General features: G+C 35.8%; 1 protein-coding gene and 1 long non-coding RNA gene across 3 annotated transcripts; one reads left to right on the top strand and one right to left on the bottom strand.

The window, feature by feature from the left end:
* Nucleotides 1–24,353: 24,353 nt before the first annotated feature.
* LOC121413209 lies at nt 24,354–36,441 on the bottom strand. 2 transcript variants are annotated; one of them, XR_005969708.1, is made up of 4 exons: nt 36,328–36,441; nt 34,444–34,508; nt 26,111–26,298; nt 24,354–25,210 (listed from the first exon to the last, which is right to left on the bottom strand). XR_005969708.1 is itself a non-coding variant. In XM_041605962.1 (3 exons), the coding sequence occupies exons 1-2, from the start codon at nt 36,056–36,058 to the stop codon at nt 26,261–26,263; spliced, it is 1,653 nt and encodes a 550-aa protein (XP_041461896.1). In that variant the 5' UTR covers nt 36,059–36,150; the 3' UTR covers nt 24,354–25,210; nt 26,111–26,260. The 2 variants fall into 2 exon arrangements, 1 of the variants encoding a protein (XP_041461896.1); XM_041605962.1 differs by lacking the exon at nt 36,328–36,441 and having other exon boundaries at nt 34,444–36,150.
* A 22,317-nt stretch (nt 36,442–58,758) lies between these two features.
* LOC121412496 lies at nt 58,759–60,463 on the top strand. The gene is made up of 2 exons (XR_005969615.1): nt 58,759–58,801; nt 60,296–60,463. It is a non-coding gene; the product is annotated as an uncharacterized LOC121412496 (long non-coding RNA).
* Nucleotides 60,464–72,089: the final 11,626 nt, after the last annotated feature.

A 72,089-nucleotide genomic window follows, 5' to 3' on the forward strand; every position in this document is an offset into this window, starting at 1 on the left:
CAAGGAGTCCGTTGACCCCCAATTTTTTTTTCCTATTCGAATAGAGTATGAATTGGAGATATGATTTTATGCCACATTTGACCCTTAAAAACATCGTGACGTCATCAACATGGCGTCGGAACTAAAAATTAGTGTTTTCTGTTTCATGATGTCACAACACTCATGTAAATTGATTCTAATTACGTAAATATTGGTCTTTTCTCGCCAACTTTTAAATATGTTTTACCTTAGAATGTACCCTTTAGACAATATGTCCATTGTTTCATTTTAAAGCTTGTACTATTCTCAAAACTGGAATTTGTACTAGGTTTGTCATCATGACATTTTTGTACTTGCAACAATTTACATTGACAATATGTTTCCTGTTTTGCGCTCCCTGTCTGTCCGGAAGATCGTGGTCGACTGGATAACGCACCTGCCTGGTAACGCTAGGGTCGGTGGTTCAAACCTGGCTTGACTCTCTTTTTTTTTTTTTTTTTTCTTTATTATTAGGTGGTCTGTCATGAATATGACAGATCACCTATTATATTCGTCAGATTTTACTTTATTTATTTTTATTGCCAAATTTTGACGCCAGGTTATCTCAAAATCGGGCCTGTCAAATTTCTTGATTTTCATGTCATGTATGGATATTATTGTGGAATCGCGAAACGAAACTTTTCAAGGTCATCAAATCCTGATGACGTCATCTAGGCGCCATTTTGTAAAATTAAATTATTGATCATATCATCGCAACTAATCATCATAAATCATTCATATTTGCATCATATCAAGTTCAGATGACAGGTCATCAGGACATGTCAACAGAGGTCATGCAAAGGTCACGACGCGCACGTACGCGCGCGTCAAAATTTTAAAATTCCCCAAATCAATCGTGGTCAAATTTGGGTACGTTTCAGGCCATTTTGAGCATGTCAAAAATTTGCGCGCGCACAGGTATGCGTGCGCGTTTTTGCTCCTACCATCGGTATGCATCTTCGAGTCGTCATTTATTTTATGTCTGTTCACTGTCCATGATCTTCTGATTAATTTGATACCTCATTCAGCCTCTTACGACCAATAATACCCAAATGCGCGTCAATTCAAATGTGCATTACAAGCGCGTGCAAACTCGCAAAATAAGTCAAAAGTGGGCAAAAATATGCCTATATAAAATTCACTGTAGCTCTTCAAGGAGTCCGTTGACCCCCAATTTTTTTTTCCTATTCGAATAGAGTATGAATTGGAGATATGATTTTATGCCACATTTGACCCTTAAAAACATCGTGACGTCATCAACATGGCGTCGGAACTAAAAATTAGTGTTTTCTGTTTCATGATGTCACAACACTCATGTAAATTGATTCTAATTACGTAAATATTGGTCTTTTCTCGCCAACTTTTAAATATGTTTTACCTTAGAATGTACCCTTTAGACAATATGTCCATTGTTTCATTTTAAAGCTTGTACTATTCTCAAAACTGGAATTTGTACTAGGTTTGTCATCATGACATTTTTCTACTTGCAACAATTTACATTGACAATATGTTTCCTGTTTTGCGCTCCCTGTCTGTCCGGAAGATCGTGGTCGACTGGATAACGCACCTGCCTGGTAACGCTAGGGTCGGTGGTTCAAACCTGGCTTGACTCTCTTTTTTTTTTTTTTTTTTTCTTTATTATTAGGTGGTCTGTCATGAATATGACAGATCACCTATTATATTCGTCAGATTTTACTTTATTTATTTTTATTGCCAAATTTTGACGCCAGGTTATCTCAAAATCGGGCCTGTCAAATTTCTTGATTTTCATGTCATGTATGGATATTATTGTGGAATCGCGAAACGAAACTTTTCAAGGTCATCAAATCCTGATGACGTCATCTAGGCGCCATTTTGTAAAATTAAATTATTGATCATATCATCGCAACTAATCATCATAAATCATTCATATTTGCATCATATCAAGTTCAGATGACAGGTCATCAGGACATGTCAACAGAGGTCATGCAAAGGTCACGACGCGCACGTACGCGCGCGTCAAAATTTTAAAATTCCCCAAATCAATCGTGGTCAAATTTGGGTACGTTTCAGGCCATTTTGAGCATGTCAAAAATTTGCGCGCGCACAGGTATGCGTGCGCGTTTTTGCTCCTACCATCGGTATGCATCTTCGAGTCGTCATTTATTTTATGTCTGTTCACTGTCCATGATCTTCTGATTAATTTGATACCTCATTCAGCCTCTTACGACCAATAATACCCAAATGCGCGTCAATTCAAATGTGCATTACAAGCGCGTGCAAACTCGCAAAATAAGTCAAAAGTGGGCAAAAATATGCCTATATAAAATTCACTGTAGCTCTTCAAGGAGTCCGTTGACCCCCAATTTTTTTTTCCTATTCGAATAGAGTATGAATTGGAGATATGATTTTATGCCACATTTGACCCTTAAAAACATCGTGACGTCATCAACATGGCGTCGGAACTAAAAATTAGTGTTTTCTGTTTCATGATGTCACAACACTCATGTAAATTGATTCTAATTACGTAAATATTGGTCTTTTCTCGCCAACTTTTAAATATGTTTTACCTTAGAATGTACCCTTTAGACAATATGTCCATTGTTTCATTTTAAAGCTTGTACTATTCTCAAAACTGGAATTTGTACTAGGTTTGTCATCATGACATTTTTCTACTTGCAACAATTTACATTGACAATATGTTTCCTGTTTTGCGCTCCCTGTCTGTCCGGAAGATCGTGGTCGACTGGATAACGCACCTGCCTGGTAACGCTAGGGTCGGTGGTTCAAACCTGGCTTGACTCTCTTTTTTTTTTTTTTTTTTCTTTATTATTAGGTGGTCTGTCATGAATATGACAGATCACCTATTATATTCGTCAGATTTTACTTTATTTATTTTTATTGCCAAATTTTGACGCCAGGTTATCTCAAAATCGGGCCTGTCAAATTTCTTGATTTTCATGTCATGTATGGATATTATTGTGGAATCGCGAAACGAAACTTTTCAAGGTCATCAAATCCTGATGACGTCATCTAGGCGCCATTTTGTAAAATTAAATTATTGATCATATCATCGCAACTAATCATCATAAATCATTCATATTTGCATCATATCAAGTTCAGATGACAGGTCATCAGGACATGTCAACAGAGGTCATGCAAAGGTCACGACGCGCACGTACGCGCGCGTCAAAATTTTAAAATTCCCCAAATCAATCGTGGTCAAATTTGGGTACGTTTCAGGCCATTTTGAGCATGTCAAAAATTTGCGCGCGCACAGGTATGCGTGCGCGTTTTTGCTCCTACCATCGGTATGCATCTTCGAGTCGTCATTTATTTTATGTCTGTTCACTGTCCATGATCTTCTGATTAATTTGATACCTCATTCAGCCTCTTACGACCAATAATACCCAAATGCGCGTCAATTCAAATGTGCATTACAAGCGCGTGCAAACTCGCAAAATAAGTCAAAAGTGGGCAAAAATATGCCTATATAAAATTCACTGTAGCTCTTCAAGGAGTCCGTTGACCCCCAATTTTTTTTTCCTATTCGAATAGAGTATGAATTGGAGATATGATTTTATGCCACATTTGACCCTTAAAAACATCGTGACGTCATCAACATGGCGTCGGAACTAAAAATTAGTGTTTTCTGTTTCATGATGTCACAACACTCATGTAAATTGATTCTAATTACGTAAATATTGGTCTTTTCTCGCCAACTTTTAAATATGTTTTACCTTAGAATGTACCCTTTAGACAATATGTCCATTGTTTCATTTTAAAGCTTGTACTATTCTCAAAACTGGAATTTGTACTAGGTTTGTCATCATGACATTTTTCTACTTGCAACAATTTACATTGACAATATGTTTCCTGTTTTGCGCTCCCTGTCTGTCCGGAAGATCGTGGTCGACTGGATAACGCACCTGCCTGGTAACGCTAGGGTCGGTGGTTCAAACCTGGCTTGACTCTCTTTTTTTTTTTTTTTTTTCTTTATTATTAGGTGGTCTGTCATGAATATGACAGATCACCTATTATATTCGTCAGATTTTACTTTATTTATTTTTATTGCCAAATTTTGACGCCAGGTTATCTCAAAATCGGGCCTGTCAAATTTCTTGATTTTCATGTCATGTATGGATATTATTGTGGAATCGCGAAACGAAACTTTTCAAGGTCATCAAATCCTGATGACGTCATCTAGGCGCCATTTTGTAAAATTAAATTATTGATCATATCATCGCAACTAATCATCATAAATCATTCATATTTGCATCATATCAAGTTCAGATGACAGGTCATCAGGACATGTCAACAGAGGTCATGCAAAGGTCACGACGCGCACGTACGCGCGCGTCAAAATTTTAAAATTCCCCAAATCAATCGTGGTCAAATTTGGGTACGTTTCAGGCCATTTTGAGCATGTCAAAAATTTGCGCGCGCACAGGTATGCGTGCGCGTTTTTGCTCCTACCATCGGTATGCATCTTCGAGTCGTCATTTATTTTATGTCTGTTCACTGTCCATGATCTTCTGATTAATTTGATACCTCATTCAGCCTCTTACGACCAATAATACCCAAATGCGCGTCAATTCAAATGTGCATTACAAGCGCGTGCAAACTCGCAAAATAAGTCAAAAGTGGGCAAAAATATGCCTATATAAAATTCACTGTAGCTCTTCAAGGAGTCCGTTGACCCCCAATTTTTTTTTCCTATTCGAATAGAGTATGAATTGGAGATATGATTTTATGCCACATTTGACCCTTAAAAACATCGTGACGTCATCAACATGGCGTCGGAACTAAAAATTAGTGTTTTCTGTTTCATGATGTCACAACACTCATGTAAATTGATTCTAATTACGTAAATATTGGTCTTTTCTCGCCAACTTTTAAATATGTTTTACCTTAGAATGTACCCTTTAGACAATATGTCCATTGTTTCATTTTAAAGCTTGTACTATTCTCAAAACTGGAATTTGTACTAGGTTTGTCATCATGACATTTTTGTACTTGCAACAATTTACATTGACAATATGTTTCCTGTTTTGCGCTCCCTGTCTGTCCGGAAGATCGTGGTCGACTGGATAACGCACCTGCCTGGTAACGCTAGGGTCGGTGGTTCAAACCTGGCTTGACTCTCTTTTTTTTTTTTTTTTTTTCTTTATTATTAGGTGGTCTGTCATGAATATGACAGATCACCTATTATATTCGTCAGATTTTACTTTATTTATTTTTATTGCCAAATTTTGACGCCAGGTTATCTCAAAATCGGGCCTGTCAAATTTCTTGATTTTCATGTCATGTATGGATATTATTGTGGAATCGCGAAACGAAACTTTTCAAGGTCATCAAATCCTGATGACGTCATCTAGGCGCCATTTTGTAAAATTAAATTATTGATCATATCATCGCAACTAATCATCATAAATCATTCATATTTGCATCATATCAAGTTCAGATGACAGGTCATCAGGACATGTCAACAGAGGTCATGCAAAGGTCACGACGCGCACGTACGCGCGCGTCAAAATTTTAAAATTCCCCAAATCAATCGTGGTCAAATTTGGGTACGTTTCAGGCCATTTTGAGCATGTCAAAAATTTGCGCGCGCACAGGTATGCGTGCGCGTTTTTGCTCCTACCATCGGTATGCATCTTCGAGTCGTCATTTATTTTATGTCTGTTCACTGTCCATGATCTTCTGATTAATTTGATACCTCATTCAGCCTCTTACGACCAATAATACCCAAATGCGCGTCAATTCAAATGTGCATTACAAGCGCGTGCAAACTCGCAAAATAAGTCAAAAGTGGGCAAAAATATGCCTATATAAAATTCACTGTAGCTCTTCAAGGAGTCCGTTGACCCCCAATTTTTTTTTCCTATTCGAATAGAGTATGAATTGGAGATATGATTTTATGCCACATTTGACCCTTAAAAACATCGTGACGTCATCAACATGGCGTCGGAACTAAAAATTAGTGTTTTCTGTTTCATGATGTCACAACACTCATGTAAATTGATTCTAATTACGTAAATATTGGTCTTTTCTCGCCAACTTTTAAATATGTTTTACCTTAGAATGTACCCTTTAGACAATATGTCCATTGTTTCATTTTAAAGCTTGTACTATTCTCAAAACTGGAATTTGTACTAGGTTTGTCATCATGACATTTTTCTACTTGCAACAATTTACATTGACAATATGTTTCCTGTTTTGCGCTCCCTGTCTGTCCGGAAGATCGTGGTCGACTGGATAACGCACCTGCCTGGTAACGCTAGGGTCGGTGGTTCAAACCTGGCTTGACTCTCTTTTTTTTTTTTTTTTTTCTTTATTATTAGGTGGTCTGTCATGAATATGACAGATCACCTATTATATTCGTCAGATTTTACTTTATTTATTTTTATTGCCAAATTTTGACGCCAGGTTATCTCAAAATCGGGCCTGTCAAATTTCTTGATTTTCATGTCATGTATGGATATTATTGTGGAATCGCGAAACGAAACTTTTCAAGGTCATCAAATCCTGATGACGTCATCTAGGCGCCATTTTGTAAAATTAAATTATTGATCATATCATCGCAACTAATCATCATAAATCATTCATATTTGCATCATATCAAGTTCAGATGACAGGTCATCAGGACATGTCAACAGAGGTCATGCAAAGGTCACGACGCGCACGTACGCGCGCGTCAAAATTTTAAAATTCCCCAAATCAATCGTGGTCAAATTTGGGTACGTTTCAGGCCATTTTGAGCATGTCAAAAATTTGCGCGCGCACAGGTATGCGTGCGCGTTTTTGCTCCTACCATCGGTATGCATCTTCGAGTCGTCATTTATTTTATGTCTGTTCACTGTCCATGATCTTCTGATTAATTTGATACCTCATTCAGCCTCTTACGACCAATAATACCCAAATGCGCGTCAATTCAAATGTGCATTACAAGCGCGTGCAAACTCGCAAAATAAGTCAAAAGTGGGCAAAAATATGCCTATATAAAATTCACTGTAGCTCTTCAAGGAGTCCGTTGACCCCCAATTTTTTTTTCCTATTCGAATAGAGTATGAATTGGAGATATGATTTTATGCCACATTTGACCCTTAAAAACATCGTGACGTCATCAACATGGCGTCGGAACTAAAAATTAGTGTTTTCTGTTTCATGATGTCACAACACTCATGTAAATTGATTCTAATTACGTAAATATTGGTCTTTTCTCGCCAACTTTTAAATATGTTTTACCTTAGAATGTACCCTTTAGACAATATGTCCATTGTTTCATTTTAAAGCTTGTACTATTCTCAAAACTGGAATTTGTACTAGGTTTGTCATCATGACATTTTTCTACTTGCAACAATTTACATTGACAATATGTTTCCTGTTTTGCGCTCCCTGTCTGTCCGGAAGATCGTGGTCGACTGGATAACGCACCTGCCTGGTAACGCTAGGGTCGGTGGTTCAAACCTGGCTTGACTCTCTTTTTTTTTTTTTTTTTTCTTTATTATTAGGTGGTCTGTCATGAATATGACAGATCACCTATTATATTCGTCAGATTTTACTTTATTTATTTTTATTGCCAAATTTTGACGCCAGGTTATCTCAAAATCGGGCCTGTCAAATTTCTTGATTTTCATGTCATGTATGGATATTATTGTGGAATCGCGAAACGAAACTTTTCAAGGTCATCAAATCCTGATGACGTCATCTAGGCGCCATTTTGTAAAATTAAATTATTGATCATATCATCGCAACTAATCATCATAAATCATTCATATTTGCATCATATCAAGTTCAGATGACAGGTCATCAGGACATGTCAACAGAGGTCATGCAAAGGTCACGACGCGCACGTACGCGCGCGTCAAAATTTTAAAATTCCCCAAATCAATCGTGGTCAAATTTGGGTACGTTTCAGGCCATTTTGAGCATGTCAAAAATTTGCGCGCGCACAGGTATGCGTGCGCGTTTTTGCTCCTACCATCGGTATGCATCTTCGAGTCGTCATTTATTTTATGTCTGTTCACTGTCCATGATCTTCTGATTAATTTGATACCTCATTCAGCCTCTTACGACCAATAATACCCAAATGCGCGTCAATTCAAATGTGCATTACAAGCGCGTGCAAACTCGCAAAATAAGTCAAAAGTGGGCAAAAATATGCCTATATAAAATTCACTGTAGCTCTTCAAGGAGTCCGTTGACCCCCAATTTTTTTTTCCTCACTCTTGGTTAGAGTAAATATCTCATTTGGAGATTGTGTAAATACCACAAAATTATGTTAGAAATAAAAATTACATATTTTCGCAATATACGTCAACGTATTTATGCATATTTGACCGTATCTTTTTTATTAGTGGTTAGTTTTTTCTCAAATTTTGATATGATGTAGTCAAAAAAATTCTCTACAAATAACGTGTGAATAATTTTCACTTTTGACCACAGCATCAATGTGTTGTGAGCTGTTTAAATTTTCGACAAATTTTTCTTGACCTAATTTTTGCGAATTTTTTAAGGAAAATGTTCTATTAATCAAGTTTACGGTCTTCCTGTAAATTTTAAGCCCACTGGTTTTGCGGTTTTTCATGTAGGACATTTTTCGTAGTTTTTCCGGAACTTTTTAAGAGCTAATTTTAACATTGTAAAACATCATTTATGCATTTTCTTAGTAAACGCTACAATATTGAGAAGCTATTGTGTTGAAAAATTTCATTCCGGACATTTTGTGGAAATTTCCAGATTTTTTTTTATTTGGTTATTTTCACTAAATATAACATAACAGATTTTCAGATACCTTCTGTGAAATAAAAAAATGCAATTTACTTAAATAAATATTTTCTTGAAATTTTGCGGGAAAATTGCCTATAGTTGAATCTTTCACCTTACTTTTTTGGTAAAGTCATCAAGAAAAAATTTCAAGTTAATGCTAAAGTCATACACAATTAATAAATCGATATTGAAAATTCTTGACGGAAAATATAATGTGAAATGTTTAGGAATTTCAGAAATTTTGCAAACATTCCCCCCCCCCAAAAAAAAAATCTACTTAATTCTTTCATCAGATACATCATTAGTGAGTTTTGAAGTGAATGCTGTGAAATTGTAGCATTGCAAAATTTCTCATTAAAAATAATTCAAATTTACCACACGTTTTGAACATTGTGAAAATTCTGGTTTGAAAGCTTAAAAGAAATATTGTTGACAGAATAAACAATTTTTATAAAGATTTTCCATACAAAACATGAAACTGTAGATTAAAAATTTGCTGCTCTGAAATAGAAGGCTCCTTTCATAGCGCAATTTTGGAAAGCCAATTTCGGTAAATCGTATCAAATTTTTGAGGAGTTTTAAGGCGTTTTACGTGCTCCAAACTTCATGTCGTATTTACCGTATTGCATTATCATTGTAATCATGACGGTTGTTATCACCACATTAATAATCAAATTTAGCAATGGTAAAAATTTATTCCTAGAATGTCTATGATCAAGATTATGAATCATATCTAAAAAATCATTTCATACAACATCAGCCGATACTGAATGAAAAATCATGACAGACCACCTAATTCGTCCTAATGACGAATTAAAATCTAGTTATTTATTTATTCTTAGCACCTATGTTTGTCGCCAACTTTTCTCGGAATTGGCTGAATCAATTTTGCTGATTTTTTCGTCATACATAGAATCTATCATAGAGACGGCATACTAAGCTTTTGAAGGTCATATGGTTATGATGACGTCATCTACGCGCCATTTTGTAAAATTCTTCATTTGATCATATCTTCATTATCAATTATCAAAAATTAACAATATTGACATGACATTAATTTCATATCAAAGGTCAACTGTCAATGTCATCAAAGGTCATGTAGAGGTCATGACGCGCGCGTACGCGCGCGTCAAAGGTAAAAAAATCGTCCAAATGACCTATAAAATTTTTTGGGTACGTTTCAGGTCATTTTAAGCATTTCAAAAATTTGCGCGCGCGCACGTATGCGCGCGCGTTTCCGCGCGTTACACCTTAACACAACGCAGAAAAACCGTTTCTTTTAATATCATTGCATTGCTAATAAAATTCTGAGCAATTTGATACCTTGATCAACCTTCTACAACCATTAATATAGAAATTAACACCCATTAAAGTTTGCAGCACGTGTGCGCGCGAGCTCTCACTATAGGCCATATATGGGCAAAAACATGCCTATTGTAAATTCACTGTAGCTCTTTAAAAAGTCCGTTGACCCCCAACTTTTTTTTCATATATCGATAGAGTATTAGTTGTAGATTTGATTTCATGTCACCATTGTCCCTAAATTATATCGTGACGTCATCAAAATGGCGCCCAAACTAAAAATTTCATTTTTTCAAAAATGACGTCATCAAATTTATGCAAATTTGGCTGTAACTTCTCGAATATAGATCATTTTTCGCCCAGATTTCAACATGTTGTAGTTTATAATGTACTCTTTCTCCTCAGTTAACATGAATCTTCGTTTTGAGAAACGCATCATTGCGTAAAACAGCGATGAAAAGAGGCCTGTCATTTTTCCTCATTTTGCGTGTAATCTCTATGGGACATGATTTTTTCTCAAAACTAGATTCGACATTCCTCTACTTCGTGAGCCATATCTCCATTTTTTCTTGTCAGCTTTCCTTGAGCTTTTAACATGTTGTAGCTGAGATTCTGGGCTATCGGAAGTGTGCCCTTCATTTTTTGATGAGATGCCGGGATCATGCCCGTATTTCACTTGCAAAATTGGAATTGTAATTCTCAAAATTGCTTACGTGTAATCTCTATGGGGAATATCGTGGCTCAATGGATAACGCATTTGACTTGCTTTCTCGAGGGCGGAGGTTCGATTCCTGGGGTAGAAAAGATGATTTTTTTTTCATTTTTTTTTTCTTTTTGCCACCTCTTACATGATCCTTTATGATAATTAAAAGGTATGAAAGTTAAAATTTAGCAAGATAAAACAGATTATAATTGTTTTTTCATATCACATGTATTTTGTGTGTAATCTCTATGGGACATGACTTTTTCTCAAAACTAGATTCGACATTCCTCTATTTCGTGAGCCATATCTCCATTTCTTCTTGTCAGTTTTGCCGGAGCTTTCAATATGTTATAGCTGAGATTCTGGGCTTTCGGTAATGTGCCCTCCACTTTTTGATCAGATGCCGGGATCATGCCCGTTTTTCACTTGCAATATTGGAATTGTAATTCTCAAAATTGCTTACGTGCAAAGTCTATGGGAAACATTAATAATCACATTGAGCAATGGTCAAAATTTATTCTTAGGATGTCTAGAATCAAGATTATCAATCATATCTAAATTATTCATTTTATACATTAGCCGACTCTGAATGAAAAATCATGACAGACCACCTAATTCGTCCGCATGACGAATTAAATTCTAGTATTTTAATTGTAATTGTTAGACTTTCATTGATTTATTTTTCGCACCTATGTTTGTCGCCAACTTTTCTCCGAATCGGCTGAATCAAATTTGCTGATTTTTTCGTCATACATAGGATCTGTCATGGACACGTCAGAATAAGCTTTTCAAGGTCATCAGGTCATGATGACGTCATCTAGGCGCCATTTTGTAAAATCACATTACCAATCATATCTCCATTATCAATTATCAAAAATCAATCAAATTAACATCATACCAACTTGATGTCAAGGGTCATCAGGTCATGTCATCAAAAGTCACCTGAAGGTCACGACGCGCGCGTAAGCGCGCGTCAAAATTTCAAAATGCTCAAAATCACTTTTTGACCAAAGTAGAGTACGTTTTAGGTCATTCTAAGCATTTCAAAAATTTGCGCGCGCACACGTATGCGCGCGCGTTTCCGCGCGTAATGCCTTAACGCAGTGCAAAAACACCGTTTTTTTACATCATTGCATCGATAACATAATTTTGAACAATTTGATACCCAATTTAGCTCTCTATGACCAATAATAACGAAATTAACACCCGTTAAAGTTTGCAGCACGTGTGCGCGCGAGCTCTCACTATAGGCCGTATATGGGCAAAAACATGCCTATTGCAAATTCACTGTAGCTCTTTAAATAGTCCATTGACCCCCAATTTTTTTTTCATATATCGATAGAGTATTAAATGTAGATTTGATTTCATGTCATCAATATCGCTAAATTATGTCATGACGTCATCAAAATGGCGCCTAAATTTAAATTTCATTTTTTCAAAAATGACGTCATCAAATTTATGCAAATTTGATTGTAACTTCTCGAATATAGATCGTTTTTCGCTCAGATTTTGATATGTTTTAGTTTAGAATGTAATCTTGCTCCGTTATGTACATAAATTTTCGTTTTGAGAAATGCATCATTGCGTAAAACAGCGATGAAAAGAGGCATGTCATTTTTCCTTATTTTGTGTGTAATGTCTATGGGACATGACTTTTTGTCAAAACTAGATTCGACATTCCTCTATTTCGTGAGCCATATCTCCATTGTTTCTTGTCGGTTTTCCCTGAACTTTTAGTATGTTGTAGCTGAGATTCTAAGCTTTTGGAAATGTGCCCTCCATTTTTTGATCAGATGCCGGGATCATGCCCGTATTTCGCTAGCAAAATTGGACTTGTAATTCTCAAATTTGCTTACGTATGAAGTCTATGGGAAATATGCTAGCTCAATCGGTTAGGCGTCAGACTTGCATCTCATTCAATCATGCGGGCAGGGGTTCGAGTACGCAGGTGAACATGATTTTTTTTTTTTTTTTTTACTATCTTGCGCACGATGAATTATAACAATTCTAATAATTAATAGCTAAAATATTGCAAAATAAAACAGATTAAAATTACTTTTTTTCGTATTATATCTATCTTATCATATCCGTCCATCCGCTATCTGTTATAAATTAATCTATCCATATATATATATGTCTATCTGTCTATCTACCTCCTTTGTATACGTATCTGTCTATCTATCTCTCTCTGTGTATAATATAACATATCTATATGTTTAAATATGACTTGTATATCTATCGTTCTATATATCCATCAATCTATCTGCCTGTCTCTATCTTTCTATATGTATGTCTGTCTGGCTATCTATATCTATATAAATCTATTTGTCTCTATCTATCTATCTATTTATCTATCGATATGTCTGTCTGTCTGTCTATCTATGTTTTATTAATATAACCACCTATCATTTATCTCTCAATCGATCACTTGATCCATCCATCGCTCCATCCATCACTCCATCCATCTATATATATAATCATCTATCTTGTATGTATCTGTTTGAAGATGTATGTCTGACGATTGTCATCACCACATCAATAATCACATTTAGCAATGGTCAAAACTTATTCTTAGGATGTCTACGATCAAGATCATCAATGATATCTTAATGATTCATTTCATACATCAGCCGACACTGAATGACAAATCATGACAGACCACCTAATTCGTCCGCATGACGAATTAAATTCTAGTTAGGTGGTCTGTCTTTGACAGATCACCTCTTAATTTCGTCAGAATTTTCTTATTAGGTGGTCTGTCTACGACAGATCACCTATTGATTTCGTCAGAATTTTCTTCATTTCTTTCTTCCTTTCTTTATTCATTGTACCTATTTTTTGTCGCCAACTTTTCTCGAAATTGGCTGAATCAATTTTGCTGATTTTTTCGTCATATATAGAATCTATCATAGAGACGGCAAAATAAGCTTTTCAAGGTCATATGGTCATGATGACGTCATCTACGCGCCATTTTGTAAAATCCTTTTTTTGATCATATCTTCATTATCAATTGTCAAAAATTAACAATATTTACATGACATTAACTTCATGTCAAGGGTCGAATGTCAATGTCATCAAAGGTCATGTAGAGGTCATGACGCGCGCGTACGCGCGCGTCAAAGGTAAAAAATCGTCCAAATGAGCTTTAAAATTTTTTGGGTACGTTTCAGGTCATTTTAAGCATTTCAAAAATTTGCGCGCGCGCACGTATGCGCGCGCGTTTCCGCGCGTTACACCTTAATGCAATGCAGAAAAACCGTTTCTTTTAATATCATTGCATTGCTAATAAAATTCTGAGCAATTTGATACCTTGATCAACCTTCTACAACCATTAATATAGAAATTAACACCCATTAAAGTTTGCAGCACGTGTGCGCGCGAGCTCTCACTATAGGCCATATGTGGGCAAAAACATGCCTATTGTAAATTCACTGTAGCTCTTTAAAAAGTCCGTTGACCCCCAACTTTTTTTTTGATTATCGATAGATTATGAGTTGTAGATTTGATTTCATGTCACCATTGTCCCTAAATTATATCATGACGTCATCAAAATGGCGCCCAAACTAAAAATTTCATTTTTTCAAAAATGACGTCATCAAATTTATGCAAATTTGGCTGTAACTTCTCGAATATAGATCATTTTTCGCCCAGATTTCAACATGTTGTAGTTTATAATGTACTCTTTCTCCTCAGTTAACATGAATCTTTGTTTTGAGAAACGCATCATTGCGTAAAACAGCGATGAAAAGAGGCCTGTCATTTTTCCTCATTTTGCGTGTAATCTCTATGGGACATGACTTTTTCTCAAAACTAGATTCGACATTCCTCTATTTCGTGAGCCATATCTCCATTTCTTCTTGTCAGTTTTGCCGGAGCTTTTAATATGTTATAGCTGAGATTCTGGGCTTTCGGTAATGTGCCCTCCACTTTTTGATCAGATGCCGGGATCATGCACGTTTTTCACTTGCAATATTGGAATTGTAATTCTCAAAATTGCTTACGTGTAAAGTCTATGGGAAACATTAATAATCACATTGAGCAATGGTCAAAATTTATTCTTAGGATGTCTAGAATCAAGATTATCAATCATATCTAAATTATTCATTTTATACATTAGCCGACTCTGAATGAAAAATCATGACAGACCACCTAATTCGTCCGCATGACGAATTAAATTCTAGTTTCTTACTTTCTTTCTTTATTTTTACGGATTTTCTTGTCGCCAACTTTTCTCCAAATCGGCTGAATCAATTTTGCTGATTTTTTCGTCATACATAGGATCTGTCATGGACACGTCAAAATAAGCTTTTCAAGGTCATTAGGTCATGATGACGTCATCTAGGCGCCATTTTGTAAAATCACATTATCAATCATATTTCCATTATTAATTATCAAAAATCAATCAAATTAACATCACATCAACTTCAGGTCAAGGGTCATCCGGTCATGTCATCAAAGGTCACCTGAAGGTCACGACGCGCGCGTACGCGCGCGTCAAAATTTAAAAATGCTCAAAATCACTTTTTGACCAAACGAGAGTATGTTTTAGGTCATTTTAAGCATTTCAAAATTTTGCGCGCGCGCACGGATGCGCGCGCGCTTCCTCGCGTAACGCCTTAACGCAACGCAGAAACACCGTTTTTTTTACATCATTGCATTGATAATAAAATTCTGAACAATTTGATACCTTGATCAACCTTCTACGATCATTAATAACGAAATTAACACCCGTTAAAGTTTGCAGCACGTGTGCGCGCGAGCTCTCACTATAGGCCATATATGGGCAAAAACATGCCTATTGCAAATTCACTGTAGCTCTTTAAATAGTCCGTTGACCCCCATTTTTTTTTATATATATCGATAGAGTATGAGTTGTAGATTTGATTTCATGTCACCATTGTCCCTCAATTAGATCATGACGTCATCAAAATGGCGCCTAAACTAAAAATTTCATTTTTTCAAAAATGACGTCATCAAATTTATGCAAATTTGGTTGTAACTTCTCGAATATAGATCATTTTTCGCCCAGATTTCGATATGTTGTAGTTTAGAATGTACTCTTCCTCCCTAATGTACATGAATTTTCGTTTTGAGAAATGCATCATTGCGTAAAACAGTGATGAAAAGAGGCATGTCATTTTTCCTCATTTTGCGTGTAATCTCTATGGGACATGACTTTTTCTCAAAACTAGATTCGACATTCCGCTATTTCGTGAGCCATATCTCCATTTTTTTTTGTCAGTTTTCTTTAAGCTTTTAGTATGTTGTAGCTGAGATTCTAAGCTTTCGGAAGTGTGCCCTTCATTTTTTGATCAGATGCCGGGATCATGCCCGTATTTCACTTGCAAAATTGGACTTGTAATTCTCAAAATTGCTTACGTGTATTCTCTATGGGGAATATCGTGGCTTTGACTGCTTTCTAAAGGGCGCGGGTTCGAGTCCTGGGGTGAACAACATGATTTTTTTTTTCACTTTTTTTTTTCTTTTTGCCACTTCTTACATGATCCTTTATGATAATTAAAAGGTATAAAAGTTGAAATTTAGCAAGATAAAACAGATTATAATTGCTTTTTTCATATCACATGTGTTTTGCGTGTAATCTCTATGGGACATGACTTTTTCTCAAAACTAGATTCGACATTCCTCTATTTCGTGAGCCATATCTCCATTTTTTCTTGTCAGTTTTCCCTGAGCTTTTAGTATGTTGTAGCCGAGATTCTAAGCTTTCGAAAATAAGCCCTCCATTTTTTGATCAGATGCCGGGATCATGCCCGTATTTCGCTTGCAAAATTGGAATTGTAATTCTCAAAATTGCTTACTTGTATTCTCTATGGGGAATATCGTGGCTTTGACTGCTTTCTAAAGGGCGCGGGTTCGAGTCCTGGGGTGAACAAGATGATTTTTTTTTTTTTTTTTTTCTTTTTCCCACTTCTTACATGATCCTTTATGATAATTAAAAGGTATAAAAGTTTAAATTTAGCAAGATAAAACAGATTATAATTGCTTTTTTCATATCACATGTGTTTTGCGTGTAATCTCTACGGGACATGACTTTTTCTCAAAACTAGATTCGACATTCCTCTATTTCGTGAGCCATATCTCCATTTTTTTGTCAGTTTTCTTTAAGCTTTTAGTATGTTGTAGCTGAGATTCTAAGCTTTCGCAAATGTTTCCTTCATTTTTTGATCAGATGCCGGGATCATGCCCGTATTTCGCTTGCAAAATTGGACTTGTAATTCTCAAAATTGCTTACGTGTTATCTCTATGGGAAATATCGTGGCTCAATGGATAACGCTCTTGACTTGCGTTCTCTGGCCCGGGGGCGCAGGTACCATCCCATCCCTTTCCTGTCATCCCATCTTTTTCCTACCATCCCATCTCTCTCCTACCATCCCATCTTTTTGTCTGTTTTCTATCCATCTGTCTAATCTCTCTATTATATCTATCTGTTTGAATATATGTTTGTCTATCTATCCATTTATCTTTCAATCGAATATCTCATCTCCTATCATCTCATCTCTCCCTACCATCTCTTCTTTCTTTTACAATCCCATCTTTCTCCTACCATCCCATCTCTCTCCTAAAATCTCGTCTATCTCCTACCATCCCATCTTTCTCCTACCATCTCATCTCTCTCTTACCATCTCACCTCTTTGTCTGTTTTCTATCCGTCTGTCTTATCTCTCCTACCATCCCATCTCTCTCCTAAAATCTCGTCTATCTCCTACCATCCTATCTTTCTCCTACCATCTCATCTCTCTCTTACCATCTCATCTCTTTGTCTGTTTTCTATCCGTCTATCTGTCTTATCTCATCTCTCCTACCATCCCATCTCTCTTCTACCATCCCACCTCTCTTATCATCCCATCTCTCTCCTATCATCCCATTTCTTCTCTACCATCTCGTCTCCATCCTTCCATTTCATCTCTCTCTTACTATCCCATCTCTCCTACCATCCCATCTCTCTTCTACCATCTCATCTCTCCTACCATCCCATCTCTCTTCTACCGCCCCATCTCTCTCCTAAAATCTTGTCTATCTCCTACCATCCCATCTCTCTTCTACCATCCCATCTCTCTTCTACCGCCCCATCTCTCTCCTAAAATCTTGTCTATCTCCTACCATCCCATCTCTCTTCTACCATCCCATCTCTCTCTTACCATCCCATCTCTGTCCTACCATTCATCTCTCTCCTACCATCCCATCTCTCTCCTATCATCTCATCTCTCTTCTACCATTCATTTCTCTCCTACCATCCCATCTCTCTCCTACCATCCCATCTCTCCTACCATCCCAACTCTCTTGTACCATCTCATCTCTTCATTCCATCTCATCTCTTTCCTTCAATCCCATCTCTATCCTACCATCCCATTTCTCTCCTACCATCCCATCTCTCTTCTACCATCCCATCTCTCTCCTACCATCTCATCTCTCCTATCATCTCATCTCTCTTCTACCATTCATTTCTCTCCTACCATCCCATCTCTCTCCTACCATCCCATCTCTCTTCTACTATCCCATCTCTCCTATCATGTCATCTCTCCTACCATCTCATCTCTCTTCTACCATTCATTTCTCTCCTACCATCCCATCTCTATCCTACCATTCATCTCTCTCCTATCATCCCATCTCTCTCCTACCATCTCATCTCTCCTATCATCTCATCTCTCTTCTACCATTCATTTCTCTCCTACCATCCCATCTCTCTTCTATTATCCCATCTCTATCCTATCATTCATCTCTCTCCTACCATCCCATCTCTCTTCTATTATCCCATCTCTATCCTACCATTCATTTCTCTCCTACCATCCCAACTCTCTCCTACCATCCCATCTCTATCCTACCATTCATTTCTCTCCTACCATCCCATATCTCTCTTACCATCTCATCTCTCCTACCATCTCATCACTCCTACCATCTCATCTCTCTTCTACCATTCATTTCTCTCCTACCATCCCATCTCTCTCCTACCATCTCATCTCTCTTCTACCATTCATTTCTCTCCTACCATCCCATCTCTCTTCTACCATCCCATCTCTCTCCTACCATCTCATCACTCCTACCATCTCATCTCTCTTCTACCATTCATTTCTTTCCTACCATCCCATCTCTCTTCTACCATCCCATCTCTCTCCTACCATCTCATCTCTCCTATCATCTCATCTCTCTTCTACCATTCATCTCTCTTCTACCATCCCATCTCTCTCCTACCATCCCATCTCTCTTCTACTATCCCATCTCTCCTATCATGTCATCTCTCCTATCATGTCATCTCTCCTACCATCTCATCTCTCTTCTACCATTCATTTCTCTCCTACCATCCCATCTCTCTCCTAAAATCTCGTCTATCTCCTACCATCCTATCTTTCTCCTACCATCTCATCTCTCTCTTACCATCTCATCTCTTTGTCTGTTTTCTATCCGTCTATCTGTCTTATCTCATCTCTCCTACCATCCCATCTCTCTTCTACCATCCCACCTCTCTTATCATCCCATCTCTCTCCTATCATCCCATTTCTTCTCTACCATCTCGTCTCCATCCTTCCATTTCATCTCTCTCTTACTATCCCATCTCTCCTACCATCCCATCTCTCTTCTACCATCTCATCTCTCCTACCATCCCATCTCTCTTCTACCGCCCCATCTCTCTCCTAAAATCTTGTCTATCTCCTACCATCCCATCTCTCTTCTACCATCCCATCTCTCTTCTACCGCCCCATCTCTCTCCTAAAATCTTGTCTATCTCCTACCATCCCATCTCTCTTCTACCATCCCATCTCTCTCTTACCATCCCATCTCTGTCCTACCATTCATCTCTCTCCTACCATCCCATCTCTCTCCTATCATCTCATCTCTCTTCTACCATTCATTTCTCTCCTACCATCCCATCTCTCTCCTACCATCCCATCTCTCCTACCATCCCAACTCTCTTGTACCATCTCATCTCTTCATTCCATCTCATCTCTTTCCTTCAATCCCATCTCTATCCTACCATCCCATTTCTCTCCTACCATCCCATCTCTCTTCTACCATCCCAACTCTCTCCTACCATCTCATCTCTCCTATCATCTCATCTCTCTTCTACCATTCATTTCTCTCCTACCATCCCATCTCTCTCCTACCATCCCATCTCTCTTCTACTATCCCATCTCTCCTATCATGTCATCTCTCCTACCATCTCATCTCTCTTCTACCATTCATTTCTCTCCTACCATCCCATCTCTATCCTACCATTCATCTCTCTCCTATCATCCCATCTCTCTCCTACCATCTCATCTCTCCTATCATCTCATCTCTCTTCTACCATTCATTTCTCTCCTACCATCCCATCTCTCTTCTATTATCCCATCTCTATCCTATCATTCATCTCTCTCCTACCATCCCATCTCTCTTCTATTATCCCATCTCTATCCTACCATTCATTTCTCTCCTACCATCCCAACTCTCTCCTACCATCCCATCTCTATCCTACCATTCATTTCTCTCCTACCATCCCATATCTCTCTTACCATCTCATCTCTCCTACCATCTCATCACTCCTACCATCTCATCTCTCTTCTACCATTCATTTCTCTCCTACCATCCCATCTCTCTCCTACCATCTCATCTCTCTTCTACCATTCATTTCTCTCCTACCATCCCATCTCTCTTCTACCATCCCATCTCTCTCCTACCATCTCATCACTCCTACCATCTCATCTCTCTTCTACCATTCATTTCTTTCCTACCATCCCATCTCTCTTCTACCATCCCATCTCTCTCCTACCATCTCATCTCTCCTATCATCTCATCTCTCTTCTACCATTCATCTCTCTTCTACCATCCCATCTCTCTCCTACCATCCCATCTCTCTTCTACTATCCCATCTCTCCTATCATGTCATCTCTCCTATCATGTCATCTCTCCTACCATCTCATCTCTCTTCTACCATTCATTTCTCTCCTACCATCCCATCTCTCTTCTATTATCCCATCTCTATCCTATCATTCATCTCTCTCCTACCATCCCATCTCTCTTCTATTATCCCATCTCTATCCTACCATTCATTTCTCTCCTACCATCCCATCTCTATCCTACCATTCATCTCTCTCCTATCATCCCATCTCTCTCCTACCATCTCATCTCTCCTATCATCCCATCTCTATCCTATCATTCATCTCTCTCCTACCATCCCATCTCTCTTCTACTATCCCATCTCTCCTATCATCTCATCTCTCTCTTACTATCCCATCTCTCCTACCATCCCATCTCTCTCCTACCATCCCATCTCTCTCCTACCATCCCATCTCTCTCCTACCATCCCATCTCTCCTACCATCCCATCTCTCTCCTACCATCCCATCTCTCTCCTACCATCCCATCTCTCTCTACCATCCCATCTCTCTCTACCATCCCATCTCTCTCCTACCATCCCATCTCTCCTACCATCCCATCTCTCTCCTACCATCCCATCTCTCTCCTACCATCCCATCTCTCTCTACCATCCCATCTCTCTCCTACCATCCCATCTCTCTCTACCATCCCATCTCTCTTGTACCATCTCATCTCTTCATTCCATCTCATCTCTTTCCTTCAATCCCATCTTCCTCCCACCATCTCATCTTTCTACTACCATCCTATCTTTCTCCTATCATTTCATCTCTCTTCTACACTAACATCTCCTACCATCACTAATCACTATTATTGAACACAAGAAACGATAAAGGCAATAATCATATGCAAGTAACATTACAATACTTTAATGATACACAACATTATACCTATCTATTTTGGTTTAATAATTTCATCCATTCTACATATATAAATACTACTACATGAATATGAACATCATCATGATCAGTGTCATTACACAATTAACATTATCATCATTATCATCCATTTTATTTTCATCAACATTTTCTCATTATGATTATTATTGCATAAAGGTTTGAATAGAGAAAAATAAAAATATCAACAAAATGTTCTCCATGTACTGCAACTCTTCCATATACTCAAAAGAGTTGTTCTTAAAGATTCCTTAAGATAATTTGGACTATCACACTTTTAGCTAATTGTTTCAAGCACTAGCCAATTATTGAAATTTGCTGAAGCCCACAAAGTGTGATACATCTTTCTTTTTTGCACACAAGTTGACCATTATGCATCAAGTTTTCCACCATTACACTTAGAATATTTGGATTTGTACTTTCCAATTGAAGATGACTTTTTGCCAAAACTAGTAATCAAACAAAGGAAAAACATAAACAAATTTAGTAATGAAGCTGAAAATAAAATTTAAATGACATAATCTCATATCATTAAAACACATGTGTAACATTCTAATTTACTCAAATTACAATGTCTAGCATTACAATTATATAAAAAATACATTTTATTATGAAGTTTAGAGAATTAAATAAATTATGTTACTGTTGGGGGGGGGGGGGCTGAATCAGCCCCCCTCCCCTTCAAGATTTTTTGTGTTAAATCTGTAACGCAAAAAGCGCGCATCAAACTATTCAATGACTTTCTTTTCAATTTCTTAGACCAGGGGCTCGTTTCTCAACACCTGGAAAAGTTAGTCATATCTTTATCCACAAACCAAGAAGTTAGTTCCAATCTTACTAAACCTGTTTCACGGTTAGTTCCAATCTTACTAAACCTGTTTCACGAAAGGCTTCGTAACTAAAATACCTTGATATCAATACTATCAGTAAAAAGAGCAGACGAGACGTAGCCTTAATCACAAAATAGCATAATTAAAAAAAAAAATTATGACGAAATTGCAAATATTGTGATGAATTGGGAATTACATCTTTTAAAAATAATAGCACAGGTAAATTATGCATCATACATACTTAGTCCATGAAGACTGGGGCATTCAATTGCTGAAAAATGGAATTATGAATAATTTATTTCATGAATAAAACATCACATGTGGACGTTATGATGGGTACCCATGGGATATCCAATTTTAATACTTTACGAAAGTAAACCATAACGGTTTTATTTGTAAAACTATGATAATTATACAATATTTTACGATTCCAAACATCATCGAAATATAGTTTAACATTTTTGTTTTTATAAATCTTTGATACCGATCTTACGATTTGACAGATTCTATGCATAAATTAGAGATTAGAATTTATCCAAATGTCAATAGGGTCTCAAATCAACAAATACAAATCCAGTTATGGATGGCCTGACGTGATGGAATTTTTATCGATTAAATTATATTACTATTTCAAAATGAATGGTTTTGTTGCGTTTTGCTAACAGTTTTCATAGTTACTTTGTATTACAATGATCATTACAATGATGCATTATCCCACTTATTTTGGGATGTAATTTCAATCTCTATGATTGATTACATAAGATTATAATTTTCAAATTTCTTGGCACTTTTGCATGTCATAGTCTACCCACGCGATGCCACTTCGTCATTAAGAGAGAAGTTATGACAGGTTCGGAGGTGTCATAATTATTTAGTGAGGTTGTTGTACCCGATCTTGGTAAAGAGGGCTTCGTGAAACGGTTAGCAGTCAACTAGCTCACTATCTCTGATTTAGTCAAGAAGTTAGACTTATGACGGTGTTGAGAAACGGGCCCCAAATTTCCAAACCCTGGATACGCATTTCTGAAATTATAGAATATTTCATAAATGCATATTTGATTTTGATTTGATTTTATTGTTTACTTCTGCAATTACATCATTCGTATATAATATATTTTCCATAACATAACAAACATAGTATATTGAGAAATTTTTTTGGCATGAATCATAACTAAATGTACTAAAATTATCATTACAAACAAAACTGATCTCATACCAAATTAGTTAACATTTACAATTTGCAGGAGAAGGATTGTCATCATAAAATTTCTCAAAAACATGAATTTGTGTAAAAATCCAATGCAAATCTTGTGTTTAGTCGAAATTCATAAATGCATCATTATTACAATATTACAAATTGAACTCAATTAATTTGATCTTGTTTAGGTCAAAATAAAGTCACAGATAATTTCAACTAAAAAACAATAAAAAAAACAACAAGGCAAAAGCAATTTTGTGTCTCGCCCACTTATGAAACTAACCAGAAATATTGTGATTTGCGAAGGCACGCAAGAGAATTATATAGCAACTTCATTATGAAATGACTGGGATGGAAAAACACTTGTCATAAGAGCCTTGCACGTACACTTTAATGTTGACCCGAAAATGACCATTGACCTTACCATGTGACCTACGTCTGCAGCATTAAATGCAAGTCATCTACATCTACCATCCAAGTTTTGTTGAAAACTAACTTACGGTTGCGGAGTTAGGTGTCATAAGAGAGTCTTGCATGTAAACTTTTAACGTTGACCTGAAAATGACCTTTGACCTTACAATGTGACCTCAGACTGCAGCATAAAATGCAGGTTTCCCAAGTCCATCTACCATCCAAGTTTGGTTGAAAAGCGACTTACTATTTGGGAGTTATGTGTCATTACAGGTTTGTGACGGACGGACGAACGCCTGACGGACGCCAGACGACATTTGGATCCCTAAGTCTCGCCTTCACCTCTGGTGGGCGAGACAATAAAATACATAAGAATTGTGATACATTTTTTTTAATATTTTAAATATTTCATATTTCATTTAATAAAATACAAAAGAAAGTCAGAGGGTTTTGTCATCAGCCCTCAGTCATCATTTGCATACCAACCGGAAGAGGCACTCGCATATATTGGTGATACGGGGATGTGACGTATTGATGACCCCCTTTTTCAGACTCAAGTTTCAGTTCTCTAGATACTCCGAATGACAAAAGTTCAGTTCAGAAGCCGCCCAGTCGCGCTCGCAAGACCCCTGTTACGAGACATCTCAGTTCTCTAGCCCTACCAAAATTGTCCAGCGCGACCACTGCATTCGAGAGATGCACGTACGTCTTTGCAACTCCCTACATAATAACTAGTAGCCGCTCTATGCATGGCGAGCGCATGCACAGCGCTATATATTGTGCAACGTATAGTGCCGCGATCCCATTCCGTAGACCCTGTTTTTCACACCGTTCGGTATATTTACTTCCCAAGACCCGTATTTTACCCTTTTAGTCAGTTCCTTAGACCCCCATTTCAGAGTTTCGGGAGGCACACCCCATCAAAAAACAATTTGAGTGCCCCCCCCCGGGTGGACTTGTCCTTTAATGAATCGTGAACAAAGTCTTATCAAGCAAGAGCCCATGATGAAAACTTAGATATAATAAGTCTAATTCCCATAGTCCTGTTTGTGGAAGTTGATGAATCATGAGGTAGGTGTAATATGAAGCAGGATTCCATGATGAAAACTTCTTGGTGCCTGGGATAAGAGATTCACCTTCCTTTTCAGACAAAGGTTGATTGGTCATCTTTAAGTCGCTGGGGATGTTGTCCCTTTACTTTCCAATGAAAGATAAGTTCTACGCCAACACTGATAATAAAACCCCCCAAAAAGAAGAAAAAACTATCAATTATAAGCTAAAAATCATATTTAAATTTCAAAATCTCATATCATTAAAACACGTGTGTAACGTTTAAAGATAATGCCAGTTCTGGTAATGATTTCAAAATGACTTTGTACAGAATCCAATGAAATGACCACCAAAGTATTGGTTTGCATAAATAATATGTGCCAAAGGATTCTGGAAGAAATTGTGTAATTACTGAGAAATTAGCAAAGAAGCACAGAATTTGGGTCAAGCGTTGTGCCCGACTTTCAAAGCAATAACAATACACTGTCCCACGTGCGCTTATCTGTGTTGGTGATCTTCAGTGTGAACATTTTTCAGCATAAATTTCAAGATTTCACAAAGTTCAGTTTATGTAACTGTACCAGATCTAGATCCTCAATGATATAATGACAATTAGGCTTAGTTTTACAGACTTTCTCGTGAAATCAGTGTTAACTGCAACTTCCTTCATTTATCTTTAAGATCACTCAAATTTAAATATATACCATAATAATCATACAAAAAAAATTCAAAGTTGAAAAGATTAAATAAATAATCTACATGTTAGATTTTGGTATAAAAATAATGCACAAAATTTCAATCTAGAAAATTTTGTAAAGTGTATATTACTTATAAATAATGACAGAAAAAAATAACTATTAATAATGAAGCTGAAATGAAATTAAAATTACAAACTCTCAAATCATTAAAAATTCTGTTATATATTTTGTGTGAATTAAATTACAATTTTAGCACCACAATTATACAACTAAATGTACTAACCTTAAAAAGGTTAAAGCTGTGTACAAGATTTTGAACTATAACTTTTTCATAAGTCACATTGTGTTTGTCAATGAAGTCTACAAAGAAATTCAACATACCTTTTACGAACTTGGATGCGCTGATGAATTTTGAAAAGAATCCTTATGCAGCTGCAGTCCATACTGGAAACTTCTTTGGCCTGGGAAGGGAGACCTGGGAAGTGAGATTCACTTCCCTCAGCAAAAGTTGACCATCTTTGACTCTCTGGATTACAATAGAAGAGAGTCCCTCAGCCAGAAGCCCAGAACTGATATATCATAATATAGTTGGGTTCTTCACATTAACTGAATAAATGAATAAATGAATATTAATAAAAGAAATTAAAATCATGATATTCAATTTATACCCCACCAAAAAATATGGCCGCATCAAAATCACCATCAAGCATGTCCATGTTTTTATCATGGTATGGTCAATAGTGTATAACTCTGTATTTAACGAATGAATATAAAAACAAGCATCTCAAAATCCTTTTTTGCTTGATATTCCTTAATCCTTCTATTATCATTTACACTAGTCAATATTTTAAAAAACATAAATCTATATTATTTGCATTCAAAGCTGTAAAATATTCATGGTAATTTACTAAATCTTGAAAATATCATACAAATACATATTTATTTTAAATCTCATTTTGTGAATTATTTTCATAAATCTTCTTCAATATTACAAATCATGAAAAGATGAATAGAAATGTAATTTATGTTAAGCAATTTTTTCTGAATGCAAACAATGTATATTTCATGAAAATTACATTGTCCTATAATGGAGTACAGTTATAAAAGATGAATAGAAATTGTAATTTTAACAAGTTACTAATATACTTTACTGTTAAGCCATTTTCTTTCTGAATGCAAACAAAGTACTGTATATTTCATGCAAATTACATTGTTTTATAATGGAGTACAGTTGTTTCATCATTTTTGTGCATCACAGATTACAAATTATTGTTACCAATTAAACAAGAAATATTATTACCCCTTAGTAGATACCCATCAGTCAATTATCTTTCATCTTGTAATATTTTTCTTATTTCATATACTAAAACATTACTTTAATTCCTTCATGATAACTATAATATATTGGTATGATTTCCGTTTTCAATGAATCCAATCCTATACTATAAACATGATCTATCAATGTTCCGTTTTCTGTTGTAGCATTCACAACATGTTGTGTGTAACCATATAAACACATTAACTGGTGTATTTTTGAAGTTCCTTTTAATAGATCTTCATTAAAATCGCCTGTAATAATACATTTTGTGGTTTGTTTACTTAGTTTGTCTAATAAAGTACCTAAACTTTCACAAAACGATGTTATATTGTAAGATGGAGGTCGATATACCACTGAAATAACAATTGAAATTGGATCCGTAAGAACAGTTGCAATAAATTCTAAATTATCTATACATTTATCTAATCTACTTGACGTTTGCCGTTTATTGTAAATTCCAACACCACCATGTGATTGGTCTTTAAATTTGTGTAATATACCAGATTCATTGTATGAATGATGGCGTGGCTGATGATAAAATTTAAAATCCTGTATATTAACGTCATAGATGTCGTCATCATTAATCCATGTTTCAGTCAAACAAATGATGTCTGCGTTCATAAATTGACACTGTGACTGAAGATCAATGAAATGTTCTTTTAATCCTTGTGTATTGTGTAAAATCAATGTAAAGTTATAGCTATCATCATTTTCATTCTCAATGTTTTCAAGGAATACTTTCATGTTTTTCATTCTTTCTTTGATTTCAGGATTACAATGTATATTTTGTGGCTTGAAATTCTCCAATGTAAGTCCAGATAATGAAGACACACGACTAAGGCCTACATATGCTTGTCCAGAGTCAAATATTCTTTTCAATGATACAACAGCTTTGTCTAACGTCAAACCCTGTACTTTATGTATTGTACATGCGGAAGCAAGTTTAAGTGGAAACTGTTTCCTTGAATATTTTTTACCCAAAAATTCTTCACATCGTTCAATAGAATGAATACCAACATTTTCTTTGTCAAAGTTTACTTTGATGCAAATTGTGTTAGAATTTGATTTGATTATTTCAGTAACATTTCCAAAACACCCATTTGTAAGACCTTTGCTAACATCAATATTTTTAAGTAACATGACCCTTGCATTAACAGCAATCCACAAATAATTAGGTAACTGGCTTTTACAACGTGTCACAGGTTTTTCACGAATTTTACTTCCACTCTTTGCATCTTTCTCAGTGTCTTCTGCTTTTAAACAAATTACATTAGCACATTTTTTATGCAATAATTTCTTATTCCATTCATCTACTTCTTTGTTACATGAATAAATGTGCAAAGCATCCTCACATTCTTCACCTGTTTCACAAGATTTTAACATTGATAAGTCGTTATCATTAAGAACATCATCACGTTCTTTTATACGTAATCTATTCAATAAAAGCGCAAATTCTGTATCATCCTTTTGTCTCATTATCTGTTGAAGTTCTATTTTTTTGAAATTATCATTCCATAATACCCCTTGAAGACTATCTTTATATAAAGGATTTCCAAACACAGGTGGTAACTGATACATATCTCCAACAGCAATTACAGATACACCACCAAAAGGAGTTTCATCTCGAGATTGTTTGATTTGTCGTAATCGACTATGAATATAATACATTAACTTTTGATCTACCATTGATACCTCATCAATAATAAGAATTTGCAACTGTGCTAGTTTATTACGGAGAGCAGTTATTTTCTCTTCACTTAGCGGCTGATAAGGCATTTGAGCTCTAATTGGAATTGACAAGATGCTGTGAATAGTATGACCATTGATATTATAAGCTGCTACACCTGTAGGGGCTATTTTTAACACTGAAATATCGTCAGGATAATGTAACATTCTGGCCAGTATACGAGTAGATTCATAATAAAGACATTTGACTAGATGACTCTTTCCTGTTCCAGCACCACCAGTAATAAATACATGAAAAGGTTCTATCAATTTTCCATTAACTTTATTCAAACACCATTCACGTATTTTATAAAAGACAAGCATTTGTGTTTCATTCAAATTTCTTATCATACCATGTCTTTCTGTTTTAGATATTTTTGATGACCGTAATTCTAAACTGCAAGTTTCTGCTTTAGAATCATTTTTCAAATCAGGAATATCAAGATTTTCGTCACAATCTTCCATATCTATATTTTGCTTTGGATGCTCAAGACGTTCTACTTCACTTTCAGGACATAAAAGACTCCAGGCATCTTCCTGTACACCAAATTCTTCTAAATGTGCTTGAGCTTGATCTATTGATTCAGCATTTATTTCAAATTTCTTTCGATTTGTGCAGACAATCAAACTAACTTTTTGTACTGAGCCATGTATCTTCACAACACCTGTTTCATAGAAATTTTGATATGACTCAAAACCTGAAGGCTTTAGATGTTCATCACCATAGTGTGGAAAAAAGAGTTGTAAAATGCTAAGGAAATACTTTTCAGGTGAAACAACAACAGAATATCGAGGGTATCTTACAACTGCATCTTTTCCACGTGTACGTTTTTGAACATATCCCAAATTTTTATCCAATTTAAAGATATTTTCTTTACATGTATTTGTAATTTGTGACTTTGTTAAAATTCGATATTGCGAACAAAATGTTGCAAGACACATAGCACTAAATCTTCTGGTTTTAGGCCTGGCTTTATATCTGTCAAGTTTGCTTGGCATCCAGATATTATCTTCATCATCATCACATTCTGGTCTGTTATTAATGACACTTAATGGTAAACTCATTCTAACTGGATCAGGTCCAACAGGTATGAATTCTACTTTTCTAGAGCTCTCTTTTAATCGAAGACTACAAACACGATAGACACTTTCTTGAGCGGACACTTCACGATTATGCATGTAAGCTTGACCTAGTTTTTTCATACTTTGCTTTGCATCTGTATTTCCTTCTTCCATTTCCGATAAGGTATGACTCAAAAGCATTCCCATTTCACGTTCGGCCTTAGACATATAAGACACAATATAAGCTACACATGCATATGCATTAGTAACATATTGCAAATCCATATTTGCATTCCAAGCTCTAAGTAATTCTGGATTATATTGATTTAACCATACATCTTGTGGTTCTCTTCGGATGATTACACTTTCCTGTGAAGCAATCTCATTGTGTGCACTTTCAAACTGGTTTTGTGTTATACCCAATTTTTCAAAAAGATCTTGGACACTGTTATATTCAGTCCCATCAGATAATGCATCTTTTACACTATTCAACAATTCTTTTGCATTTTCTATCCTCTTTGTTTTTTTCAGATTTTTTCCCCTCGGTGTCATTGTTATTTTTTTGTTTTGTTTTTTTTTCTTTCACTTCTGCATCCTCAACAGGTTTTATGATAAAGGTCTTCTCTGAAGGTGGCCTTGGAAAATTAAACCTACATGTAGTTCCTTTCTTTTTGCATGATTTAGAATGTTTTTTACTATGCTGTTGTACGGAGCTAACTATTTCATAGAGTTCTGGATCTTCTTCCTTATCAGGTTTCCGGCAAGAAATGTATTTATCTATAAATTGTATAACATCATCGTCTTTATCAATTCCTAATTGCGGTGCTTGTTCTACCCACATCAATAAATGTACGTGACTACTTCCGCGGCTCTGAAACTCGATTCTTTCAATATAGTCTATGCAACGACCTACTGGTGCAGCTGTAGACAAAATCACTTTATTCATAAACATATGAAATCTATGATCAAACATTCGTGCAACAGTTACTGGATTTGATCTTATAAGTTTACACTTATCTGCCCAATCTAATTCACTCAATTTTCTTGAGTCTCCAGTCTGACATAATAAAGTATTTAATAATTCTGGCCATCTCATATCTGCACATGAAAATGAAGCAAACCATGTAGGTTTTCCAAGTTGCCTTACCATTGCCAATACATCTTTTTGCGTCTTTTGCCAATAAGGAGGTGTTCCAGAATTTGCTTTAAAAAATTACATCCTTTGTCCGCTTTTAAAATATTCTGAATTTTTTCTGCATCTTTCAATTCCTTGGCAGTTATCGGTGAAAGGTTATCTTTGGTATTCTTACTTTGTCTCAATGCAATAGAAACTTGCGACAAAACTTGTTGAATTTCATAAATATACTGTGCATAAAAGATAAAGTCTGTATTTTGTGCAAACCTGTTATCAACATGCATTAGTCGATTGTGTAAATATCGTCCCAATGTTATCTTTTCATTTCTTTTATCATGAAAAGTAGGCTGACCTCGAGGAAACAATACTGGAAAACATTTGGCCTCATTGGTTTCATCTTGCAATACCGATACAGGGCTTTTTCCTTCACATGGAGCACAACATATTATATCGTCAAAATACTGATCTAAAATTTCCTGTCCAATGTCAGCTGGTTGCAGACATGAATTTAAGTGAATCCCATTTAATCTTTCTTCAAAATCATCATCATCTTCATCATTTGGTTTATTATTGACTGGGACACTGTTTTCTTTCTTTTTTCCATGTGAACTTTCAATTATATTTTCATCTTTTGAGAAGTATTCATCTAATGAGTCCAAAATTCTTCTCCTAAATTTCTTTAAATTAGATATATCACACAATGATGATACTTCTTCACTTTCATTTTCTTCTTCATTCTTTTCCATTGAATTTTCCCATTCATCATTAACTACAACATCATAATAATACTTATTATTCATTTTCAAATAACTTAATGCATTCAATAATTTAGATTTATCTACAAACTTATACTCATAATAACTTTTAAAAGACAACTTCCTTTTCAACTTTACACGTATCAGCTGATCTTCTGTCTCAGGTCTAGGCAATATCTGTACAGTTTTAATGGTATTTGAAGGAACACAAACAACTGGGCCATGAACTCCATTTTGACCACCTTTTGGCAATGACATCATTTTCATGAAAGGAATATTAAGTGCAATCAAATGTTGCTCTAGAGTGTTTAAATTAGCAAGTTCTTCTGGAATTTCATGTAAATGCAAATTATTAGTATGTGCTTCTGCTGGGACCTTTCCACATTGTAACTTTCTATGACAAGTGTAACATATCCACAGGGATGATCTCACTGATTGGCCTATCTGGCATTCTAATCGACATGTTGAGTTGCAAACATGCAAATACTTTTCACTGATACATGTCTGTAATTTATATTTACTTTTATTGCATTTCATAACTTGGTTTTCAAAAAGAAGTTTAAGGCACACACAGCAAACATATTCTGGGCCATGACTGATAATCTTCCGAAATTCTTGCAAAACATTGTCAAACTGAGACATTTCCAATTCTTTCTTTACATTTCTCTTAATGTTGTGTTTTTTTACTTGTTCTCTATAACTCTTGTTTTTTTGGTACTTACTTTTTAAACTCAGCAATTTCTTTTGTTTAAAACTACCATCTTTCTGATATTTATTTCTTATTTTATTTTTGTGTGACTGCTGGAACTGTTCATCAAACTGATATTTAATTCTCCTAGTATTTTTCATCCTACTCTTCTCTGATTGCTTAAACTGTTCATCAGAGTGATATTTACTTCTCATAGTATTTTTCATCCTACTCTTCTCTGATTGCTTAAACTGTTCATCAGAGTGATATTTACTTCTCCAAGTATTTTTCATCCTACTCTTCTTTGATTGCTTAAACTGTTCATCAGAGTGATATTTACTTCTCATAGTATTTCTCATCCTACTCTTCTCTGATTGCTTAAACTGTTCATCAGAGTGATATTTACTTCTCATAGTATTTCTCATCCTACTCTTTTGTGATTGCTTGAATTGTTCATTTGTCTGATAGCAATTTTTCCTTCTTTCTTTCCTATTTTCACGAAATACTTTATTTAATCTATACTTTTCATTCAACAAATTGAGAAGTGTTATTCGATAAGTTGAATCAGTATGATATTTTTTGTTGCAATCATAAGTCATTTTTGCCCTTTTTCCACCATCCTCATATTTTTTTGTTTTCTTCAAATCCTCATAATTAACAAGCTTTTCTATATCCATATCTTTTTTTTTCGTAAAACTCCGCTCTTCTCTTTTTTGTTTCTTTTTTATATCCTTCATTACACTATAACTTCTCTTACTTCTACGTCTTTTCGTTGATAAATCAGATATTTTAACATTGTTTATTCTAGCATATTTTCTTTCTTTGTCATTTGCACAGCTACTTATATTTGTGGTTTCATTACATGAAAAACTAGAATCACATGATTGCACTGACATAACAACATCATAATGAATGCCATGAGTATTTCTTAAATAAACACCATACGTAGTTGTTTCTTTTCCCATTTGAACATTTTTACCAGAAAGTAGACTCCATTTTAATCGGTCTTCATCATATACATAAATGTCAGTTTCAATCAAATTAGCTAAAACACAATTTCCATTTCAGTTGCCCATGTACCACTTTCCTCAATAATGTTATTTGAGACATAGTGTGAAATACTAGAGTAACCCATTCTCAAGAATCCAACAAACCTATCTTCATTTTCCATGAGATGTGTAAAGATAGCTTGCCTTATCATAAGATGATATTCCTCACTTCCTGTCAATGCAAATGATATAGCACGATAAAAACAGTTTCCATCATCTTCAATATCTTTTACATCTTTTGGTTGTTCTAGAGGTACCCATTTTTCATAAGCATAATTTTCAAAACTAGCAACAAAATGTGGAATATTTATTATCTCACAACATTTTTTTTTCTGTATACCAACAAGAGGCTTGAACCACAATATACTTCGACTTTCTTCAATTATCATTAAATCATCATTCGTATCATAATCAATTTCACCAATGGTTGATAAATCAGTTTCATTAAGTTTTGCAAATTTTGAATTATGAATTTCCGTGTGAAAATTGTCATTGCATTTCAAGCCACTTTCAGGATTAGTCAATTTGCGTTTTGTACCTAAAATACTATTAGAGTTCTCTATTTTAGTCATAATTTCCAACTTTTTATAGTCATTGCTGTCAACACTATCTTTCAAGTTTGGCTCATTTTCATTTACATGCATTATTTCTTCATCGTGTAAATTATTATTAACTGCTTCATTAGAATCCTCAGTGAAATATACATTATAGTTATCAAATACTTCTTGTGGAAATATACTTCCATCTAATCTTTCGATTTCATCTAAGCAATCAGATTCCATGTAAGATTCAGATGATCCAAAATTTCTTTGACTATTTGTATTTGAAGGACCTTCATTCAATGAATCTTCTAATTGAAAGCGACCATTCAGTGTTTCATTTTTATTTGACAATGCTTTTGCACATATACTAGTTAACTCATATTGAGTTCGTGAAGAACATTTCAATGTTTTTGCCAACCTCATGCAATGATTATACACACCTTGCCAACTTGGAGTTTGAAGCACTACACTATAGCCATCTTCAACGAGTAAGCCTCTTGTGTTTCTTGAATGTGAATCAAATATAAAGAAACAATCATAACTAGATATGACAATAAAAGTATTTCCAGAAAATGTCACAAAACATGCATCAGAGTCAGAATTCAATTCTTGTTCAAGTGCCTGTTTCAATGGCATTGAAATAGATTCTTCCAATTTTGTTTCATCTCCTTCTAACAATCCAGGTATTGATTCACGTCGTTTTATCTCAAACAACTCATCATATGCCTCTAAGTGTTCAAGTAGATCAGAAATTAATAGATATTCTTGTTCACGTGCTACATAATACCTTATGTAACGATAGAGTTCATCACCATTGGCCAGAATTTTATCTAAATCTTTATTGTCCCAATCATTAGCATTTTTCATTTTGCTATACAACAAAGCAGACAATGAATTGGCAACACATTGCTTTCCTGCTGAATCACCAAATCTCGTATCACCTTGATGAAATGTTCCTTGTGCAACTGGTTTTATTTGCATGTTTACTGTTGTGCTTATATCTTTCATTGTTGCCATGTCCTTTGATGAATCACTACTGACAGAAGTAACGGATTCAACTACATGAAAATGAACATTTCTTGTGTACTGTATATAAATGCCTTTATGAGATGTAACAACATTTATTCTTCCTGGTTTCCTTGCAGAGTACAACTGCCAACATGGTACTTGATCATTGTAAGAATAGATATCGGTATCAATCAAATTTGCCAATGCACTCATTTCAGTGTCTGTAGCCCAAGTTCCATTTTCCATTATTCTATTTTTCAAAACATATTCTCTGACAGTTCTGAACTCACTTCTCAATGTACTCTTAAACTTATCATTGGTCTGTAATAAATGGTTCACAGTAATATTCCTTAGAATTACATGATGACATTCAGTTCCAGAAATAGCATATGAAATTGCACGAAAGAAACAGTTTCCATCATCAGCTATTGTTTTAATGTGTGAAGGAATTCCGATGCACTCATTGCTATTGGACCTTGCATGGAAGCTTGTGTCTGTATAGGTAATATTCAATTTTTTACAAATGGCTTGTTTGTCAGTTATCTCAAGAGGTAAAAATTTAAAAGATTTGTCTGGCCTATCACACATTCCAAGATCTGATACAAACTCTACTTCGTCTCTTGATTCATTGGAAGAAAGATGCATATCATCTTCTTTTCTTTCCTGATCAATTCCTGCTTTTATATGAGATTCCAAGGAATTTTGCGCAAAACAATCGTCAGTAGACTCATCCTCTGCACTCAAAATTGCATTGTCTGTATTTTCATTCAATCCTGCATCTGGGACAATTTCATCGTGACATGTTTCATCACGTACATGCTGTGTATCAATACACTGACATGACCTTTCACTTTCAAATGAACTGATCAGTATGATGTCACCTTCAACATTTGTGTCTGAATCAGATTCTATACAATTTCTCCCACGATTGCGTTTGATAGGTGTGTCAATGTCGATATCACTATCACTCTCATTTTCTTCAAGATCGATCTGTAATTCAACTTGGCTTACTCTATCTGGAATGTTCATGGTTTCTTTACTAGACATATGTTTACAAATTTCATCTGTTGCACATGCACCCTCATTAGAATGTATGTATAGATGGTGATCTACATTTCTGTTTGTCAACTCTTCTTCAACTTTGCATACTGTAATTGATTTACCAAAACTGTTCAACTGATGAGCCACTGGGACTTCCTTACAATTTGCATTATTCTCAATCATATCTTTGTTAGATTGTGTTGTGACCTCTTTCTTTGGAATCTTTGAAACATCAGAGCAATTATCATCTCTTTGATTCACTTTCGTGAACTGACCTTTCATGTTCCTTCTTTGACCTCTTCCTCTTCTACCACCTGCATGAACTCTGTATCGTCTCAAATCCTGCATCTTTTCCACAACAATACACGTCTTCGGGTTCAAGTGCTTAGTCAAACCTGCTTTTGACAATGAAGACAAACAACTTGTTACATGAGCATAAGATTGATTTTGCATTGTTTCAATTACCTCATTGGCTTCATTGTAAAACTTCATGGAACATGGAGATTTCACACTACAAGCATAAATATTCAATAAAGTTTCTACGTAGGATTGCACATTGACATCTATTTCTTTATTTTCCATTTTGTGGGTCACCTTACACTCTTCTTTCTGTTCTTTGATTTTTCTTTCACGACTACCATAAAATCTCTTGAATGCTTTGCCAATGTAGGTTACACCTGGTTCTAACAATACACCATTAACTGATCTTCTCTTTCTTTTGTCCTGTTCGTTTTCTTCATCTGAATGTGTTCTTCCTTCTGTTTTTCTTGCCATCAATTTTGTTCTTTTGCATTCCACTTTTACCCAATTACCGTCAAGTTCTTCATTGAGCAAGTTTTGATCTTTGAAATGAGACAGATTGTCTGTTACACCATTTTCACATCTGCTGCATTGCTCTGCAAACACTGTGCTCTTTTTTACTTTAACATACCTCTTCTTTGCTCTCCTTTTTCGTCTTGTCTCTTTGAAGATTTCCATGTTCTCATTGTCATTGTCATCATCAACATCTGCCAACATGAGAGGCTCATATCTGTTATAATGAGATGGAATACATACTCTGTCAAATATTCGATTACCAATGTTGCTATGGCCACAGCATGGGCAAATCCAAACCAATTTCTGGTCAGCAAGTTTGTCATTGTTCAAGTATCCCTCACAAGTCACATGAAAATGGTTGTTGCAAGATTCACATGTTACATAAGTGTCACTTTCATTGATGTCATTCATGCAATGACAACATTTACCAATATCTGAATTGATCATTGATGTGTAACTGGAAAGCATGTTTAGAATCTCATGAATAATTGAGCCGAATTGAGTTGCAGCCATTTTCAATTTCTTTATTCCAACAGATAAAAAATTAAAAATTTGAAAAGTACGCACACAATGAATTGTCTTTCAAGGTCTTAACGTTTCCTTTAAAATTCACTACCCGCACAAAAGTACCTTTAAATGTATTATGTCAATAAAGCTCACTTGTATTTGCAAGATTCTGTAAATTTGGACCAAATTTATATTTGCTTCTTTGCAATTGAAGTTTTTCTTTGGGGGGAGGGTAAAAGTAATCACTGCCTATCAGCTACTCTTTATATTTGCGCATACAATTCAAATTGTAATCAAGCAAGGTTTTTCCCTTGATCAGATTATATCCCAAGTCAAATTTATAGATGCTAATTGCTTCACTCAAATTTCTCTCTTTTTATCTCAATAACACTCTTTCTAACTTTACTTTCAAGTGTATCACTCTTCTAAATCAAATCCAAGATACTGTTTTTAGCTCTTACTCTGTATTTTATCTCTTTCAACCTACTCAGGTTTATGACTGGTTGCACTTCTGCAATATCACTCTCTCCACTTTAACCTCTCAAAAATTTTAATACTTCTCAGTATCTTATCTGTAAGGAACTCTTTATATTTTCATATATAACTTAAACTATATTCAAGCAAGATATTTTTTCCTCTATCAAACTTTATATCCCTAGTCAAATTTATGAATAACTATTAATTTGCTCAGTCAAGTTCACTCAAATTTCTCTTTTTATCCCAAAATCACTCTTTCTACCTTTATTTTCAAGTGTATCACTCTTTTCTAAATAAAATCCACGATACTGCTTTTAGCTCTTACTCTATATTTAATCTCTTTCAACCTACTCAGGTTTATGACTGGTTGCACTTGTGCAATATCACTCTCTCCACTTTAAACCTCTCAAAAATTTTAGTACCTTTCAGTATCTTATCTGTAAGGAACTCTATATTTTCATATATAACTTTAACTATAATCAAGCGAGATATTTTTTTCCTCTATCAAACTTTATATCCCTAGTCAAATTTATGAATGACTATTAATTTGCTCAGTCAGGTTCACTCAAATTTCTCTTTTTATCAACAAGGTCACTATTTTACCCTTTGAGAAAAAATATCACTATTTTCTAAATCAAATTCTGCAATAACGCTTCTAGCCTTTATTCTGTATTTTAACTCTTTCACTTTACTCAAGTTTATCCCTAGTTGCAGTTATGCATTAGTCTTACCCCTTTTAAAATTTTAGTGCCTTTTTGTATCTTTTATCTGTATTTTTGTCAATAAATTAAATTTGTATTTGCAAAATTCTATAAAACTCAACCCAAATCACTTAGTCCTTTGTATTTAAAAGGTTGTTTTATTATTCTTTGTAATGAAAATCAATTGCCCGTTTCAAACACTATAAAATTTTATCTGTAACCTCGACTTCAATCAAGCTTTTTCCTTTTTTACACTTTATATTCCAAGTCAAATTTACAAAGAGCAATTTTCACTCAATCCAGTTCACTTGATTTTTCAGATACCTCTTTATCACAATGTTACTTTCTCCTTATCTGCTCTATCACTCTTTATCTGCTCTATCAAATCTGGAATATTGCTCTTACCTCTTTTGACGTATTCAGTTATATCACTGTTTGCACTTATTGTGTAAAGTCACTTTTCACTTTTTCACCTTGAAAAAAATTGTATTACTATTTTCAATTTACACTAGGGAATGCAATCAATACACTTTTGAAATCAATTCTCTGCAAGTAATACCTTCCAATTCTTTTTTTTTTTGGTTTCTTGGATATGGAACCAAAATAGTAAAATAGATTTGTGGTTTAAAGTACTATATTACACTTGATCTATATTAATTAAGTTTTCTTAGATACTCTATTTCTCAGTCTAGTTAACTTATATTTTCAAAACTCTCTTTCTCTCACTGTTGTGCCACAAACTTCTATTTTTTTTCTAATCAAATTCACTTTTATATTTAATATACTTTCTCTCTAAGTTATCAATGAAGCTCACTTGTATTCTTTTCTCACAAACAATCAATCACTATTTCCTTTCTTAACCAAATGCTACAAATTCCCAAAGTCAATCAAATAAAAACTCTTGACACAAATTGGGGAAGTCATTCAATGTTTTTAATTCTTTAGTTTAGGTTTTTTGTTTGTTTGGGATTGTTTGTTTGTTTTTTTAGTTTTTTAAGTTGTTTAAAAGAATTATGTGTTTAAAAAGAATTATGTGTTTAAAAGAATTATGTGTTTAAAAAGTTCTGTTTGTTCGTTGCTATCCCCAATTCCTTGTGACTCACCCAAGCCTCTAAATGCAAGGGTTATTGTCGTGAATTGGTAGACAGACTTCCAGATGAAATTTCGATGAAAGTTTAAAATGAAGTTTCTGAGGTTCTAAATGAGTTCGTTTTGTCTCTCACCTTTACGTCTAAAGGTGAGAGGGTGAAAATGAAATGGTATGGTATATGGTATGAATGAAATGTTCTGAATATGAAGTTTAGGATGAGGTTCTAAATGAGTTTCTTACTTCTCGCACCTTTACGTCTAAAGGATCTGAGGGTGAAGGTGAAATGGTATGAGATGAGTGATATGGACTGATTTGACAATCAACAGAAACAAGACAATACAACACACAGAGAGAGAAAAGGAAAAAACAAAACAAATTAATACTCTATTGATTCTCCCAAGTATTTTCACTCTTCTCACTCCGGGGGGGGGGGGGATCTCGGCCACAAACTACATGTTTGCTTTATAAATGTAACCTTTAGATGTAACCTAAAAAGCTGCATACCTTTATTTGCAAAATATTTGAATTTTATTTTATATGAATCAATTATGCTGCTAATTCATACATGAAATTTTGAAAATAGTTTTTAATCATTAAATATAAGCCATGAACTTTTGATTTTAGTTTGAAGACTCTTTTGAAAGTTATAATCAAAACTATATTTAAAAAATTGGTATGTTTTCTATTGTTTTTATAATTTCTTACATATTTCTCTGGTTTTCTACCTTTTGTTTTTTATTGTTTTTTCAAAGGGGATTGATACTTGAACTATTTCAGGCATATAAAGCAGAAAACAAGTGAATTTTCATAACTTATAGTAGAAATAATTGTATATTTAATCAAGGATTGCCGCATCAACAGTTTTTCACATTACGGAGAATCCCCCTCCCCCCCCCCCCAGAAAATTAAAGTTAAGCACTTTCCCCAAAATAATATAACAATAATATTATAATCAAAATATATATAAATATATTATGGTTGACAATGTATTTTTGTTGATTAAAATAATCAACCTTGTATTTAACTATTACATGAATAGTCAATCTACTTTTACAGTATTTTATTGAATTCGTGACCTTTGACCTATCAATCCCAAATTTAAAGGGGAATGAAACCTTTGGAACAAATAGGCCTGTGTAAAAACAGAAAAATCAAGGAATAAAAATAAAGTTTGAGAAAAATCAGAAAAATAATGACAAAGTTATGAGCTTTTCAATATTGCAATCACTGATGCCATGGAGATCCTCCTATTGGCAATGCGACAAGGATGTGTGATGTCACTGATGAACAACTTTCCCTTTGGTGGACTATAAAATACCCTCAAAATGTCTCTTTTTGCTTTTTGTTATGATGATACAAACTCTTTATCCATGATGTATTCTTAAAAAATATTACATGCCCTCATGTAGAAAGAACACATGATCTATGGATAGATCTGATAAAAGAGACAATTGAAATTAAATATTTTCTAAAGTAATGGGGAGAGTTGTGCACAAGTGACATCACACATCTTTGTCGCATTGTCAATTTCCTATCTCCATAGCATTAGCGATCGCAATATTCAAATGCTCATAACTTTCTCATTATTTGTCCAATTCTTCTCAAACTTTTGTTGACCTGTTTCTTTGATTTTTTTGTTTTCACACAGGCTATCTTCTTCCAATGGTTTCATTCTCCTTTAATCACATCACTGTCATCCTCAATACACATATGACCCAAGTTTGAACTTGATCCGTGAAACGGATTTTCAGTTATCGTGAGAACATTGTATTTTTTACATATTTTATTGATTTCATGACCTTTGATCTCGTGATCCCAAAAAACTAATCAGATCATTGTCACCACTCAATTCATACATGAATAAGTTTCAAGTTGATTGCTGAAACAGTTTACGAGTTATCGCAAAATTCGTCATTTTTTTATGTACTTTATTCAATTAATGACCTTTGATCTTTGACCTCATAAACACCAAAACAAATCAAATCCTTCCCACCCTTCAATGCACAATTATCATCCAAGTTTAGGGTTAATCCGCGAAACCTTTTTTTTTATATTGCAAGAAAAATGTATTTTTTATGTATTTTATTTATTTCTTGACCATTGATCTTTGACCCCACAACCCCAAAATCTAATCAGATCATTGCCATTCTTCAATACATATATAAAGTTTCTTTAGCTTTTAACATTTTTGCTTATTCATATGTGACTACATATTGGTCTATTTTCATAAAACTAAGTCAATTGTAGTACAAAATGTCTACAAAAATTTTCCTTATCAAAATTATTTTGTACAAAACTTTGGTACTCTCAAATGAGGGGGAGGGGGTTATTACTTTTTTGTTATATTTATAAATATACTTACGCTGTAATAACAATTTAACTACCTCCAAGAAACCTGTACTCAATGGCCTTCTGCCCTCTGAAATAACCTGTTTTGGAAAATAAAAAAAAAACAATAAGGTGCTTTCCAGAAACTAAAGTTCCTCCTTGTTATAGATAAATAATTCCAATCATGACAACAGATGAAATTCCAATGAAAGTTTAAAACGAAATTTCTGAGGTTCTAAATGAGTTCCTTTTGTCTCTCACTTTTACGTCTAAAGGTGAGAGGGTGAAGATGAAATGGTATGGTATATGGTATAAATGAAATGTTTTCAATATGAAGTTTGGGATGAGGTTCTTAATGAGTTTCTTACTTCTCGCACCTTTACGTCTAAAGGATCTGAGGGTGAAGGTGAAATGGTATGAGATGAGTGATATGAAACTGATTTAACAACTAACAAAAACAACACAATACAACAGAGAGAGAGAGAAAAAGAAAAAACACAAAAAATTAATACTCAATTGATTCTCCCGGGTATTTCCACACCCGGGTATTTTCACTCTCGATGGATCTCGGCCACATACTGCATGTTTGCTATATAAATTGGTACATACGTCTCCCGCGATGTAATGTAAAGAGCTGCATAACTTTATTTGAGAAATATTTGAATTTTTACTTTATATGAATCTATTATGCTGCTAATTCATACATGAAATTTTGAAAATGGTTTTCAATCATCAAATTTAAGCAATGAAGTTTATTGACCCATCAAAACAAAACAAATCAAACAAAACGGATGAGCCATGGTCATGATCTTCAAATCTACACAATATTGGGTTCCAACCTTTTTGAATTTGGAAGTTATGAGCCTCCAAACGGGCACCCCAAAACATTGACTTCGCCGCTGAAAACCATTTTCGGCGACATCATGCGCAATAACGGCTGATTAGATCCACGAAATAATACACTGCCCATGTAAACATCAAAAAGTTCTTCCAATTTACGTAAAATGAGTATTCTATCTCATCAAACTTGGCTGCAGCAATCAATCAAAAATAGCAAATTTTATTTAAACTCAGTTGTTGAACATGCATTGATTACTAAGAGAGGCCAATATTAGCAACCGTTTGACCTTAGGGCAAAATATTTCATATTTTTCAATCAGACACTTCTGGGAACATTTGGTGCAAGTTTAAACAAAATCAAAGTTGGTCGAGTGACAAATTGTCTGAAAATTGGTTGATTTGATGTCGATTGACCCATAAAAGATAATGAAAAAAGTAAATATGCTATTTTTTCTGTACAATCCTGTACAGTCTGGCTATTGAAAATAGATAGCCCCAAAAAAGGAAAGAAAAAAGCATTTTTTTTCCTACATTATGTATACATGTAATAGGATTAATGAAACCCTCCCCCACCCCACCCCCCAAAAAAACATAATACATAATGAATCTTAACATGGAAGATGTAATAAAAATATACCTACTGTACACAGAAATAACAATATAAACACCTTCAGCGCAAGCCTTCGCTGAATTGCCTCAAGATGAGACTCTGAAATTACCTGTTTAAACAAAAATAAAAATACACACATGTGATATTGAACTAGATCGCTCTTAAAAACATCTTTGAACTCATCACCCCAAAACTTAACCAAACCATTGTTAACCCAAACCAAGTTCGAAGTATATCTGTGAAACAATTTTTATGTTATTGCAAAGATGGTCTATTTTTTAATGTATTTTATTGAATTTGTGACCTTTCACCTTTCATCTCATAACCTCAAATAGTAATCAGATCATTGCCACATCCCTATGCACAAATAATCCACATTTAAAGTACATCCATAAAATAATTTTTTAAGTTATGTCAAGAATGGTTTATGTTTAAGTATTTTATAGAATTTGTGACCTTTGGTCTCATGAAATAAAAATCTCAATATATTGTCCCTACATCCCTACATTATACACCAAATTTCACAATCAAATATCTAAAACTGACAGCACACTCAACCAATTCTCCTTTTATTCTATTACCCTTTAAAAGCAACACTGATCAGAGAGCATTATCTGACTGGCGCATAACGCTGCACAGACAAATCATGTGCATCAAATTATGCTACTTTAATGAACTGCTAAAAAACATATTTAGAAACATTTTGAATCACCAAGTAGGCCTAGATCTACTTATATTAAAATATACTTACACACAAATGAAGCTGCAAATGCTCCTTGAGTTGACAAAAACTGAAACTTGACTTTGAAGAAGTCTTCGATTTCAACTGAACTGATGTAAACTGTCTTGAGAAAAGTAACACATAAAATATAAATTAAGGGGAATAAAACCTTTCTGTAAAAACAGAAAAATCAAAGAATAAGAATAAAGAAAGTTTGAGAAAAATCGGACAAATAATGAGAAAGTTATGAGCATTTGAATACTGCAATCAGTAATGCCATGGAGATCCTCCCATTGGCGATGCGACAAGGATGTGTGATGTCATTAATGAACAACTTTCCCTTTGGTAGACTATAAAATACCCTCAAAATGTCTGTTTTTGCTTTCTGTTATGAGACAAACTCTTTATCCATGATGTATTCTTAAAATATATGTATTACATGCCCTCATGTAGAAAAAACACATGATCTATGGATAGATGTGATAAAAGAGGCAATTCAAATGAAATATGGGTCAATCCACATCAAATCAACCAGTTTTCAGACAATTTGTCACCCGACCCTCTTCGATTTTCTTTAAACTCGCACCAAATGTTGCCCCAAGTGTCTGACGGAAAAATCTGAAATATTTTGCCCTAAGGTCATATGGTTGCTAAGATATGCCTCCCATAGCAACCAATGCGCACACAACTAAATTATTCAAATACAAGTGGAATGCCTCTGGCCGTCTCACCTGCATCACGCGGTTCAATATAGCAGCAGTGCTGACTTTGAATACTACTCTAACTCGCACAAGAGGTTCAGTGATACATGGTTACTCTTATGTCCACTTTTTTATGAACTAGACCAATAAACTTACAGAGATATGATGGTTATTCAACAAAACACCCCAACATGGCCAAAGTTCATTGACCTTACATGACCTTTGACCTTGATCATGTGACCTGAAACTCGAACAGGATGTTCAGTGATACTTGACTACTCTTATGTACAAGTTTCATAAATCAGATCCATAAACTTTCAAAGTTATCATGGTAATTCAACAGATACCCCCGATTCGGCCAAAGTTCATTGACCCTAAATGACCTTTGACCTTAATCATGAGACCTGAAACTTGCACAAAATGTTCAGTGATGCTTGATTACTCTAATGTCTAAGTTTAACGAACTAGACCAATAAACTTTCAAAGTTATGATGGTAATTCAACAGATACCCTGATTCATCCAAAGTTCATTGACCCTAAATGACCTTTGACCTTAATCATGAGACCTGAAACTTGCACAAAATGTTCAGTGATGCTTGATTACTATTATGTCCAAGTTTCATGAATCAGATCCATAAACTTTCAAAGTTATGATGGGAATTCAACAGATACCCCCAAGTCAACCAAAGTTCATCGACCTTAAATGACCTTTTGACCTTGGTCATGTGACGTGAAACTCATGCAGGATGTTCAGTAATACTTGATCAACCTTATGGCCAAGTTTCATGAACTAGGTCCATATACTTTTTAAGTTATGATGTCATTTCAAAAACTTAACCTCAGGTTAAGATTTGATGTTCACGCCGCGGCCGTCGCCGCCGCTGCCACCGGAAAAGTAGCGCCTATACTCTCACTCTGCTATGCAGGTGAGACAAAAACCACTTTTGCCACCATGTGTAAATTCTATTTTTTAACACTCTTTGTATGCACTATATTTGTACCAAATTAAAACACCACCAAATGGTCAACATTTCCTATATTTCTAAATAGGGTCTAATTAGTTCTAGACTATACCACTTACATATATCAGGCCTACAGGAGAAATGGAGAAAAAAATCGAGGTTACAAATAACAGGCCCAAGGTTTACACCACTGATCTCACCCTCCCTGCATGCATAACATCTTGTCATCTGTCTAAAGGCAAGGCCAGTCAATGTCAGAAATATTCAAAATTTCCCCATAACAGATGGCTTTTTTTGTCTAGATCTAGGCCTACTAACTTATGGGGTGTTGCAAGAAACTTGCACTTGCAATTGATTCCAAGTTAATTTTAGGTCTTAAATTCAATCAAACAGCTTGTAGATCTAACTAACTAGAAAATTCCAGTTGAATGCTAATTATCTTCGGTAATCCTGAGGCCGAAAAGGTCTTTCCAAGGACCGTCTTTTGTGTCGCCCATCTTTTATGATGCGCTGTATGCAGGATATTTATGAAATGTACTATGATAAACAAATAAAATTTGTTAACTACCATTTAAATCGATTGGTATACAATTTCATTATATATCATATCATTTTATAAACAAAGATTTTGTTTACTTTAACGGATGGATAATATATGTTTCAAGGCAATTTATTTAAAATGCGTTTCACATGATGGCGCATCATAATAAATAAGCAACACGAAAGACGGTTCTTGCAAAGTGCAATCGGCCCCTGGGATTTAGGGGCCTAAATCATTTGCTTAGTTTTGGTCTATTTAAAAAGACGATCAAAACATCGTCATCTTTGATCATTTCATTGGTCGACATAAATTGCCATCTTGGATGACGTCATCATCCTTACAAACGTATATACCAGTCGCTACATATCGCAATTTGTGCCGCTGCTTTGCTCTTGTACATGTAAACGTCCGTGCGTTCGGAACTTGTCGCTTGCATTGATTGGCCAAGATATCAAAAATTTAATCGGAAAGCCTTGATAAAAGCACAACTTGTTGACGGCTTCCATATTTTCCTCTCCGGCAGAAAATTATAAATTAAGGATAAACCCGGGGAATAACTCGTCGGTAACGTATATTTTCAATATTTTATACATTTTGCATTGTATGAATATGAAAATTAGAGTCTGACAAAAATAGTGGGCCTTCGTTCAAGATAATATGTTATTTAGAATCTAAAAGAAATGAAAAATCTGGACAAAACCCACTCCCCGAATTGTCGGGCCAGATTACACATGCAGGCTCGCACTAACACATTACCGTTGGTGAATGGTCCTATTAGGTCCTGTAGTAAAATGTCAGAAATTGTTGATTTGAATAGATCTAAATCCCCAGAAAAACGGTTATTCCTCATTTTCCTGTCTACCATGGGTAGGGAAATGGGTGTTGCAGAATTCAGGTGTAAAAATTAATGTCAGTGACTGTGTGATATGCAGCCTGCTTGCAGGGATGAGTTTGGTGAAGTTAGCAGCCATTTAGTATATGACTAGAAATAATATGTGTGCAATACTGCAAATAATTCATTATTTAGATCTAGGCCCTAGGCATTATGGTATCATCAGTAGCAAGAAGGGGTGGTGGCAAGAGGGGATGAACTACTCCATTATTACGGGGCGCAGGCACAAGGGGGGTCCAATAGATACACATAATTGCTATATAACACCTCTGTTTGAGGGGATTTTATTAATTGTGGCATTGGGGGTACATTTTAGGGCATAATGATGACATTGGTAGCAAGGAAAAGGGGTGGTGGCAAGAGGGGATGAACCTGTCTGATATTAAGGGGGTGCAAGGGGGGCACAAGGGGTTTGGGTAATAGATACATGTATTGCTACGTGTATAAAGCACCCCTTTGGTACACTATGAGATTATTTTATTTATGGCATGGTGTTTAATAACAGCGTATTGTATGTAAAGAGCAAGTGCGTGATCGAGTAAAATTGTGAGTGAATGAGTGATTGCGATCACGTCTGTATGTCTGTGTGTGTATGTGTGCGTGAGTATGGGTTTGTGTATATGTGTATGTCTGTTGGTAAATGTGTGAACGTGCGTATGTATAGGTATGGGTGATGCTCGTTATTCTGAAGGTTCGTTAATTCCCCAATGCCACAATTAATAAAATCCCCTCAAACAGAGGTGTTATATAGCAATATATATGGGTCATTCCATCTGGATTCACCCAGTGGTTGCACCCGACTGTCTCAGAATTCGTTGTAAATTGGTATACATAAAATTCAACATGGCCCAAGCACAAAACAGAAAAATTATTCAAATCGGTCCGTCGGTTCTCGCACTACAGCCCGCCCTTTTCTCCTTTGACAAAATGGGTGTGGCCTTCAAATTTCAATGGCCATTGCATCATAACGTGTTGACGAATTTTCATGTATTCGTTTTCATTTCATCTCCTGAGGCTATCGATATCGTTAGCAGGAGATCGTAAAAATGAAATCATGCATATTCATGCAAGCACTACCAAGACGTACTACTAAGTTATGAATATTCATAATTCGTACCAAACGTAAACCCAAACTGTGTATGTCTACTACTGCGCTGCGCTAACGCTGTATATGGGTCTGCCACCGCGCCGCGAAGGAAGCCAGAATCGACACAAGTAGAAAAAGAGAATTTGCTATTTAACAGGCGGCCTTTTGTAATAAGACAAGAAAAGCAAGGAGAGAATCGAGAAGACGGTGAGAATGAAATTGAAATGATTTAAAGAAATCAGAGTGGTTTAGAATGTAAGAATTTAATGAAGAAATGAGGTTATTTTGATCGTGATATAGACGGTCAGACCTACATACGCGTTTTACTGTTATTACTGGCGGCGTGTGGCGGTATCCACAGATAGGTGTTCTGGATATAACCACACGCGTGTGGCTGAATGGTAAAGACACACGCGTGTGGCTATATCCAGAACACCTATCTGTGGATACCGCCACACGCCGCAAGTAATAACAGTAAAACACGTATGTAGGTCTGACCGTCTATATCACGATCAAAATAACCTCATTTCTTCATTAAATTCTTACATTCTAAACCCCTTTGATATCCTTAGATCATTTCAATTTCATTCTCACCGTCTTCTCTCCTTGCTTTTCTTGTCTTGTTACAAACGGTCGTCTGTTTAACAGCAAATTCTCTTTTTCTACTTGTGTCGATTCTGGCTTCCTTCGCGGTACGGTGGCAGACCCATACAGGGTTAGCGCAGCGCAGTAGACATACACAGTTTGGGTTACGTTTACGTTTGGTACGAATAATTTTCATACCAAGCGTTAAGCATGCACGAATCCTGAGTTTCGCACGTACACGCACATAGCCTAGAGTCAGTAGAGAATCGACACAAGTAGAAAAAGTGTGGAAATTTGCTATTTAACAGGCGGCCTTTTGTAACAAGACAAGAAAAGCAAGGAAAGAAGACGGTGAGAATGAAATTGAAACGATTTAAAGAAATCAGAGTGGTTTAGAATGTAAGAATTTAATGAAGAAATGAGGTTATTTTGATCGTGATATAGACGGTCAGACCTACATACGCGTCTTACTGTTATTACTGGCGGCGTGTGGCGGTATCCACAGATAGGTGTTCTGGATATAACCACACGCGTGTGGCTGGATGGCACTCACACATTGTACGAGGTTAGTATGTACTAACCTCGTACAATAGACCGTGTTTGACCCTGGATTTCAAAGTAGTCGGCAAACATCGCTTCATTGCTGAAGTAATATTTGCCGAAACTCCTTCTCGCTACGCACCGGGGCTCTTGCCGGTAAGTAGCAATAGATTAAAGAAATATGAAAATAATAATAAAATAATAATCATTAAAAAAAAACAAATTTCGCTTACCTCGGCCTCGAAAGTGACTTCGCTTGTCTCTTCCACGGAAATACAAGGAAGCCCGTTGGTGGCGCTAATAATTTCACAAACTTGATTCAGCTCCTCGGTAATTTTATAACTGTATCTAAATTCTTTGAATGCGCAATCCTTATGATTAATTTACTAATTATGGGCACCAATGAATGAAATACCTTCAAAAACATAATTAAAGATTATTATTGGTGATGATAACACTTATTTGCAATGAATTTAAAAAGATGACTAATAAAAAAAATGAAAATAATATACATGCCTGGAAAGAAACCAGCAGTAGAGGATTTAACGAACGTCAATAATACGTATACGGTATCCCAAAGTCTATACAATGAAAAGATTGGACACTTCACGGACTTCGCGTAATGCCTTGCGTCGATTTGCGTGTAGAAGTAGTGTAGGTGCCTAGTCTTTCCCTTTTCGTGTCTTTGATATGAATATAAATCGCGCGCCCTCTTTAGGCGAAAATTGATATCCGCGCTGAGCAGTTTTCATCTCCGTAAAATCTTCACTAAAGATCAAGAAAATATACATGTTTTTTAAAAGAAACTTCAAGGAGAAGTCACGGAAGGATCTAAATGATTCGGTAAGTGTCATAGCAGAATGTGATATATAAAATTTTAAGTAATATTTTATGTGGGCAAAAGCCCAGAAAAGTTTAACTGTGTCGTGTGTGTCGCGTTGCATTCGACTGATATTCCTTCGCACGCGAGATGCTTTGAACCCATGGGTGGCTGGATGGTAAAGACACACGCGTGTGGCTGTATACACTGCCTTTAATTTAACCCAGGGAACTCCCGCCCGCTACGCGGGCGGGAGTTTCCTGGCCTGGGTTACTATGAATTTAGCTCTACATAGTACTCTATGTAGTCGTAGGGTTACTCCCCACTGACGCCTGGGATCACGAGCTATATTCACCCACGTACTGGTACAAAACCTGAAACTTTCGCCCCCGAGATTTCTACTTTCCCTCTAAATCTAGCCCTAAAACATGTACATGTAGGCCTACCTGTCATGGGGTTCAACTTATTTTCCAAGTGAAGTAGATTACCGGGTGTAACATTTCTGCGATATTGATTTCATTTTTAAAGAAGAATTCATAAAAAAACGAATCGCGCGATTTGCGTGCTGTCGCCAAGCGAAAGACAACGAAATCAAGATGGCGACATTAACACGGCCGTAAGCTCTTTCCATCTTTTCTACTAGCCAGGAGGCTTCTAAAGAGTAAAAAATCATTTACTAATACTATACTTACGTAGTCTTGAGGAAGCAATGATGATGATTTTTTTTAGATATGTCATATACTTCATCATTGACGTCTTGACACTCTCTCCATAGTGTCTTAAGCGAAGGACCAAAACAAAGATGGATTTCCCTAGAAAATCCATCTTTTTAAACCAAAATCACAAGAATTCTATTAATTCTATTCATTCTTACACCTTCCTACGCCTAATGCGTAGCACTCTAGGCGACACCGCAATACTTACCCGTGTTAAGAAACTGAGACTCCACTCACGCGCATTTGGGCAGCCCTAGCTTAGAACTAAGCTTTCTTTCCGTAAAAAATCTTTATTCTTATGATTCAATAAATGTTAATGAATATATAATTACTCTTAAATCGGTACTCACCGGTTCTTTTCTTGAATTTTCTGCCAAATTCCCACGCTTCTGGCTTAAATTCTGCGATGGATTCTGTTGCCATAGACAGCTACACATGCAACTCTATTTATAAATGGAGCGCCCCTTACGAGAGTTGTTAATGCCGCGGAAAAATTGTTAGGCATTTTGGCCTGTGGTCAAGGCGTTCTTTTGTTCTATTTTTTTTTATAGGTATGAGATCGAAATCACAGCGACTATTCACACTGTTCCATAATGATTCCGAAAGGAGGTGCAGCACCCCCCACCCACATGGGCGCAAATCCCAGGGGGACACTTCCCCCTAACCCAAAATAGTAGGGGCACATTATCAAATGTCCCCCTACTATTTTTGTTCTTTTATATATGATGGAAAGAAATAGGCCTACATCATTTAAATCGAAGTAAAACATGTATTTTGGACGAGACGACCTTCTTTTGGGGGTGATAAACCTTCCTTTTTTTTTGTTAGTTTGTTTTTGTTTTTTTTTTGCCTGTTTTCCAGCCCCTGGTCCCCTACCTTAGATTTCCACCCTTGCCTCCCACTACTCTTGATATTGTTTGCGAATCTGTTTTGTAAATTAAAGGGGAATTTCACCCTGATAAAAAGATGATGAAAATATGAGAAAAATCATTTCAAAATATCGATGAAGGTGTTATTTGACAAAAAATGGAGTTGATAGAATTTAGAATGCTTGATTTATTGTGACGTCTATAACGAGCAGTTGCTCTATCCTAAATATAAAATGCCCAAATTTCCCATTTTTAATGGTCCGTAACGACCCACTTTTTTCTTTTTGATAACAAGTATGAATTGATATAGGCCTACTAAAATGTACCATAAAAATCATTATCATGTATTTCTTGACATTTCATTTACTTTTTACCATAATAATAGCTGCTTGCAAAGGCCTACGCCGTCACAAAAAAACCGGGGGGCCGGGGGGGGGGCACTTACATTGACGAGTGGATACCATGCGCGACCAAAAAAAAACGTAAAAAGGATGTCCTTTTCACGATAGGGCACGTTACCTACGTAACGTGATAAGGGTGTCAAAAACACAAAAATAACGAAAAAAGGGTATCTATTAATTCGCTAGGAAAACCGTCGTGTTTAGGGTCTAATTTGCGGGGATGATAAAACAAAATCAAAATGTTTTATAAAGGATGTCCTTTTTGCTCCAACACTTCGTGTTTAGAGTCCGATTTGCGCGAGGTGTAGAAGGTGGGGTCGTACTAAACCAAATAAGGTAAAGCCGACGACCGAAGGACCCGTAACAATAAAACATTCCTGTACTTGTTTAGGGGTTCATTTCAGGGAATATTTGCCAAGAGTATCGTTTTGTTTCCAATACTTGTTAAGGGTAGGGTTTCACACGCCAATACTTGTTAAGGGGTGCATTTTCAGAATATGGAAATTACCTGTTTAGGGTGCTTTTCGAGACCCCATGGTCGCGCATGGTATCCACTCGTGAATGGAAGTGGCCCCCCCCCCGGGCAAAAAAAAAATCTTACCTTTGAAAAAAATTGGTGGGGGATGGATTTTCCTCGAACGCATACCAATTTTTTTTCTGCTATTTTCATAATAAACTTTAAATGAATTCAACTTTGCACTACTTAATTTTTTCAAAGACAAAATAACAAAATTACATCTCGTCATCATCATCATCACCACTATCATTAGCATCACCATCATCATCACCACAACCGTCACCACAACCATCATCATCACCAAGATAATTTTCGTCATTGCCATCATCATCTTTTTTTTTCTTTATTTTTTCCCCATCCCTTCTTCTTTTTTTTTTCTTCCAATATTCCTCCTTTTTTTTAGAGCGGCACACCGTCATGCTCCCTCACTGATTATCCGCCTCTATATGCTTGGTGTTGTATAAATTGGCGGATACCTGAATGAAATACTGAAGAGAAAATAAGGAAAGGGAAAAAGTAAGAAGAAAAAGAAGATGAGGAGAAGAAAAAAAGAAAGCCAAACAAATGAAACAAAACAATGTCAAAATTTCGTAATAAAGTCTTCTACATGTACGTCAGTTTAATAATGATGTTTTCATTGAAATGAGAACAAAAAAAGAATTGAAACCATAGGCGGCGGAAGCGGGGACGTTCCCCCCTAAATTTGTTGTTGACCTTTTTTTTTTGCTTGTCAATTTATTTTCCTACGTCCCCCCCTAAAATGTTTGGGTTGAGAGCCTTTTTTTTGCTTGTCAAAATTTTTTAGGTTGTCCCCTCCTAAAATTTGGGGCTTCCGCCGCCAATGATTGAAACAGGACTACATTATAATATAGTGTAAAGAAATAGAGGGAAGCTCCGAGACAATAAAAAGGTTGAAAAAGAAAAAAAATGTGAAAACACAAAGCTCTCACAACATGAGCATAATAACAAATAAGCGAGGACAAGTAGCTGAGGGACCCCCCCCCCCAACTCTCTCTCTCTCTAGTTATCTATCTATCTATCCGACTCGATTATATAAGAGAAGAATTTACTAATCAAAATATTATGAGCAAAAAGCACGAGCTGATATTTTTTATGAATATTCAAAACTGATAGAGAGACGCAATCGAATTATTCGATTGCGACAAAATTGATGATCTGAGAATTTATTGTTTTTAGGAATTCATTAAAAGCATAAAGTTGATCAGCATTAAAATATGGCAGGCGCAACGCATGAGCTAAAGCTTTATAGGCATACACCGATAAAAAATTTTAAGTATTTTTGGTAATCATGAAAAAAATTGATATTTCATGAAAGAAAGCTCAAATCCCGAGGAGGAATATTCTTATGAATTGACTTTAAAAAAAACTGTGGTAAGCCCCATTTAATATTTGATTATAAGTCGAATAAAACAGTAAAAGCTGACAAACGTTCGCGTGATATTTGGCAACCTCCCCCCCCCCCAAAAAAAAAAAATAAATAAATAAAAAATAAAAAAAAGTTTTTAACTATAATAATGATCGAAGGTAATTTTGTCTCGCGTAGAACTGGACAAATGAAAAAAAGATTGTCACTAAAAAAATGAAGGTAATTTTGACCCACGTAAAATTTGGCGAGCCCCCCCCCCCAAAAAAAAAGGAAAAAGGTTTTAACAAGCAAAAAAAGTCTAAAAAGGAGAAAGAAGAGACAAGAATAATTATGAACGAAATATCCCCATTACAAATAATGCTGTGATCATCATAAGGGAGGGGTCGCATAATTAGTATGAACAACGTATTTAATTCCAAAATATTTACTACAAATCTCAATAGGGGGATCGGGCAGAAATGCTCACCCCCACCCCCACCACCCCCGATCCGCCACTGATTCCAATCAATAATGACATTTATCTGCAATACTGATACTTTGGAATCAAGATACTGAAGATTGATACGCTTTACATAAATTATGAACGTCTGACAAAAAGATAATCTACCGATCACCTGACCGATCAGCTGACCAGTTCGCGTATCACTTCGGAGTTGATCACTCGTCGCAGCTGTGTGGAACGCTCACCGAAAATCAACAAAAAGGGCCTGAAATGTAAGTTTAATGATAATATATTTTAATTTGAACTACTTAATTAATACTTTTAATGTCTCCCCAACAAATGAAAGTCATATCACGTAACTCCAATTTGTATTAAGGCGTACATTTACCAAAGTCTTGGGTTGGAAATCAGAACAGCATTGTCTAACCCATATTTTTGGGTAATGTTGCCTATGAGGTCCATACATGTTAATGTTTGGACCTCATTGGTACTAGGAGTGAATGCGTAGGGAGGTGTTGAATATTATATAAAAATATAAAATTTAGAGATAGAAATTAGAGATGAAAATTCTTATTCAACAAATCTTAAAATTTATTTCGTGATCATAAATAATTTATATATATTAATATGAATTATTTATAATGAAAATATAAATTTTAATGGGTTAGTTAATGATTTGTTAAATAAGAATTTTCATCTCTAAATTGTTAAGACGGGATTGCTTTCCGGAAGTACGTCATACATAAGCGGTTCAAGGGTCGACGCTATTGTATTTCCATTGTTTACATGTGGAAGGGGGGGTATACGCGGCATCAGTTAGGTAAGAAATCTTCATTTTTTTATATTTTTTATAATAATATTTAAAACCTTCCTACGCATTAGGCGTAGGAAGATGTAAGAATGAATAGAATTCTTGTGATTTTGGTTTAAAAAGATGGATTTTCTAGGGAAATCCATCTTTGTTTTGGTCCTTCGCTTAAGACACTATGGAGAGAGTGTCAAGACGTCAATGATGAAGTATATGACATATCTAAAAAAAATCATCATCATTGCTTCCTCAAGACTACGTAAGTATAGTATTAGTAAATGATTTTTTACTCTTTAGAAGCCTCCTGGCTAGTAGAAAAGATGGAAAGAGCTTACGGCCGTGTTAATGTCGCCATCTTGATTTCGTTGTCTTTCGCTTGGCGACAGCACGCAAATCGCGCGATTCGTTTTTTTATGAATTCTTCTTTAAAAATGAAATCAATATCGCAGAAATGTTACACCCGGTAATCTACTTCCCTTGGAAAATAAGTTGAACCCCATGACAGGTAGGCCTACATGTACATGTTTTAGGGCTAGATTTAGAGGGAAAGTAGAAATCTCGGGGGCGAAAGTTTCAGGTTTTGTACCAGTACGTGGGTGAATATAGCTCGTGATCCCAGGCGTCAGTGGGGAGTAACCCTACGACTACATAGAGTACTATGTAGAGCTAAATTCATAGTAACCCAGGCCAGGAAACTCCCGCCCGCGTAGCGGGCGGGAGTTCCCTGGGTAAGAAATCTTCATTTTTTTATATTTTTTATAATAATATTTAAAACCTTCCTACGCATTAGGCGTAGGAAGATGTAAGAATGAATAGAATTCTTGTGATTTTGGTTTAAAAAGATGGATTTTCTAGGGAAATCCATCTTTGTTTTGGTCCTTCGCTTAAGACACTATGGAGAGAGTGTCAAGACGTCAATGATGAAGAAGTATATGACATATCTAAAAAAAAATCATCATCATTGCGTCCTCAAGACTAATACTAACGTATCTTATGGTGTGTTTATGCTTCCATTGCGAGGACAGAATCAGCGATTTCAAACGTCGATTCAAAATGCCGATCGTAAACGTGGTTCTGGGAGTGCTGTTTATGCTTAACTTTTCAGAGCATATCATGATCTCCAGCTGGCTTCGCATCGTAAAGCGAGGTCAAATTGGGCGCGCCTTTTTTCAAAAGTTTTTTTTTTCCGATTGTTGTTTTTACGTAGAGATAACAAGGAGCAATACGACTGTATTTGCCCGCGGATTTTCATCTCACCGGAAGCATGTACCAAATGACGTCATTTAAACACGTTTATGATCGTGGTTCTGTTTATACTTCCCCAGAAAGCCTGATTCTGGTCAAACAACGTTTACAAACGCACCTTTTTGTGAGTTTACGATCGGCGTTTTGAAACAGCGTTTAAATGAAAGTAAGCATGGACGCAACCGTGTTTTGGACTAATCACGTTTGGAAACGCTGATTCTGGCCTGAAAAGTGGAAGCATAAACACGGCCTTACTCTCACCTAGCCAGGCGGCTTCTAGTTCTAGAGAGTAAAAATCAGTTACTAACGTAAGGTTACTCTCATCCGAAGCCAGGTCTTCTCATTGACCCACACGACGGAAGCCAAACCACCTGAAACTTTCACCCCCAAGATTTCTACTTTCCTTAATAGAAAAGATCTAGGCCTAAATCATGTACATTGAAAAAACTTCATTTCCGACATTTCTACGCTCTCGTTATTTTTGAACAAGAATTCATCAAAAAAAATGAGAGAAATATTGTGAAAAGACGGAAGAGACTTGCCCGATGTTTACGCCGCCATCTTACTTCCTATTGTTCTTCGCCAACGTTACCCGACGCACGCGTCTATGAGAAGGAAGACCTGGCTTCGTATGAGAGTAACCTTACGTTAGTAAATGATTTTTACTCTCTAGAAGCCGCCTGGCTACTCTCACCCACGTTACGCGACTCAAGCGTCCGTATCGTGGGTGAAGAACAATAGAAAACAAGATGGCGGTGTAAACATCGGGCAAGTCTCTTTTTTTCATGACATTTTTTCATTTTTTTAATGAATTCTTGTCTAAAAATAAAATCCATAGCATAGAAATGTCGGAAATGAAGTTGTATCCCAGGTACATGATTTAGGGCTAGATCTTTTAGAGAGAAAGTAGAAATCTTGGGGGCAAAAGTTTCAGGTTTTGGCTGCCTACATGCACATGTATACAATAGAAGCCCTGGCTTCGTATGAGAGTAAGTTACGTTAGTAAATGATTTTTACTTTCTAGAAGCCTCCTGGCTAGACTGGATTCGCATTACATCGGCTGATTAACAAATTTGGGGACAAATTTAATGATGTGAAAGATTCTTACTAGTTTTTAAATAATAATTATCTTATTTAGATCTACTGAAGAATATGTCTACAACTCAAAATAGTTTGTGTGTACAGAATTCAGATAACTTAAAAACTGGTGTCTGAATTCTGATTTGATAACTTGTCTATACTCTGTAGTAATAATTCTAATAACGCTAAAACCCCATTTTTACAATGCATTTCATAAATGGCTCTTTGAAATTACTCTGATTATTTATGTCTGTCCTTAATGTGCCTGTCCCTTACAGAAAAAAAAGCTGATGTACTAAAGAAAGAGAAGGAATTCCTAAACACCGCAACCAGAGTAGATGAGGCTATGGATGAGTCTGATGCCACAGATGAGGACATGGAGGATGAGGCTTCAACCTCAAAAAAAGATGTGAGAAAGAGGGTACGTTGAAACTTTACATTCAACTTAAATTTTTAAGACGTGCATGGATCAGGAAATTTTGAAGCATACTAGCCAGGAAATTTAGTCCAAAGTGATAAGTGTTTACCTGAAGCAGGCCAGACTTTATTCTGTGATTTGCAAAAAAAAAAATGACTTATACATAACTTGATATCGCTGCCAGTGGTGATTCAAAAAATTGCTCTTAAATTTCTACTTGAAAAAAAAATTGATGGAATTGGAAAGTATTGGTGGTACTACTTCAATAAAAGAAAATTCATTAGAAAAACTAAAAATAATGATACACTTATGAATTTTGTCTGGATTCCTAGTCTAGATACAGAATTGCATTGGATTTGCACATGACCGCGTACCCAGGTGTCGCAAATTTGAACTCAGAAGATATGCGAGACTTAAATGTGAGTGGCGCGGCGCGGTCACCCCAAAAAATCGTAGCTGGATGGTCTTGAAAAATGTTGAGCGGGGGAGGGGGGGCTACATTAAATTTTAATTTTAAAAATTCTAAACATATTCCATATCTGTTCATATTTTATTTCCATTTTTGGTTGCAGGTTGGGAAAGCTGACAGATCTGCTATGGCAGAGCTTCTAAAGAAGAAAAAGACTGAAGACCAGCGGAACCATAAAGGTCAGTTTAAAAGTTTATTATTTACGGCAAGATTCTGTGGCCAATTAAATGAAAAATCATGACCAGAAAACAAAATTCTCATATGTCCAGAAAGAGTATCTTCTCCAGAGCATTGCATTCATGCTTTTGGTGCAAATAGAATTTTACATCACAACAAAGAATACCTCTTAATTATCGAAGGTTAAACATATACCACATAAAATTGTATCTGAAATTATGATGGAGTAGATGCTCTTTCAGGACATACATCTATATGAGATGAGAGTTATGTTTTCCGGACATGCTTTTTCATTAAATTGGTGATTTTTTTAAATGTTAAAGTTTTTTTTCTGACTCTCTTGGTATATCATTGTAGGATATTGGCACTCTGAATGGATGAATTTCCATTGCTAGCCCTGGCATATCAACATTCACAAATAACACTGTGTCTCACACACAGATTTGCGTTATGGTAAATTCTAGTAGAAGGGGCTATGAAATGATGTGTCTGAGGATATATCCACCGCAAAAATAAAAAAATCACTTTCAATTTTTGAAAAAATTGCATTTTGGCCAATTCATATCGTCTGTGATGTCATAAAATCATATTCTAAAAAAATCTCTGTTAATGATATTTATCAAACCTTCACTGATATATTTCTCAATTTTTTTTTGTTTCTTATTACAACCAATTATTCATCAGGGTGAACTTCCCCTTTGATAGCTTTTACATTTTCTTGTGTATTTTGCCAAGAATGATTGTCTCTGCGTGAATCTACAAATGAATTCAGAATATCACAATTACTGTAAATAGGAAGATGCTCTGTAATTTCTCATATTACCAAGCTTGTCAATAATTTCAAGGCGGAGGGTTAGGGTGAATCCCCCTGAAAGAGAAACTACATGTACTAGAATAGCACAGTCTCTCCAAATGGTAATCTACGGTGAAAATAAGTTTTTGATGTGGAAACAAAAACAAACTAACAGAAAACGGAGGAAAAGGACACCGACTTTGATTTGAATCTACGTAACCATAGAAAACATTTTAATGTTTTAAGTAAGTGATTGATCTTCACAAATGTCTTGTCATTTTACATTTTACAATGATGCTGCCTGTCACCGGTACAATTTCTTCCAGAGCGGCGGACCAAAAAAATTAGAAATTCACAGAGTCAAAGGCTTAGACAATCAACCAGTTTAAGAACTTAATTTCCTTTAAGTCACTTCCTTGTCATTTCATAAGATATTTTCAATCAAGTAGGACTATAGAAATAAGATTACCGAGCCTGAAATCTTGATTTTCTTGCTTTAACTTATCCGCCCCTAATACTATAATCCTGTTTCATGGGTATGCATGTTTTTTTTGTTGTGTTTGTGACTCTTAGATACTCCAACAGTCACAAACAGACGGAACTTGACTTGGCTTTAATTAATATTTATATATGATGTAGAGTCTTTGATAAAAGTTTGAGACTTTGAGCCAGTTTTTGTGTCCTTTCATTTTCTTATATTCAGCACACACAACATGCATGACAACAATTTCCCTGCACTTCCACGGGCCAAGTACGTGCACGCATGGGCCAGAAGCTGAAAGATGTCCGTGCATCTCGAAGACGTGCAGAAAAGCAGGTTTAAGTGTGATACCTTTTTTTTTGTTTGGAAATAAGCCTTAATATTGCCTCATACGAGTTATTAAAAAACCCATTTTATTCTGATCATGGGTATATATTACACGAAAATGTCTTTCATGTATTATGACATGTCTGCTAATACAGCCAACTCTGGTTTATATAGTGTGTGCTTTCAAAATTTATCATGACATGCCAACTCCTGCTTTATCACCTTGTGATATTCATCAAACTCAGATTGATATATTTTTATATTTATACTATGACAAATCATTTTCTTGCCATGTGCCTTCCGTTTGATACTGTTTCCAAGTTCCAACTAATACAAAGGAATACTTATATGCAGCTATATGGACGCTAGTGCTGTTGTCGGGAACAAAAATCCATGTCGACATGTCGCTTAAAAATTAATCCCGACATCGACAATGTCGACATGAAAAAGGGACCGTAATTTAGCCTAGGCTCCCTAAGTTAACAAAAAAATCATTCGATCGTGGAACATAACACTCTCAATCAAACGTATTCACCTTGACACGAAGAATATCCCCACACTAGATCTAGATCTATATAATACAGGCTCAGTTCGGGAAAACATATTTTCACTAAGCTAGAGTGAATTCACTTTCAAAATCACCGATTTAATCCACATCTTTTTCTGGAGAATCAAGTTTTGTACCACGATCCGGTCTCGAAAGCATTGCGCAATAACACTCGGAGCCAATTTGAGAATTACCAATTACAATAGTGATCATTGCGTATTATACGCTGGTCACATGTGCTGCAAACGCAAGCTCCTCAAATTGACAGTGAAAAATAATGAAAATCGACCGATAATTTCAGTATCACTTCCGCGGCGATCCGTGCAACGATCTCCAAATGAAGGAAGGGAAGTTTTCTGTGACTTCGTGATTTGAATTAAGCGCTCAATTGCGGCGGTCACAACTTTGACAAAAACGTTTATGTGAAAAGTAATGCATTGAGGAGCAACGTATTATCAAGCACGGTGAATAGCGATGGGTACATACGGTGAATGCTACTACGGCTCGTCGAGGGGCGCGGTAGTTCGATCTGGCAGGCCGGCCCACACTCGACTCATGCACTGACGTATTTCTGCTGCCGCGCAGCTCGCAGGTACCGGGTATTATTTTATTTAATGTGCCGCTTTACAGCTGAATAAACCTTTTAATCGCGCCTTTTACTGTGGATAAAAGCTTCCAACTTTTCAGCTAAGCTTTATACTCGTGACTTTAGGCTAGACCCCTTTTTATTTTATGTTTGCATGTCGATGTGGGTGCGTGCATGTCGACATGTCGGAAACATTGAAAATCCTTCGTATGTCGACATCAATGTCGATATGAGGCCTATCGACAACAGCACTAATGGACGCTAGTATATGCACTTCATGCAAGAGATTTGTGGACATTTTTTGGCTCTTGTTCATATTTTTCTGATATTTGTATATAGGTGTGAATAGGCAAAATATATGCAAAGTGTTCTTATTTTTGAAAAATAAATGTTGGTTACTTGTTCCTGTTTCGAAATTTCACAACTCTCTGTGATGGTAGGGATTTGCTTTACTACATGTATAGGCGTTGCTTTTCCGACTACGGCGGCGTCGTCGTCAACATTGAAATCTTAACCAAGGTTAAGTTTTTGAAATGTCATAACTTAGGAGTTAGGAAGTATATGGACCTAGTTCATGAAACTTGGACATAAGTGTAACGAAGTATCACTGATCATCTTGCACGAGTGTCCAGGTTGAATGATCAAGTTCATTTAGGGTCTAAGTTTTTTTTATGTCATAACTTTAAAAATATAAGGGCCTATTTTATGAAACTTGTACAAAAGTTAAATTGCTGATAATCTTACATTAGTGTCAGCCTGTCAGGTCACATGATCAAAGTCAAAGGTCACAGCACTGAAACCTGAACTGTTAATTTTTTTTAACTGTCATCATCATGATCCTATTTCATGGACTTGAACATAAGGGTAATCAAGTACCACTGACAATGAGTTTCAGGTCACATTGTCAAGGCCAATGATCATTTATGGTCAATAAAATTTGACCATGTTTGGTTATCAAAATTGAAATCTTTAACCAAAGTTTTTGAGATGTCATCTTAACTTTGGAATTTTATCGACCTAGTTTAGGAAAATTGGACATGATTATTTAAAGCCTGTGTATAGCTTTGGTAAAGGGTCAATAATGTGATTGATAATCGAATATCATCTAATATGACAGTCTTACTGAAGCGTAGAGACCGTTAGATATTTTTCCAACTGCACTTCTCTGAGAAAATTTCAAATATTCAAATCTTGGATATATAGCGCCCTCTCTCGGCGATGCTTGTTTTAAATTAAAAAAATTGGCATTCAAGCGCTTATTTTATAAATTTAGTGATGAGATATCCAAAAGTTACAGACAAAGAACATATCTTGAAAGTTTAAGCCATTCCATGATTTGGAATAGGATTTAATTAAAAGACAAAAACGCACAGATATTTTAATTTGATCGGGTGACCCGATCAAGTTAAATTTCCATGTAAAATTGCAAAATTTATCCTGTAAAACACATTTTCATTTCATATCCTCCACATCATAACTGTTATAGGGAATATCCATTCATATTAGCTAGCAATGAATTGGAATAGTGATAGGTGCATTTTGGTGGATTTACCAAAACTATACACAAGCTTTAAGTTTCACTTATCATCTTGCATGAGTTTTAGGTCACATGATTAAGGTCAAAGGTCACTTAGGGTCAATGAACTGTGACCATGCTCGAGATATTTTTTTAAATGTCATAACTTTGAAAGATTATGGATCTGGTATTCTGGTTCATGAAACTTGGATATAAGGGTAATCAAGTATCATTGATAGTCTTGCACTAGTTTTTAGTCAAATGATTAAGGTCAAATGTCATTTAACTTTGACTATGTTGGGAGTAATTTTAGAAATGTCTTCATAACTTTGAAAGTAAACTTGAACATTAGGGTAATCAAGTATCACTGTTTTTATTCAAAGTCAGCATTGTTGCTATATTGAATTGCGTGACGCAGGCGAGACTGTCAGAGGCGTTCCACTTGTTTTTTTTTCAAGTAACCTTTTCTTTTAAGGTTAAACAGGTTATTTTAGTTCGGTGTTTTCATCACTTGTAACCTTGCAAATCTTGTTTCGAATGAAGATACTTGCATTTGAATGAAAGAACAACCTCAAAGATAAATTTGTCAGAATATAGACTCATAAATGTTAGATACCTTAAAGGGGTACATATCAAAATAAATACAGTAAAATCCACCGAGCAAAACGCTGAAAATCTGGCAGCAAATAGTGAAGTTATAGAATTTCAAGCTTAGCAATATTTTGTGAAAATAGTCATATGCAAGTCATCATGAATGTGCAATAGGTTGACTAATGATGTCATGTCCCCACCTTCCTTTTTCTTATTTTATTTAATAAAATCATGATCATTTCATATTTTCCTACATGTGTACACGACATGTCTCCCTTGTAACAAAATAAGTTGGCACAATGATTTTCTTACAAACTAAATCAGTTGTCAATCCAATTTTTGTAATTATATTTGGTGACAAAATTTGACTAAATATAATTTTTTGAAATAAAATACAAAAGATTACGTGGGGATATCATCAGCTTGCTCATTGCATATTCATGAAGACATGCATAGCACTGTTTTGCCCTAGTAATGCAAAAGTTAAAAATGTAATGACTTTGTCATCCTTGTCAGATTTTTATGAAATTTTCAGTATTTTGTTTGTCTCATTTTACTTTATTTGTTAAAATTGTATTATGTCAGCCTGGAGTACCCCGTTAATATGTTTACATTTAAGAAATATTTCATACCAGGCTTGTTTTCCCAAACAATTTCATTCCACAACGTATGTTTACTTGTGAAAATCGAGGAGAAAAATTCATGTTTGTATTCACTGTGCTGGTATTTATGACCCAGTTATTTTCATGTTGCTTTTATTTTATTACTGTTTATTAAACTGAACGAAATGAATTTTTTCATTTTTTATTTCTAATTATATTTTCTCGTGTCTTGTGGATTGCTCTCCCTACTCTTCAGATTGGGACCAAAGCACAATGTCTACCATGATACAACCACCCAAGTACCTACAGCCAGTGACAACAGACAAATTCTCAAATCAATTATGTTGTGATCAGGAGGATGGAAATTTTTAGTGTTGATTTTTTTTTCTTTTTTTACAACTGGGTATGCAAAATGATGAAAGATATATTCTAAAATTTGATTTGAATTGGTGACACTATTATTAGCTTCCACTCCTATTGAGATCAGCACTAATTGGCAATGATGGTATACTTTTGTGGTCAAGATTGCGGGACACTGTGCTTCGTTCCATTTGGCCTGTGTTGCAGTGGTCTACATGGTATGTGCTGCATGGGTATGCAGTGGACTGCATGTGGTAAATGAGCTAGTGGCACATGCATACCACAGTGTGGTGGATTGTGTAGTCAATGTCCGTGTGGTGGACTGTGTGGTAGACATCACAGTAAGATGAGCACTATAGTGTTGGAGACTATGTGGTGTATGTCATAGTGTGGTGGACTATGTGGTGTATGTCATAGTGTGGGGGACTATGTGGTGTATGTAATAGTGTGGTGGACTGTGTGGTATATGCCATAGTGTGGTGGACAATGTGGTGTATGCCATAGTGTGGTGGACTATGTGGTATATGTCATAGTGTGGTGGACTATGTGGTGAATGCTACAGTGTAAAGGACTATGTGGTTATAAACATGTGGTACACAGTGTGTTTAATATGTGTTTCAGACTGTGTGGCGACTGTGTGGCAACACTGTGTTTAGTGTTGTAAATACACAGTGTTACCACATGTCCCAAAATCATATATTAAACACATGTGTTACACACTGTGAACACACTGTGGTACATACTGTGATACACACGGTGGTTCACACTATGGTACACACTGTGCTGCATAGTGTGGTAACACTGTGTTTGTTCCATAATGGTAACCTCTACGTATCTGTCCCTCACTGGAAATGCAGTGAGTTCGGGATACCGAGAAGGAATCAGGATTTAGGTTTGTTAGCGCTGGGTACCAACTCGGATGAGGGGCTAGTTCAATGACCACCAAATAAGAATATGTATTTCAAATTATGAAGTAATACAACAAACGTAAGCACTGTAACACAATAGGAATAAGATGTCATATACTTTTAATGAATTCTCTGATCTCAGAGCTGTCACTGAATGAAACAAAACTTATAACAACGAATAACTATTATATATTTTATCTACAGTGCGTATAAAAAAAACGGGACAGATTTCAAAAGTCTATAAAACTTTTGTTTCAAATTATGATCTCTATATTTTGGTGTCAATACGGGCTCTGGAGTCTTATCCTTCAAATGTCATTAAAATAATTTCGTTTCGTTCATGCCTGAGCGAACAAGGAATGTTTTTGTCAGGGGTAAAAAAGGAGGCTTGCGCCAAAATGGCATAAAATGATAAATATGGTGGTCGGACTTCTTGCTAATTAGCAGACTTCCTCTCACCCTTTTCATTAACTTTGCCATAGTTTCTGAATTTTCGGTCAAATTCATTTCCAAATCTACTTATTTGCTTGAATAGTTCTGTTGTTGTTCATTTTTAATTTGTTTTCTTTTAGCTTTGAATATTCTTTCTTCAGGCAAGAACATTTTTTAAAACCAGTGTATGAGAGAGCGTGTTCTTTTTTGAGGTTGGGGGCTCGGCGTTCCCCCCTCCCATAAAAAAATATTACTAAGGAAAAAAAGGGGAAAGGATAATAACAGAAAACATAGAAAATGAAGTATGATATCATTTTCTAAATATTATGTCAAAATCACAAGATTGGATATTTCAATAATAAAGTGGAAATTTTTGCTTGCTCGCTTCGCAACTTTTTAATACATTTTACCCGATCTACCATATCTTGCTCCTTCAAAATTGACTCAATACACCATTACCATTGAAAGACATGAATCCTTTCCTGTTTATCCTGTCAAGCACATAATTAAACTTGGTGAAGGATTCAATAACTTTTTGAAAATAGGATTCATCTCTTTTATAGGTACCAGAACATAATTTGTTTCACCAAATAATCATTAAAGGTACCATAACATATTTTCTTTCACATGATAAAAGGATTTGAATTATTACAATTTCTCCCAATTAACAATGCAAATCTTCTTACTTGGGTTGACAAAAAGTCACTTCTTTTCTTACTTATGAAGGAAAATTCAAGGGTAAAAAAGGTTTAAATGAAAAACAATATAATTCAGGTAAATAAATAATTTTGTAAATGAAATTTGACAGCATAATTCGAAAATTATGGCAAAGATGATGAAAAGATTAAGAGGAAGTCTACTGATTAGCCAAAAGTCTAATCATCAAATTTCTCATTTCTGCCATTTTGGCGCAAGCCTCTTTTAGAACCCCTGACAAAAATGTCCCGTGTTCGCTCAAACATGAACAAAATTTATTTTTTTTAAATAGCTTTTCAAAGATAAGATCTTAGAGCATCTATTAACATCAAAATATAGATGAAATAATTTGAAAAAAAATCATAGAATTTTCAAAACTGTCCCGTTTTTTTGTGATACGCACTGTACAGTATCTTCTCACTATATATATTTTATGACATACATGTATTATCCAAACTCAATTAGAATGAACGTTCAAATAACTTTGTTTACCAGGGAATATTTTGGAGATGGGGAGGAGAGGACTTAGTAATGGAGGAAATGTTAGTAAATTAAGTGACCACTTACATACGCGATCGCAAGCTTACAAAACAGTTCAGATGCTGACGAGGGCTTTCAAGACGGAGGTGATGACAAGGACAAGGACGATTCGATGACAATGACTTGAACGGTGATGGCGATGACGAGGACTGGACCGATGGGGTGACTGGATCGTTGAGAAGACAAGGACTGGATTGATGACATTACGACAAGAGTGGGCCAGAATGAGTTGAAAGTGCGCCAAAATTGCATTCCGTGTTATATTTTACTTTAACATGTTAATTAAGTGTAATTTTGGGCGTAGAATCGACTGAACATAATTTAAAGCCGATATGATGTCACCTTGATACCAAATTTTGATTGGCTACTTAAAACCTATCTGCGAAAAGACAAATCACACTAAACAATAAGCAATATATAAACGCTGTGTTATGTGTTACTTTAAGATTGACCAGAGCGAATGTTGGTTTATGCTTCTCACATGCCTAAAAAGTGTGTATGAGATCCTGAAAATAATTTTATGGCATCGAAATTATCATTAGATTAAAAAAATGAAAATAAGAATCTGAAAAATATTAACCGTGCTTTATCAAGCGGCGTAGACTTGGGTAAAACACAGAGTATATAACACCACGAATGTTTTACAATGAGGAGAGTTTTTGGGCTGAAATTATTCAACAAGTAACTTTTATCTCTGGAAGAGGGCGGGTAGTCCTAATATGCGTTGTCAACCTTTATTTTGATTGCATTAAACCCGGAATTCATGTCATTTTCATGGAATGGAAGGGGAATCGTCCTCGCCGTGCAAAAATGAACGGCAATGTACACCCCACTCGGTGCGCTGCGATGGCTGTGCGGTATGAAAATGACCGTTTTTTAACAGGTTTTGGGGGTGTTGTGTCAAGTAGAATCGGCTGTAACATGAAAACGGGCAAAAACGGGCAAAAACGGGCAGCTAATCTTGGTATCGACTTAACGCTAAGACATCTAGCAAAATGATGATGATATAATTTACACGGAAATCCACGGAAAACCAAACGTTTCTAATGTAAATGCAAAAAGTATTGATTTTCAGCCTATTTCGAGGAATAATCATCCTATAAACTCTTGAAAATGTGTCTTTTATCTAATTTGAACCCTTTCACACGAAAAAAAAATAAATCAGGATTATGTTGGTGCCATTTCATATTCCTACATGACAAACCTCCTGTGAAATGGTTTGATTTTCAACTAAATTGTCAAATACGCGGCATTTCGCAAAATGTCACATCTTACGATTTGAGGCAGGAAATTAACAACCTTTATGCAAATTCCCGAAATAAATATTTTGCTGAAGTATTCTTCAAGGTGTTGTATTTCAGCTGTGCATGACAAAAAGTAAAAATCTGAAATTGACCAAAATGACTTTTGGCGCACTTTTGTTTCGCCCCGGCCCACTGTGCGACGGGGCGTCGACAGGAGCAGTGAAAGACAAGGTCGAGGACCGGAGTTTATAGATGAAGACGTAGATGCAAACTTTGAAAAACCCGATAGGTTATAGCAATAGGAATGAAGGTTTCCAGTTGCCAACTGTCAGATTGTCATTGTCTGAAATACTTGGAATATACTTTTCTTTGTTGCAGTCCAATTTACGTTGCACGAAATATTATTTTGTCGGTCTGACGAACTTCTTCGCTCCAAATGTATTAGTAGTTAGTTAAAGTATAGAGAATATTTGATGATGATGACGATGATGGGCGAAGGGGCATCAAGGAGGGGTATTAAAGGGGGTCGCCAAGTGAAGCGTCCAGATGGGGGTGTCCAAGTGAGGAAAACTAGTTTGGGGTTTTCTTTTATACCTTATTACATATTCACTAAACCCAAATCTAATTGGGCAGGGATATCTGCTGGAGGACGTAACTTATTACACTTGTCATTGGTCAAGTTTAACGAAGCCTGGGATGCATGTTTCAATTAATTTGTATAGTCTAACTCATTAATAGGTTTTAGGTAAAGCTTCATTAGTACCAGTGACCAATATTTATGTCTTAAAATTCTTTGTTCATAGTGTGGGCAATTGGTGTAGGGGAACAAAGAGGGCACTTTGTGAACAAAGGTTTACCAGAAATTGCGGAGCTTTAAGGCCTATAGTCATAGTAAAGAATAAATTCATAACAAAGGGGGGGGGGGGGTTATTTTGTAAACAAAATGGGGACTGGTAGGGGATGACTTTGAAGGATTGATACTGGTACTTGTAAGATTATAATGTCTCAATTAGACTACATGTGAGCAGGAGGAGAAGATTGAAATAGCATAGAGGAAGAGAAATGCAGAGAGATAGCAAGGCATAATAATATGAAATATTGAAAGAGATATTAAAGGCAGAAAAATAGCACAATATAAGGCAAATGTGCCATTATGCTGCATAAAGATAAATGTATAATCTAGATCTGGGACAGTTAAATACATAAACGGAACTTTTTAAAATCTTGAAATCGACGCTGAAATGTCCACACTGAAGGTCACCAAAACACGTGGGACAGTGTTTTATTACTGCTTTGAATATAGGCCCGACGCTTGACCCGAATACTTTGCTTATTTCTCAGCAATTACACAATTTTTTTCAGAATCATTTTGCAATTTTTTTTTTTCTAATTAAAACAGACACTTTGGTGGTGATTTAATTGGATTCTGTACAACCTCTTTTAGATCATTACGACAACTTGCATTTTTTTCAATTCACACTTTTTTTAGTTGGAATTTCCACTTTTTCAATGGTATCGTCTTACAGAGCTACTAAAAATCTTTTCATTGAGACACACATAGTTTGTCATGCATGGGAATCAACACCCACCCACACACACACACACTCATATATATATATATATATATACATACAGTGCCGGCCGCGGGAAACGTCACAGTGCCCCCTAGGGTGAACGCGGTAGCCCGTACTTAGCGGACTTTTAAAGGGGAGCGGACGAGGGAAGACGCCTGCTGTTGACCCCCCTAAGGCATGGGTGCCCGAGGGGAGCGCCCGCGTCTATCCTAGGGTAGGGTGTTCGGCCGTGCATTCTTGGTCGAAAGAAGAGGTATGATTTGACACATTCGTTCAAGACTTCATGTGATGTTTATCTCATATCAAGCATAAGTTTTCGAAGCAATTTTCTCATCATTTATCGTGAAAAAATCTGTAATGAAAATTACAAAGTTTTGGGTTGATAACTGGGATTTTAGGCTTTTCACCAAATGGCTTATTGTGTTCGATTACACACTGGCACCAGCGTAAAAGGTCCTTTCCTATCAATATTTTTTCCTTGTTGTCCGCTATTTCATTCACTAACATGGTTAGTCGTGATCGTAAATGAGTTTCTGACAATGGAGCTGGTCTTTGTCCATGTTGACTCTACATTCCAGAGGTCATCCTAAAACTATTTACTCTATTCTTTTGCTATATGGTCATTTTTTATTCTTTACCCTGATATGCATTTTAAGCGCGGATCTACGAGATACAGATAAAAGGGAGAAGAATAAAGCAAAAATGAAAGGATAGGGGGGGCGGCCAAGAGAAGAAAGAGGTAGATGGGGTAAAAAAAGAAATAAGGACAAGGAGAAATAGAGAGCCAGAAAAAAGAGGGAAATGGAGAAAAGGAAAATCTCCAGACCCGTTTGTTTCAAAAATAATAATATAAGTCAATTTTTTTTCAGACCCTTTTTTTCAAATATTTTAATATAGTCCAAAGTTTTTCTCCAGATCCGGTTGTTTAAAAGATTATGATAACAATCCAAAGTCTTTATTCCAGACCCGATTGTTTGAAAAATGATAATATAAATCCAAAGTCTTTTTTCCAGACCCAGATGTTAAAAAAATTACAATATAAATCCAAAGTCTTTATTCCAGACCCGGTTGTTTCAAAAATAATAATATAAGTCCAATTTTTTTTTCAGCCCCGTTTTTTTCAAATATTATAATATGGTCCAAAGTATTTTCTCCAGACCCGGTCGTTAAAAAAATTATAATATACATCCAAAGTCTTTATTCCACAGACGGTTGTTTCAAAAATTGTAATATAAGTCCAAAGTCTTTTTTTCAAGACCCCGTTATTTCAAATATTATGATATAAGTCCAAACTAAGATACGATAATGATGTTCCATTATACCCCCATCTCACTAGATGGCGATTCCGCTGCGATCGTCAAAAATCGACAAAGCGTGGTATATCGTAGCTTGAACGTGGCTTGATCTTTTCAATCTTCTCCGTCGTACCTTGATCTTTTCTGAAGCGGCAAGGATCGCCACCATCTTCCTGGTCGCCACAAAATTTTGAACATGTTCAAAACTTACGTAGCGAGATCGCGGAGGTGCTAAAGCGCATCATAATCGAGTCAAGAGCGTATTACAAACGACATATTCGTAGCTGTAACGAAGCTCCAACGCACAAAGCGTAGTAGAAGCGCATTAAAAGCGGCACCGATCGCCCGTGTTTTTCAGGCCCGTTCCCAAGACAATTCTGCTACGCTGCTTCCGTTTACGAGGCGACTGCCTTGCGCTTGACACGCTTCACACCGTTTCCACCACGACGCTTTCCCTTTGGGTGGCATGTGGCACACGTTCTCAGCCCGCTGCAGGCATTCGCGTTGCGCTTTTGCTGCGCCGCTGATGACTGGCCAGCGATTGAGCAGCGACCGTCTGCGCTGCTATGAAACAACGTGCCGATGGTAGCGGATTATCACATTTTCAACAGATTACGAGGCGACACCACGACGTTTTCAAATATACTTCCCAGAAAAAGGACCAAAAAGGGAAGCTGCCCAATCTGTTATGCCGGCGGTCCAAGAGGAAGCGAACAAGAGGTTATGGTGGTGGTAGAGGAGGAAGAGGAGGAGGTATAGTAGGAGGATGAAAATCTAAATGCTGAGCCAGCTTGAAAG

This window comes from Lytechinus variegatus, chromosome 4 (genome assembly GCF_018143015.1).
Source record: "Lytechinus variegatus isolate NC3 chromosome 4, Lvar_3.0, whole genome shotgun sequence".
NCBI classification, from domain to species: Eukaryota; Metazoa; Echinodermata; class Echinoidea; order Temnopleuroida; family Toxopneustidae; genus Lytechinus; species Lytechinus variegatus.

Bases quoted from the DNA above. Each gene is read 5' to 3' on its own strand.
- LOC121413209 (XM_041605962.1), bottom strand. From the start codon at position 36,058: ATGTCTAGTAAAGAAACCATGAACATTCCAGATAGAGTAAGCCAAGTT. The intron at 26,299-34,443 runs GTGTGTATAATC...ATGATATATCAG, and splicing joins TCAAACTCCAAGTTGGCAAG to TTCTGGGCTTCTGGCTGAGG.